Here is a 68681-nt window from a genome sequence, read left to right as displayed (position 1 = left end):
TGTCATGTAAAATTTTAGGAAAATTTGCAAGTAATGTTTTTTTTTACAATTGCACCTAAGAAACAAACGTTAAACATTTGTCATAATAGTTTACAACAGGCAAATATTTAATTTTTTTCATTTTGCAAGAAATCGGAAACAAAAACTAGCCTGAGATAGGATTAGAAATCTGCCTAAAATATCAAAAATGAGCAAAAAATGTTTAAAAATAACTAAGGCAACTTTATTTAAAACAAAAAAATTGCAGCGTCAAAACGACATCATCAGTTTTGCTTAAATACTATTAAAACACCAAAAAAATACTTAAAAACATACTTTACAAGTATGCTAATCACAAGTTTAAAATACAAAATTACAATTGATGTTGAGTCCAGGTGTGAACCTGATGCTGTGTTGAATGTAGTAAGTAAAGAACACTTCTAATGATTGTAGGTTAAGCGTTATGCTTGAAGCAACTACAGCACAAAGAGTTCGCATACGAACAGAACTAATAATTTTTAAACAGAACTAATAAATGTTTTGTTAAACAGAACTAATAATGCGATTTTGGAGTAACTAATCAATTCTGTTGTTTTTATTTTTTTTTTACCTTTGTGTTTCCATATGGATTTTACGATATGCATGCAGTATGGACACTGGCAGTGTTGAAACAGGCATAAATCGCACTAGGCCAGGGGTTTTCAACCATTTTTTGCTCATGGCCCTCTAAATTAGTAAAACAATGGTGTTGGCCCATACGTTTAATAAAAAAAAAAAAAATTATAACAACACAATAAAAAAATAAAGCTTGTACATTATTTCAAATGTGTTACAACATCCGATACTTAATGGCGTGACTTGGGACCGCCCGTCAGGCGAGTAGCTCATTATATAAAGCAGGGCAGCAAATATTCTGGGAAGCCAATTGAAGAAGGGATCATGTAATGCGACGAAGGCGCCGAAAATTTTACGTATTACATTCCTTTATCTTCTGATTTTGCGGTTTTGCGCCTGTCGCATCCTGTTCGTATGCACAACTTGATGCAAAAGGGGCCTGCGTAGGGACGTCGGATACGCGAAATTTTATTCCGATACCAATATCGGAAATTTTTGGACAAACAGTATCGCGATCCGATCTGATATCAAATTACGTCATTATTGAGGGAGCACAAAGAAGCACAATAGTTGAAATTGCAACCAACGTTTTCTTGCAAATTAAAACGACAATATGTGGTTTCATGTTCACGAGTCTAGTTAAAGCTTTTGTACTCACGGTCCTTTGGGTCTCGTAACGCCCTTTTATGTTTCTAACTTAAGACTTTTATGTGTAAGAAATTCTTGATGTCTGTTATCTCGCAAAATTTATCATTTAATGCGGCGGTTTTAATAGTAACCAATGTTTAGTTTCCAACGAGATTTGACGTTGGACGCAACCGGTATTACGTATTTGCTTTACGGTTTAAAGTTTGTGAGTTGTTCCAAATTGCTCTTTGGATAGATACTTTGTTGCATTATACAAAAAACTGTGTAAAATTAGTAATTTGATCTCACAAGAAAAAGAATTGAATTTGCTTCTTCAAAAAATTGCTTTTTGGTTGCATACTTTGTTGCATTATATAAAAAACTTCGTGCGTGGAAACAAAAATCAAATTGCCTTAATTAAAATAAATGCCAATGTTTCCAACTTACGACTTTTGTATTTAAGATCTTTTTAAAGTATGTTACCTTGCAAAATTCTGGACGTGTTCGCAAAATATCGCATTTAAGGCGGCGGTTTTGATAGTAACCAATTTTCAAGGTTTCCCGTTTATGAGTGGTTCCCTATCAATATATGTCACGGGTTTTTGTTACGTAAAAGATGTTTGACGTGCTTAGTCGTTAAGTATTTTGTCGTTCCATTTCAAATAGGCACAAAATATTGCAATTTCGTTACAGATTACTTTTTTAACAAAGTGTAAAAAGATGAACAATTAGATGTTACACAGCCACGCAGATAAATGCGATAATTTATAACACGTCATTCGATTAAATGCCGTTGCCACACAGCAGGATAAAATGTGTGACTCCAATTGTGGGAAATCATTTAGTTAACTCACTACAGGCACAATTATAGAAAAACAGTCAAAAGACGACGACCAACGCACATGCTGTCGATCTAGGGAAATTAAAATCAAATTTATGGAAATGTTTTATTTATGTGAAAAATAAAATGTCACCACTTTACAAACGATTTAGCATTATAGTAACATGGTAAATTGCCTTTTTAAATTATCCGCAATAACACGTGGTTCAAGCAGATAACACAGAGCACAACATAAAATGTAATAGGTATTAAGAGGCCAGCCTAATGGAATCTTACATTTTGTTTAACCTATATACTGGAGAATGATTTGCTCCGGGGAATACGAATTTGTTAGGGACATAGCGCCCATGCCAATATGTGGAGACTAATATATTGTTGTTGCACTCAACTTTAATTGTGCAAAGTACTTACCCGACCAATTTTATACACAATACAAAACATTACTTTCGTTTAGAATTTAAGTTACACATTTATTTACACTTTGTTACACATTTATTTACACATTTATTTATACACGGAAATGGTACACCATAATACGCAGTGATCAATATTCAACAGCTTGATGGCTTCATGCATTTTTAACCACGTAAAATCGGGGCATTGCACGAATGCACGGAGAATTATCGCGCTTATTGCAAAAGGCTGCTTATAATTTGTTATAATTGTTAGGTAAATAATACCCTATTAACCTGGACAATGCCGGGTATTTCGTCTATAAAAACTCATAAGCGTTTAGTGTACTATTATTATTCGTGACTTTGTCCAATATGCATTCCTTTATCATTTTAATCTTCTTTAAAATTTATTGCAGGTAGGTGTCCAACCACCTGTTCTAGCTGCTGTTTCTGGCCCCCAAAATGTAAGTAAGCCATATATTTTATTAAAAAAGGTTTGCCTGATATTTAGAAAAGTGTGACAACTGAGGCATCCCTTTGGGCAGTGGTTGCGCCCAAAAGAAAAAAATGTTTTGAGCGTAACCCGAACCTGAATTTTATGAGAATAGCGTCTAACTTTAAAAAAAATAGTTGTATTATTACACTCCATAGTTTCTTTTGAGACATCTATGAAATAGACAAAAACACAGAAAACAAGCAAGGGTTTGTTAGTACATCGTCATCAGGATATAGGCGATTGCGAGCTTTGATTTTGATAACCCTCTTGCTTGAAATTTGTTGCATGCACAAATAGTAGTCGTAAACGTTGCAGGAATGTCATTGCTTCGTTACCAATAGATCTTTATTACTGCCTAATTAGTCATGCGAGCCCATGAAATCAAAGTAAAATGCCGCGTAAACGTATACAAACAAAAGTAGTTGCTGGGCATTCACAGTAAAAAAGTTTGCTTAAGCTGTACAAGGGATTTGTTTAATTTTGGTCTGTTTAGAATTATTCACCTATATTTTACTTACAATATGTTCAAACATGATCATTTCGTGCATATTTGGAGTAACCATGGGCTGCTGAACGTCCCGTTTAAAGTGTTTGTCCTATATTAACAATAGCGACAATTTATAAACGGATCAAAGTCACGAAATAAAAGGCTATAAACTATTTCAAGATTACATACAAGGCCTACAATAAAAAGAGTTCTAATAATTTTACAACTTATTCGAACCCAATTGGAGGTCATACCACGTGGAAAATGTAAGAAACTGACATGGCAGAAAATTTTACTCTTGCAGTTCCGCTTTACAGATCTCAAAGACCTTATAAGGCCATTTACGATTTTGAGTAAAACACAATACGCTATATTTCCTAAGGAAACTTGTTCTGCATAATTTAATATTAATTTTAATGATCGAAACCTTAACTTATTGATTCGACATGGCTTGACCCTGGCGACCTTGCGGTCTTTGTGACAATCCAAAATGGCGGCATATAGGCAAATAACTGGAAACCCGATAACTAAAACTTTGTTTTGTTGATATATTTAACCGATTTAACACATCAATTAAGAAACGATTAATTAATATAATTAGTTAAAATTTTGTTAATATTTGAAGTGAACGAAGTCTTGTGTTGCGTTGCTTTTTGGTTTAACCAATAAATTCGGTATAGAACATATCTCAAGGGTATTAGCTTTGCCTCGTCTGCATGTAAATTGTTTGATGTCCGCGAATTTTAGGTAGTGTTTTTTAAAACAACTTGATTTATTTGGAATAGGTGTGTCCATTAGTTAGCAAATATTTAGGAAATTGCAATTAAGTTTAAACAAGAGATTATTTGTTTATAGGTGTAAAATGTCTTATGAGCACGACTCCTGGCAACGAATGTTACGAAGCACGCCGTAAATGTGGTCTGTATAAAAATTTGTGATAATGTACAATTTTTGCAGTATGCAATATTTGACTATAAAGTACTATATATACCAGGTGTGGCCAACCAGTTAGATACCAAGAATCAAATTTTCTTACTTGGTTAACCGCAAAGAGCCACACCTTACACACATGAAAAAAATAGCCCATCGCTCCATTTCTTGCTTAATACGAAGAAAAGCTTTTCCATAATACGAAGAAAATCTTTAAGGTGAAACTGAGTCGCAAACATAGCAAATCTGAGTTTAAATTTACCCTGATGGCCCACTTTACCCCAGTGCGCCAATGTGCTAACAAAAACATTTTACAAAAATCTGAAAAAAACAATTTAAGACGTTATCAGTTTATGCACCTATACATCAACGTCGGAGAAAAACAAACTTCGTAATGAACCAAATAGGACTATCACGTATAATAGTAGTAAAACTGACTAAATCGGAATAAGTCTAAGACCTAAATATATATCCCTTAATAATTCCATATGCAGATTTAATTGATAAATTCAATTGTATATCGAGAAATTATGTGTGACTCGTTTATGCCTAAAAATGCATCACGCTTTCTAAATTAGAAGGTTTGCTGTTTTATTCGCTTTGCCCGAAACCTTCATGTAACAAGATCATTTTTTAAAGACAGACGCATTTTTCTGAAAAGTATCGAGGGTAGAAAAACTTGTTACAATTTAAACAATTTCGAATGTTAAAAATATAGGGAAAATAGACTTATTAAAAAAATAATAATTAAGATACATTTCTTTTGTTTTTATATTTTATCGTTCATCGAATATTCAGAACTTGGTGCAGCCAGGAAGCAGTAATATCCGCTTGGATTAAAAAATTTGAAATCGCGGTATCTGTATTGACAAATGTTTTATGTCGGGTATCGACTTCAATTCCGATTGTATTAGACTTTAATAATCGTCCTTTACAATGTATGAGCTATTTCCTAAAGTCTTTTGTGATCACATTTTTTTATGAAACAGTGAAAATCAAAAACATATTAAAAATGTACACGATTGGTTTGTTTTAGGTTGGCATATATGTAGTTGCTGCAGATGTACGTCGGCGATTTATTTGGCATACTTCAAGTGGAATGGTAATGGTAAATATAGTTTTGTATTAGTTTAAGAGTTGGGCTATAATGGACTGATTTATGGAAAAATAACAGAACTTTAATCAACTTATCTTTTGTCGATGCAAATAGCTCCAACTAAACTAAACATTTATTGAATGTAGGCTATATTCGCTCATAACACTTGGGAACACGTCAAGTTTTTGCTCTAGACTAGAGCATACACCCAAAATATGCTATTTTTCACAAATTTAACCGTATTTTTTTCATACGTAATAGGATTGCACAAGTTAGTCATATGGTAAGTTATATTCAAGAAGGGACAACTGAATTATTAAGAAAAAAAAAAAAGAAAAGAGGCACAGGCATCGATTCAGGTCGATACACGTGTAAATATCGTGCTAACTGCGCTGTCTCGAAACACGGGTATGTCTCGCTGTAGTTTAAAAAAAGGGTTGATTGTAATTGCTTGATTTAAAAAATGTGTCAATAGGGAATTGATAACAAAAAGCCCAAAAGCCTAATCAGGTATAAACAATAAAATGGGAGCTAATGTCCTAATTAACTTAGCTTTTCTTAACACCGATATTATGCACATGTTTATTGTTTTTGTTTTGATTGTTACAGGCAAGTGTTGTTAAGTTCACGTACTTGTTTGTTTGTTAGAGCAGTGGTCTCCAACCTTTTTTTATAGGCGACCCCAATTTATATCAAATCAAATTAGAATTTAAATTGCGACCCCATTTTGGAAAATACGTGCACCAAAATGATTCATTTTAGAAAGTAAATTATGAATTTGAATTAGGCACACGAACGAAACCAAAAATTTCAATTAAGTTTAACACTAAATTGCATTCAGTGCGATGGTTGCACTTGCATGGTATCAATCCACTAGTTTTTGAAAACGCGACTTCACTTTGCATGAGATAACCGACATGCTTTGCTTGTATGCGATTTACGACGTTTCTTTTTTAATATGCACATTGCGCTGAATTTCGTTAAACACAACGATGTGCTTAAAACGGAAACAACTACCGTAGTTAACTTACAAAATTGAACAGTCGGGTTTTAATTGCATCAAAATCAAAATGTAAATAATTATTTGCTGAAATCTTTGTAACGTACAGCAGCAGCTCCTCAAGCTCAAAACCTCTATGTTCGGTACAGAAGGAACAAAACCTTATCTTTGCTATCCACTCATTCACGTTTATTGTGTGACGTCATTGTAAAGAAAATACAAAAATCGTACCAAAACAGTAGAAAAATGATGAGTTATGGCGACCCCAGTAAAATTTTAGGCGACCCCATTTGGGGTCGCGACCCACAGGTTGGAGACCACTGTGTTAGAGTACTATCATGTATGCGACTGCGTCTACTGTTTTTCGTCGTCAGTGTTTAAATAACCCGGATTCATTTTGTTATATTTGCGGCAGTTTTACTATTCCTAGCCAAAGGAAAGACGTCAGTGCATTTGTCAAACAAACCTACTTTGCATATTTTAAAAAGAAACTTGGTGATCAAGATAAGTCTTGGGCACCCCACAAGGTATGCAAGCAGTGTACCGAGAGTTTGCAGATGTGAGCCAAGGGAGCACGTGACAAATTGGCATTCGGTATACCTATGGTTTGGTGAGAGCCCAAAGATCATTACACAGATTATTACTTTTGCTTAGTAAAATCTTCAGGGTATAACACGAAAAACAAACACAAAATTGAGTATCCAAGACTTTCTTCAGCTATACGTCCAGTGCCTCATTCAGCTGAAGTCCCAGTTCCAGTTTTCGGTCAAACACCTAAGCTCGAAGATTTGGATAACGATGAATGTCTTAGTGTTTGCAGGCCTAAAGATAAAGATTTTGAAATTGAAGATGATTCAGAACGTGGAGTATTCCATCAACATGAGTTGAATGATTTGGCACGAGATTTGAGACTAGGACAAAATGCTTCGGAACTCTTAGCATCTAGACTAAATGAAAAAAAATTACTTGCAAAAGGAGCGAAGGTATCGTACTTTCGATCGAGAGAAAGTGCGTTTTTACCGTACTTTCGAAGTGACAGTACCTTTGTGTATTGCCATGATATACAGGGTTTACTGAAGTTGGGATGATATACAGGGTTTACTGGAGTTGGGATTTTCGATCTACAACCCCACTGAATGGCGAATCTTCATAGACAGCTCAAAGAGGAGCTGAAAGTGCGTCTTTCTCTATAATGGCAATTTATACGGTGCTGTACCAATTGCACATTTAGTTAGTCTCCGTGAAGAATATGGCAACATTAAAAGAGTTATTGAATTGTTGCAATATAACAAGCACAATTGGATCATATGTGCAAACCTTAAAATGGTTTGTTTTCTTCTTGGTCAGCAACATGGATACACAAAGTACCCCTGCTATTTGTGTATGTGGGACAGCAGAGCTCGAGATAAGCACTGGGTGGAGAGGAACTGGCCTCCAAGATCTGACCTTAAACCTGGTGATCCCAATATTCTACATGAGCCACTTGTTGACCGAGAGAGAAAAAATTCCCACCTCTGCATATAAAGCTCGGCCTAATGAAGCAATTCGTTAAGGCATTGTCAACTGAAAGTAACTGTTTTAATTACCTCCTTTTGGCTTTTCCTGGCCTGTCAATACAAAAAATTAAGGCTGGTTTATTTGGTGGTCCACAAATTCGGCAACTCATCAAAGATGAATGTTTTAGTAATTCAATGTCTAAATTGAAACAAAATGCGTGGTTATCATTTAAAAACATTGTCAAGGAATTTCTTGGCAACACACGGGCAGAGAATTATATCGAAATTGTCCAGAAGCTATTGGAAAGCTACAAAGAACTCGGCTGCAACATGAGCATCAAGATTCATTTTTTGCATAGCCATCTTGCTAATTTCCCGGAAAATCTTGGTGCGGTCAATGATGAGCAAGGCGAAAGATTTCGCCAAGATCTGAAGGTGATGGAGGAAAGATATCAGGCAAGATGGGACTTAAATATGCTGGCTGACTATTGCTGGAGTATTAAGCGAGACTACCCACAGCTTGAACATGTTAGAAAAAGCTACAAGCGTAAATTTTTGCCCTAAAACTCGCACTTTATTTGTCCTACAGAATCAATATCCGTTTAAAGGAACAGAATAGAGCTGTACAAATGTTTATTTAATAACCACCAAGTTACTTTGGGTTGCTTTTAGTTCTTTAAACGTTTTATACAATAAATGCAGGTTTCTTACATGTTGTACTTTTTTGTGGGTTCTGAAAAAAAGAGTACGAGCCTAGCTCAAAAACTTGACGTGATAGAGAAAAACTGATGTCATTTTTGGATTCAGCGCCCAAAAGTTATTCAGTAAATCGACATCATCTTGATTTAAGACGTTTCAAAAAATACGAACTTGTATCATCTTCAGTACTTTTCAAAAATCCATTTAGGATTACGACCCATAAGTTACGATACTCTGCCTTAAGGAATGAATTTAAAGCTTAATTCTTGTAGTATTTAACCAGTAATATGTGGCACCTGTTCTAATTTAACACAAATTCACAATAATTTTAAATATATAGCCTATATTTTTAAGCGAAAGCGTCAACATAGCGTTGGTTTTTTAGCAGAAATTTTGTTATGGAAACTTAACAAACTACCACAAACTTTTTTTTAACCTAACAAACTAGCAAATTTTTTGCTTTCCTCGGACCATACACTCATACAGTTATACATATCATACACTCATACTGCGATATATATATAGCAACCTATATTATAACAACCTTAATATTGCATACATTATCTAATAAACATTTTCTTAGATTTTACAGATGGACAATATTGCCCAAATAGCATAGACGTTGTATCGTACGGTCCCAACGACACAGACGCAGGTAAGTTTACTTTTACATCTCTAAAAGTCGAATTTCACAAATGGCTAAATACTGAAATCCAACAGATACATTTTTGGAAAAGAGTTTCTAAAATCTAAATTAAAATAGTTTTATATTTTAAGTTGAAATTAGTATTTAAGTTTTGTGAAGTTGCTAATCTAAGATTTTAAATTAATTTTCTTAGGCGCTATAAAAAATTTCTAATAACTTTAATTCTAAATCCGATGCGTTATTGTTATTGTTGTCAAGTTATAAAATATAATTGGTGTAGCTAATTTACAACAATAAAAATACTTCTCTGCAATATTCATCAAAAAATACCTTTATTTAAACAATGTAAAAAAACTTCTGGAATGTTATCACTTATCACCAAAAAAATGCTTCAAGATGGCCGATCTTTTACCATTACCTTTTTTTGCACTAACCTGCCCCGGAGTGCGAAAAACGCGAAATACCACTGATTAAAAACGCCGCGTGCTCCTGCAAGCAGTGAGGCGTAAATGCGAATTGTGCTTTTGTGACATGAACGCATAAAGCTCGAAACTCTTCGCCACATCCCGTATTAGTGTTCGTTTCCAATATTTGGAGGACTTCAGGAAGGGAGAACCAGGGCATGGCCCATTGAAAATGTATTGGAGCGAGACGCTTTCTGTGCCAAAGGACTATGACAAACGTCGAATTACGCCGATTCAAAACATAAAGTGAAACTGCTTTTTGGTGTGAGCGAGTATTTCGGAAGGTAATCGGCAATCGCGAGAGTGGATCGGTGGTCCATTGGTAGGAATAACGTGTTGTACTCCATGCTTGTAGTGCCCGCGAAAATTGTGGCGTTGCAATCCCTGAAAATTCAGACAAAATTTGTGTGTGGACTGATGTGCCCGAAGCGATTGCATGTAGGCGAGGCGCTAAATGCGGCGCCTTTCTGATTAGAGTGCTGCAGAACGTTTCAGCGTTGATTAGGCGTTAGTGCAAGGGATCTACAAGTAGATCGTGGGTACTATGAAAATAGGCGCCAAGAAATGGCCCAGCAACATTGGCCAAAGCAACTTCTATTTAAAATTACCTGAAGGAAAAACTATCGATATCTAACGAGAACCGTACGTTCATATTTTGGTGCCATTAGCAGCGACAATTGTCGAAAGGATTCGCGTGACGCCCAGGTCCTGTGATAGGCAAAACGCTAATCTCAGCGCCCGTATCCACTAAAAAATTTCAACCAGGTGAGCACTAAGAAAAGGTTGCTATAGGAGTTTGGTCGGCCATCGTAGCAGTTAAAAAAGGTCGGCTTGCCAGTTTACCTGGGAGAAAGAACAAGGGGAATCCATCGGTGAGCCTTGTCTTTAAACTTTCGATTATAAAAGCAAATTGTAGCCTACCTGGTTCGCTTGGTGGTTGGAATCCTATCGCTTAGTGGAGCCATGTCAAGCAATGCGTTGACTCTTTGCGAACACTTGCAACCGGTGTTTAATTGATTGGTATTCCGGTGGCTGGTCAAGGTCTAATAAACTAGTTGCGGTGTGCTGGTCCAAAGCCGAAACAACATAGTGGTTGGTTTGGTCGTCTTTAATGACTTTATTGGCAAAACTATGCCTCAGCAAGTCGAAACCAAACTCGTAGTTGAGCTGTTCAAAACGTGGGTCGTTTTATTGCTACTGCGCTTATTAATTTGGTATCGAATCGGCACCGACACCATACCTATGTCGGACGAGATCCACTTGGTATCGATTATCGGCTTTGATCCAATAGTATCGATCATCCCCAGTTTTCGGGCAGCAAAGTATATACAAACAATATGGTTCCCCAGATAGTGGCAATTTTTGACCACACCATGTCTATTGTTAAATGTGTATTCAAGTCCCTCATGTTTCCCTGAATACATATTTAGGTTCAAAAGATCTAAAAATAGGTTAACATTTCAAAATAATAAAAAAGTTTATGCTTACTAAAATAGGAAATTTTCAAATCTATTTATATAGAAAAAAATTTAAAACCATGTAACCAATGGGCGTTATTTCGAACCGTTTTTTTTTGTACTTTTTAGGGGAACCAAAGATTGAATTTACAAAGGATATTTATTTCGAAAACCATCAATGTTTGTCTTCTACCAAATGTGGTAAGTTATACAAAGTCTAAGGTTTGTTTAGTAGATTTAAAATGCAGGCAAATATAACTCTATTGTTTATAAACCGTAAAAACTTCTGTCATGTTATCTCTTCGTATTAGGAATTTTTTAACGCTACTGCAGTGTTTGCCCACCTTATTTTGCAACGACTAATAAGCGTAAATGTAACTGAAAGCTTTGACGACCCAATTGTTTTAGCTGAACATTTTAGAAGTCTTTGTAAGAAAAGCAATAGAAATCATAAGTTGGAAATTAATTAAAATGGGGCACCTTTTCGTATTGCTTTTTTTCCGCTTATAGAATTAACCTCGACTGACTGGCGGCATTGGTTGCCGGTAAAAAATATTTTTAGATGAAAAAAACGGGACGGTGGACTATCTTATAAAGCCGACCAAATGTGATTCAATCGAAAATATCCAACTATGTGGTAATCGAAATTTGACAATCAAAGGTAAATATTTTTAGTTTTTTTTTTCGGTAAACATAATCACATTGCCGCCGAATAGCTCACAGGTTGATAAACAAAACCGTAAGATTTATAAATGTGTATATTTAAAGAACTTCAAAAAGGAAATGTAAAATTAAAAAAAAATTAATTTAGCCCACTTCACTAAGGACTAAAAGTTTTTTGTTTTTTTAGACCACTCTTGATTTATGTTTACCTAATTTTCATGCACGGATCGAAAAATAAAACTGTCGCAATGTGTAGACGTAATGTTCCCATACGGATTCTAGTGTGGCTTCAAAATTCGATTTGAAGAAAACACACTGTTTTAATTGGTCACTTTCGATAAATTCGTAAACTATAACCATTATAAATATATTTTATTATATCAGTAATTGTTTATAGTACTGTATTTGTTGTTTTTCTCTGAATTGTTTAAGGGAAAAAAATCTTTATATGCCGACCCCTTTGGGAGGAGAAACCAGTGGGTCGCGAACCACTAGACTAGCCTATGCATGTGAATAAAGTTAAGATAGCCGAGAAAAATAATTGATCATGTCAACCTGAAGAAGGTGACACGAATAGGTTGCCGAAAGAAGCTGGTTTTGAATAATTGTTCTATACATGAACTTCTTAACTAGCAGTCAAGTTGTACCTAGCTACGGCTCATTACACACCAGCTATATAAGTTATTATGCGATCAAGATAGATTACAGAACTATATATTTCTTGTTTGTTTAAACCAGGGCTTCCCAAACCTTCCTTAGTCTGCCATCTTTTTTTAATTTATTAAAACTCGTTTGACAATGTTAAACATGTTTTGTATGTCATCCACACTTAAACATGAATTAAATGTTGTAGTGATATGTATATCAAGGAAGCAATAAAAACAATTTATTGTGAAAATGAAAACAATTCTGTTTATATCACTATGCTGTTTTATTATTCAGGATTTTATTGCAATCCAATTCAAGGTAACATAATCTGCAAGAGTGACGATCTGGGAAATAATTGTTCAAACCTTGTCCGTAAGTTTTATAATAGTTTAATTATTTTCGACAAACACATCGAACTTATCTTTTAAAGTTTGGAAACATTTAACGAAGCTTTTATATAAAAAAAAACATGTTAATTATAAGATTTAATACCTATCTATCAGACCTGCAGAGTTGAACAAAAATAACCCAAGTCCAAATCCGGCAAAAAATAAAAATACCCCGAGTCCGACTTTATTTCACCCATTTACGCTAATAGAATAAGGTGGATAAACAGCTTTCCACTCATAGAGTTGTCATATATTCATCCACCCACAATACATGGGTAAAAAAAGCACATATACTAACCCCCTTTACAATTTACAGTTTGCAGCCTTATTAGTTTCGATATATGGTACGGTGTATGCGCACGGGAACACACAATAAGACCTAAAAAGCAAAAATACTTAAAGCAGAAATATTTATAAAACCAAAGTATTAAGACCAACGACATAATACAGCCAAATACGCAGTAATATCCAGTACAGCATAAGATCGAAATCGTGTGAAGTCTGAATTACACCTAAATCTGTCGAAATAAGGCCTAAATTCATCGGAATAAGGTCTAAATTCTTTAGAATAGGACCTAAATTCATCGAAATAAGTCCACAATCCATCGGTATAAGGCCAAAATTCACCGAAATAAGTCCTCAATTCACCGAGATAAGGCCAAAATTCATCGAAAGAAGGCCTAAATGGCCAAAATAACGCCCGAATCTGTGGTTAGAGGATATGAGACGGTCGGCCATCAGTATGGCATCAGCCGTTTTGGTGACTACGTTTGGACACCTAGTCTGACCTTGGTCCTGTTTGGGGTTATTGGTGGGTATAACGGGTGGGATTAGAAAATTGGTTAGTGTTGAAATTATTAGGGTATAGTTAGTGATGTACTTAGGGTTGGCGTTTGGGGTTGGTTAAAGTGTTGTTTAGGCCTCTGACCTTTTAGGTCTTTTTCCGATGGATTTAGGAATTATTCCGATTTAGACGGTACTTCATTTGGTACTTGTCTTATTTTGGCCTTATTCCTAATTTGGTTTTATTTTGACCTTGGTGTTGCTCTTATCTCGGTTTATGGTTGGAGTCCATGCGCACGTCGAACTAGGGTCTTGGTTAGTCTTAATCAAGTTCCGAGTCTCGAGTTGGACTCCAAATTAGCAGCCCTGTTATCTTAACCATTTATACAGCATATATGCAATACTTTAAAGACTTTTTGTAACTCATTGCGGCGTATAATATCGATCTTTATTCGTTTCAAGGCTCAACAGTATGCATTTTAGTGCGACAATTTTTTTAGGTTAATCTCGCGAAACACTAGAAAATGCTATCATGGTTGTATGCACTATTGTATTGCATAGGTATTTTGACGAAAAAAAGTCATGCCGGTAGACCCGTGTTTCATGACATTATATAAATAATATCCACATAACTACACCATACGCGTGTCTCACCAAAATAAAAATCATTTGCACGATTGTGTATATTCTGTGATCATTAATGAAATTGACAATTTTATTACAAATATAATGGAAAATGAAACAAACATTTGACACAGATCATGCCAAGAATTAAAGATTTTTTCTTCTTTTCTAGTTTGTGTGTCAAACGAAGCACGTTCTATTGTTTAGTACAGTGCTCCTTAAACTTTTTTAGTTTTGTTTACCCCTAACATCTATCTCCAGATTTCATTCACCCTTGTCTCATGATATGATAAACTATCTTGTCTATATATAACAGCACAAAATAACTTGTTTCGATTTTTGTTAAGATTAACTCAAGCTAAGTTTTACCATTGCCCATCTACAACTTCTCGAGTCCAGAGATATAAAGCTACAAAATCGTAAAACACAGTCACCAATTTTTTGTACTTAAACACTCAGTGCAAACCAACTTCACTATTACAATAAGCAAAAAAATACCAAAAAACAACAGTTTATTAGTCGATCTACTCTCACCTGTTTACTGAACAGGTTGAACACCCGGAATATCCACACTGTTCCCAAGCTAATATCCATTACTGATGGTTCACCCTTATTCACCCCTTTTGGTTGGTCCAACCCCTGAAAAATTTTATTCACCTTTGGGTGAACCATTCACCTGATTAAGAAACAATGGTTTAGTATATAATCGCAAATGTACTTATGATTGTCAGATCCGAGATGTCGTGATTATGTCAACAATTCAACTATCCCCACAATTCCTGTTGATCCTTCTTGTATTACAACTGTGAAAGTGAAACAAACTTTCTACAACTTTTCAAGTAAGTTTCATACACACAACGTCAGAAACGGTCTTTAAAAGGGGTAACTGGCAAAACATATAACAGATGGTTACACACAGAATGTTTACAATCTGTCATAACGATAATAGCTAGAGAAATGATTCGTGCCTCTCTTCTTAAACATCTCTTTTAGAGCTTGCTGAGGTTTTTAATCACCTTAATAATTATGCCAGTAAATCTCGAGGGTAAACGGCTTAAACCCTAAACCATTTGTACGGGAGGCTTTTTTGTTAATTAACCACGGAGTAGGTGCAAGGCAAAGAATTGAAATAATATTCTTTGGTCGGAACGACTTGAAATCTGAAAAGCATAAGCTATGCTAAAACATATAAAAATTATCACACAAATATTTACCATTAATTTTCTAGTAAAAATAAATTGCGATTTAAATTAAATTGATTGTGAATTATAAAATGTAATTCTACTTCAAATTCTTGTTTAAATTTTGGGTTTTAATATTTCGGTAATTCTAACTCTAATCTAATTTAAGAAAATAAAATGTTCTAAATCTAATCAAACTTTATACAGCTAAAATAAATATAGTTGGCCAAATCTGGTGCAAGGAATTTAAAAAAGTCCCCTGAAAAATATCGTATCAAAGACGTCATAATAGACCATCATCACATGTTACACAATATAAAATTTAAAAATGGTTCTAAATGCTCGATACTGGTTTCATATCAGTGGATGTGCGGAGAAAAATGTTGGACAAAATTAGGTTGGTCTAGATCAGGGGTCGGCAACCTACGGCCCGCGGGCCGGATCCGGCCCGCCGATGAAATTCATCCGGCCCGCCGCTCCTTTGTCAAACTAGACACGAGTCCATTTCACATACTTTTTGACTATTTTAACTAAGTAAGTGCGAAAAATTTTCGCGCTTCGCGCGAATGAGCATTCTGAACCGGTTTGTTTACGTTTTGACGCTGTCTTTTGAACTAGATTAGCTCTTTATTACCGTTGCGCCGTGGAAGGTTGCCAAGTGCGTCGCGGAAAAACGGAAAACGTACTTATTCCAAAATATTGGACATACTTTCTAACATTTTATTTATTTTTATTTCGGTAATGGAATAAAAACTTAAATTTAAACGATAAAATTTAAAAGAAATTGCCCGTATACAAAAAAAATCGCGCTCGCTTCGCTCGCCAGGTGCACTTTGACTTAAAAAGGTGTTAACAAACACTGAGCTATACATTACCTTTAAATGTTATGGAGTTCCATCAAAGTAGTTTTATTACACTTTTCATTCGTTGTACGGATGACGACGTGTGAACTCTAATTTTAAACCAAACAAACGCTTTTTTTCGCTTTGCGTCAACACTTTACTGCCTCCTCAAATGTAATTAAACACGTTTTTAAGTGCAAAAACGATCCGAGGCCCGCCTGATTCACATTTATAACATGTTAATAACACAATTCCTAATATAATGCGACCCGCAAAGACCTTTATGAGTTTGGTTTTGGCCCGCGACTAGAAAAAGGTTGCCGACCCCTGGTCTAGATGGAGATATAGGCATACGTTTGACTCGAAATGCAGTTTCACCATCATTTTTGGTGTCCGTTTTTGATAAGCTTACTAACTTTGAATTTTATTGTTTCGTAATGAGAAAGAGAAACTTTTTTTAGCTGCGAACAATTTCGGTTTATCTCTATGTACAGCGCACCCCTTCAAAATAATGCTTAAAAGCAGAAAACCTGGTTTTAAGGCTTAAGAACCCTAACTTTGATATTTCAAAGTGCTTCTCAACCCTATTTTTTCTGTTAGGTGGTTTATTGTAATGTCGCAATGAACGAGCTGGAACAAAATAAAACAGATTTACATGATGTAGGGAAATACAATTTTATTTATTATACTCTAATCGCTGATCTATCATCCGTAAAACTTTAAACTTCAGCAAAACGAAATTCCTGCCCATTAGAGAATAAGTGCCAAATTTTTCCGAAGTATCCTGGCATACATCATCCGCACTGCAGTAGAGAAACCAAAAAAATACTAACATTGCTGTAGTTGTATTACAAAGTAATGTAAAAGCGCATTTTTACACTAAATACAAAAAAATAATGTCAAAGCAAAACGTCGGTTATGTGGAAAGATTAAATAGTTTGCTACATATAATAGCTTTCCAATAGCAGTGATTTATTGATGTTTATGCGTAATAACATTTTGTCTCGCTCGTTACATAACTGTTAGCCACGATTTTTTTTTAATTCACTAATGTAACAGATACAACCCCAATAAAATGAACTTGCTCACGTACAATTTTTCTCGTGTACCATAGTTTAGGAACCCATCACCTAAACAGTTTTATAAAAAAGTGGCATGTGGTGCTATAAAATTAAAGATTGAAGCACGAAACACCGGTATGTCGGGAATACGTCGATTATAATCCATTATGTCAAATATACCAAATTCCATAAAAGTCGAATTGAAACAAATGCCGCTTTAAACTTACAGATTGTTCAATAATCTGCTATCAGAATGTTTAAATCTTGACTTTAATCCAATGCACGATAACAATTGTTTTAGCACACGGTAAAAAATCCCGGGGACTTGAATTTTTTTTGGAAAATTGATTAAAGGACTTTTTTATACGACGTATAACAGCATAACGACGCGCACAACTAAGCATCTACGTGTTAAATCCTAATTGTTGTAGAAAACTGTTGTCTAAGTAAAAACGTTAGACGAGTCGTCGGCAAACTTTTTTGACCAGAATATATGTACAACAGAAAAAAAAGGAAATGTATCGCAAATTGGGCACAAAAAATGCACACTGGTTATACTTTCGTTGTTGTATGTTGTATTTTCAACGAGTAAATGCATCTGCGAAAGCTAATATAGATTTAGTTGAAAATATTTCATAATAAATTGCAATTAGAGTGACATGTAGCAGCCGGATGATTTACTTTAGCGGACCGGGTCCTTTAGCGGGCTGCTGGTTGTCGACATTTAATATGGAATTATATATAAAGTGGTTAATTTAATCACCATATTGTGATACGTACGTAATGTGGTAATGAAAAATTGGTTTAATATACAGATGGAATAAGCACTGGCAGTCGTAAAATCCAACTTGAAGTACAAAACAGAACAATATGTCCGGGAGAGGTATCGATTAAAGGTGAGTTTTTAAGAAAAAACCTTTGGCCTAGTACACGGCCTATTATCTGGGATTCAGTGTTGTAATGACCTAATCCAATAACTTGACTTAACTGCACTTAAGTCACTGTTTTGAAATGACTTGACCTGACTTAAGTCATTTCGGTAAAATGACTTAGCATGACAAGTCTGTTGGTCAAATTACTTCACTTTGACTCAAGTTATTGAGTCGATTGGGTTAAAATGAAGTGTTTCATTTAATGTTTTTTTATGAAAATTAAGGTATTAATCTCAATTTTATTATTTATAACATTTTTATGTCAATGACATGACTTAAGGTGACTTGCTCTAATAAAGACTTGACCAGGACTTGACTTGGACAATTGATGACTTGTACTGCGACTTGACCGGTTATTTTTAAAAAGACTTGCCTTGAACAGGTTTTATAAATGACTAGACTGGGAATAGAGTCATTTCAAATTGACTTGTTTACAACAATGCTGGGAGTTTATGGATAATTTTAGACATTCATGGTGACTGTCGATGGGGTTTGCATAATTTGAAAAGGTCAATGAACTCATATTGGTTAAACTGTCCACTTCAATAATGGTTAGCAAAGCAAGTGGCTTTAGAAACTATTATTTTTTTAATTCAGACGTAGTTTTGAGTATAAGCGTTTCAGTTGTATCTGCTTGGGGTCAACACAGCTGTATTGTATAGGCCTATATGAAGTCGTAGTTGTTCACGAACAAATAACAAATTAAGATGCCCTAAAAATTATATTACTGCTCTGCAATGTCACAACCACTATCGTTTTTAAACTAAGATTTATATTTTAGAGTCGTTTATGGTTACCAGTAGCCTTAGTCATTAATTACTTGCTTGTTAACCATTTTAATGTAATTTTGCGAGGTGAAAGTAAATTAACAGTATTTTACTAATTGCGTTTAAGGAGCAAAGTTTGTGGGCAGTCAATTTCTCGATAGTTTGAGCAACGATCAGCCATCAGAAAGCATTTCAAAGTTGAACGACATGAACCAAAAGATGGCTAAACTTGGCAACAAAACCGAAAAGAAAAGCTCACTAGATCTCTCTGCCACTGCAACTGTTGAGTACGGGCCCTTGTCGTCTCTATCAACAACCGGTGAAAAAAAGCCGATGCTTCTGGAAGTTTTAAGCAGCAAACGCAAGAAACGTGAAGTCAGCAAAGCTATCTTCGTCTTTTCCATTTTCTATTTTCTTAAAGATGAGATGCGTCAGTTTCTTCCAGCTCAAAACGCCCTGGGGTTCAGCTGGGTCAAGGCCAGCTTTGAGATCATGTATCCCACTGATGTTCTGCCTTATATTGGAATAGCTGTCTTCCGAGCAGGAAGCGGACAGATCAAGAAAACCATTGCAACTGTAACGTTTCAAATCAACACTGAAGCGGACAAGATCAAGGACACCAAAGCACCGCCTTATCTCTTCCAGAAGTACAGATCACTTCAGAAGATTCTCGGATTTTCCTATGTGTGCCACCAGTTGAACGAAGCTGTTGACCCAAGCTTTACCAGTTCAGGTTGCACGACGTCTACTCAAGGTAATCTGGTGACTTGCAGATGCGACAAACCTTCACTCCACGCCCTTATTCCAGTCGTCTCCACTCTTGTCCGGCCTGAAGCTTTACAGGTCAGTTAATATTTGCTTTTGTTCAGATTTTAAACCTTGGTGAGAGCTTCGCTTAACATCCGGGACCATAAATACATATATTTGGATTGTAACATCAGTTATGATCTCCCGTTAATGAAATATAACTCCAGGGTCCTTGAACAACCATTGTAAATTATTGATAAAAAAAGGCAACGTTTCATTACTTAGTTTCCCTTTTGAAGGGTTACTTCAATTAACCAAAAATATTTCAAATTCAAAATGTATCAAGATCGTATTATAAATGTGTAAAACAAAGCATGGCCTTGTATTGATTACATTTATTCTGTAATTGTATTCTATTTTTCTTCAGTGGATTTACTACATCGGCTTGATCGTCGGAATGGGATTCCTCGTTCTCACTATGATTGGTCTTGGTCAGCTCTACAAGGACGTCGTGATCGATCGAATTGCCATGCAACTGAACCTTGTCTCTTCCCTGCTACTTTTTAACTTCGTCATGCTGTTCGAGGATCGAGCTGTCACCAACGACCACGTCTGTGTTTTCGTCACCTTTCTGAAGCACTGGTTCATGATGGCAGCAGGTAAACACACGGAAAGTCTGTGGTTTGATTTCTTAGGTGCCTGGTTTTCCGGCCTACTTTCTCGTACCTTATAGGATTGGGTACAGTGAATATAGTTGAGCAGCAGAGCGTTACGTTACAAAGCCAGAATCGAAGCGTTTCAAAGATAACGTAAAAACAATGGACTTCAACAATTAGCCGCGGGTTGCCAATTAGACCAGTATTGTGAATAAACTTAAAAAGTAAAGTGTCGTATTGTTAATTGTAATTAAACCGAACTACCAAATGGGTTGATATGGTTTAATTATTACAGCTTAACTTAGCGTTGATCAACAAATCATGCGGCAAAATTACACGTGGTAGAATTGCTGATCAAATATTTTCTTTGCACATAGGTTTTTTTGCTTTCGGCAACGGAATTTTTGTTCTTACCAACACCAACAGCCGTGCTATACGCTACTTCAGACTGAACAGCTCGGATATGATAAAGGTTACGATGTTTTTAGGTAAGGATAATACTTAGAAGTTACCTCGTTTGTAAAAGTTTGCCAACTTATAGCTCAGTGGTTTCAACCGTTCAATTAGGGTTTTAGCTTTTTTCATGAAGTCCCAGCAATTCGTGACGCCCTTAATATCTCACGAGAACGCTGGAGGTCTCTGAAGTTATAATAGAAACAACAAGTTCGGATTCAAAATGGCTCAAAACCTGTTTGCCCAAATTATCACGATATTTGCTTAAACTTTCTAAATATTCCTTAAAACAGGGATACAACTTAAACCTAGTACCACAAATGTTTCGTCAAAAAATGCAAATACTTGCCTCTTTAACAACATTTAGACTCAAATTCGTTTACGTATTTGGCAAACGAGCTCGACCGAGAGCACATTTCCCTTGGTTGCTTGTTTTATGACGCAACTTTTTGACATGGTGTTCAACACTTTTTAAGCTCCCCGAAACAAAAATCTTGAATTCGCCCCTGCCTACAAAAGAACGTATACCAATATATATTTTTATCTTTGAGGTCATGCAATACAATCAAAAATATATTTATTAATAAACCAATTAACTTGAAAGTTTACATTGCCAGTCGCAGCATACCACTAACGTGCCGTAGGTTGTGCAGGCCTGGTTTAAACCAAGAATTTTATTTTATGTAGGTTGGGTCTTCAGTTTGTTGGTTGCCTTTATTACTTTCTCTGTCACTCAACCAACATTCGACTACATGGAGAGAGGGCCGTATGGCTACTACAGATGTTGGATCAGGTCTTCGTCGATAGTAGGAGCAGTCGTTATTCCGCTAGCAATTGGCTTTCTCTTGTCTGCCGCCACTTACTTGAAAACGGCCGCCTTCGTGATCAAATCGCGTTTCCGCCCCAAGTACATCATGAACCGGGCAACTGAACTCAGCATGATGACGGTCGATGACGTGGACATCGATCACGTGACCAGGATGCTGGTCGAGAATGTTCTCGTGCTTGTGGTACTCATGGTTCCATGGGGAGTCTTCTACACCTCAGGTTTGCAACAGACACACTTTTTCGTTTTTTTGTGATGCAGTTATTGTCTTTTAAAAACCGTATTAAGAATGCAGGTATAACTATGCAATAAACCAACATAAAATATAAAAAAAAAACACTTCTTTTCACAGGCGTAGCCAGGGTATTTTGCGCTCGGGGGCAAACCATAAAATTGGCGCCCCTCTTGACATGTTTAAACCTTATACGAAAAAAACAATTCAAATTTTAATAGAACATTGTATTTAAAGAAGAAGCAGCCTCAATTTTGGCATTTGTAAGCCTCATTTTGGCGCCCCTGTACCTTGGCGCCCGGGGACATATGTACCCTTCCATATGTATTTCCACGTATCAATGGTTATAAGCTTCCTACTTTCGCAGGTTTCTACACGATTGATGAACCACTGGCGATGCTTTACGTCGGCACTATTCTCATCAGTTCACAATCAATTGTGGTTTCCCTCATCTACATCTTCGGTGGTAAAGATGTCCTCAAGGCACTCAAAGGAAAGATCAGCTACCCCGAAATGTACAACCTCTACTGGTACGGCGTGTCGGAATGGCAGGAAATGGCATTTACTGAAACAGTGGCGAATTCGATCAGTTCTACAACTAGAGAAGCCGACCAGACTGTGGCTGTTACAACCTTGTAAGATGGTGGTACGAATGACAAATAAATAGGGCACTCAGTGAGCTTTCTTTCTTTATCTTAACTATTTTATTTTATTTTGTTTGTATTTTTAAAATGTTGAACAAGAAATCACTCAGCTATACACACTATAGCAAACATCATCGTCTTATATATTAAAATTACACTTCTTACCGGGAAAAAAATAACACTCCTGACTTAGAAAGTATTATTGACAAAAAATATGATGACAAACATTTCAAAATGCAAAGATATGAGTTCGTGCAAAGAAAAAAACTATAATTTCCATTACACAATTTGAACCATTTGTTTTTGCACAAGTAAATCAATTACCAATGTTTTGTTTTTATTTTTTTATTGCTTTGTATTTTTTATGTTGTTTATTCGAATCCTGGTCATACAATCTTGTTTAAAAATTTAACGGTACTAAAAAAAGAAAAACAATCTTAAGCAGAGTTTTTTATAAAGAATATATAATTTGTTTTTAACGAGCATTTCAAGTTTACAACTGTTATAAAGCTTTATACAATGTCGAAAATTATAGCAATATGTAATGTCGCAAAATCCAATATGTTTTGGACTTCATCTATTCTTTTCTACAGTTTAAACTAACCAGATTGAAACAGAAATATACATTATTTTAGTTGGCCTGAAATGAACTTTTGTCTGAATAGTATGTATTCATTCGCTATGAAATCTCGTTTGTTTTACTACTTAATTATTAGACATAAATTACTACCTATCTGGCTAGTAATCGAAGGAATTGATAACCGATAACAACCGGGCAATATGTCGTTGGCTCTTGCTCTTTTTCTTCATTTCTTTATTTCCTTCAAGTTGGCCAGGAAAAACAGTGTATTTTCACGGGTTGTTTTTTCTCGTACATTGAATTTAAATGTACGTAGCGTAAAATACTTAAAAATAATGGTTTTCATGGCTTAGAACGGGTTTGATTGTATCAAGGATCGATAAAACGATATTGTTGCTGTAATGTTTATTTAATTTGTCGTTAATAGATGTGAAATATTTACAATTTCATAGATGTGGAATTCTGTTGCTTTAAAATGTAAATAAACGAGTGAGCATTTACATTTTTTGAAGTATATGCATTAAATTAAAAAAAAAAGGGTTGCCCACTTTATTCAGCAGTTTGGCAAAAGGAAATTAATATTTACCAAACCTAGGGAAAGAACATTAAGACTGCAAACCCGAAACTAAAACACAGATGTAAGATACCTTTTTTTAATTACGAAACGTAATCACTTCTTAATTTTTGTGGCGCATTTAATACCCTATTAGAAATCTGCAAGTCGCTCTAATACAGCCTTTCTTAACCCAGGGGGTAAATTTACTCGTTCTAGGGGGTAAATCCAAGAATATGTATTAAAGCTCTGAATATTCTGGTTACATTTTCTTCAACAACTTTTGCGAAGCGGCTCCTCTGCATTGCTAACTATCAAATATAAAGCACGAAACAGACTTCATATTAAATCTGATATTCGTTGTGCAATATCACTAATTTCCCAGACATTGCAATTTAACTCGTTGCCAAAAAGCAAGGGAAGCCGTCACACTGACTATAACTGATGTAATTTGTTACTTTCGTTTTTCTAATAAATGAGCAGCACTCTATATATTAGGGGTAAATTTAATATTCATTTTTGTTCAAAGGGTAAAACATACAAAAAGGTTAAGAACCCCTGCTCTAATATTTCCCTCCACTTTGTTTAGATTCAATGGAGCAGAAACGACAAAACAACCATGCGGAGGTATTTTTAAGGCTGTGCGAACGACTGCTGTTTCGATATATTTCTACTTTGGTACTGCTTTTGCTATAGTTATGTTGTGTTTATATTGCAATTTTTTATTTAATTTTCCCAATAATAGTGACAAATTAACCAAATAGTTTTTACTATGTTGGTTTTGGAATCGCCTACCTATCGAGTCGCTAAGCCGGGTATTACTTATCGACCTTTCTTCTGTGGTTTTAGGCAAATTATCATTCATAATGAAAGGGACTTCACATAATTTAAATACATTTTATAAAGCCAAACGCGAAAAAACTTTGTAACGTCTTTACAAATAGAGCTCCAATGTCTCTTTTGAAGTTATACGTTTTGCAAGGCTAGTTAAACTTACACTACCTAATAAATGCAGTAGAAAGAGAGTGGCCCAAATAATAGATAAAAGATTCATTCTTTTATTAGCAAACGTTTCGGCAATTTCTTTTGCCATCATCAGTGCAGTAAGTCACGTGCAGTAAGACTTACTGCACTGATGATGGCAAAAGAAATTGCCGAAACGTTTGCTAATAAAAGAATAAATCTTTTATCTATTATTTGGGCCACTCTCTTTCTACTGAAGATAATCAACAGATCCGTGTTTAGTGTTCCTAACTAATAAATGCAAATTTGTATGTTTTTTTACATATTCTGAACGTGTTTTTAATAATCTAACCATAAGCAACGTTGTATGCAAATTCCAATATTCAACTTTTAAATGATAAAACTCGTTTTTAATTGCGCTAATTGCAAATATTCACCTGGCTCCTATTTTCATACACTTGTGTGGTCATTCCTTACATAAACAAAACAATCCTAACATAAACAATCTGCCAATTATGTCTAGTTTGACCGAAATATTTTTTCTTGTGCTGATGGGTGTCTTAAATTGACAAAATACACACCCAAAAATATGACCGTTGGATTACACAAACAAATAAAAATAATTCTCCTAACGACGGCTAAATAGCTACTTTGTTCGGTATTAATTACCTTAGACATTGGCAAGACCGAGGTATATAGCTACGAAAAAGAATTCAGCGTCAGTTGGGCAAACTATTTCTCTGGTGAGGCAGCGGGCTTGGCGGACAAGCTTCATTCGCAACAAAGACTGCGAACTTCCCCATTAGTTATTTTTAGTAGGGTTTTACCGTACTCTTTCAACCTGATGAACGGCGTTGCCAACTGATAGTTTCGAACAGGCCTGGTTGTTTGCAGAATAGCCTCAAGTTTAGCTTAAAATTTATACGACACGTCTGATGTTATTTTGTAGTCACCAATAAATTATACGCGAATGCCATATTAAGCGAACTTGGCTTTTGTTGTACAGCGGCCGTGTCATTTTTATATTTAGTTTGTGTAATTTATACCATGATTCTTGGCCCTAATCTAAAGCCTGCGGCATTCTAACAATAAGCAAAACTGCAAAGTTTTACACGAACAAAATATTTTATGCGGTCTAAACGAAGTTATACTGAAGGTCTGCAGTAGTCGTTCTTGAACTTTTTCAGCCCCAGAAAAACAACTAACAAAAGCGAACCACGCTTTATGCACTTCAATACAATTACAACTTGGTCTTAGGAAGCAGTATTACATTACGCCTCAGTAAACGGCAAGGTATGATGACTGTAGGTTGTAGGTAGACGTAGATTGAACATCGAAGCCCACACATAGGTAGGCTGTTCATTTTAAACGTTTCGAATAACTTTTCAATAATATTCCTGTTTAGTAGGGATTCTTGTGCATTTAAGACTCGGTTCATGCCTGAATGTCCTTTTAACGAATAGCTATTCTAAAGTATAACAAAATGTTCAGCGGAACAGTCGAGACTCTTCGAAGCACACTGGTTTGCCACGGCACGCAGTTTGAAAACTACAGTCCTGCAGGCTTTCTTGCGCTGCCACAATTTTATAATTAAAGTAAACTGTTATAGCAACTCTGTATGACGATTATGCGCGAATTAAGTCCTGGCTTGTGGTTGTTCTGCGTGACTTGGTCCTCAAAAGTTTTTAACAGGTACGCTTGGAAGAAGCGAGTAAGGGCTTTCTGATTGGAAAGCTTTACTATATAGTTTGCTGTTACGATTCAAGACGAAATTTAGTGTTACTGTTCTTTTATTTTGGGTCACCACGAATACGCCGTGACCTGGTTTGATGTCGCTCTTTTGCCCTTTGCCATGCATGGCTGACTGGGTAGCCTTTGTGGCATTGCAGACGGATCAAATTATCGTATTGGAATAACTGCACTGTAGGCGTACAGAGGCGCGGGCTTCACTCGGAAATGACGTAGCCATAGATTTATAGCAAACGCTGATGAGAGTCTGAGTGGGATCTTAATATATCAGCAGTGGTGAGTTAATACGAGCTCACGTGCATTGAAATGAGAATGTGACGCACAACAAGGTCGGTTAGATTTGCTGCTTTAGAAAAGCGTTGAAATACAAAGTCGAGAGACGTTTTAACGGCGTGTCTGTATTGTGTTTCGTTAGATGTTGAGAGGTTGTTTCCGTTAGATTTGTTGTACGTGCATGCTACCGAAAGGTACGCTATAGGTAAAGCGCAATTCGTCTTAATTGTTAGGCCTTAATATTGCTGTGAATTGTAAAAATTTGTATGCTCAGAATTTTTAGCAGTTTTGTATTGAGGACAATTTCATACTACTTTATACTAAACTAAATCATGATATTAATGCTGAAAATAGTTTAGCATCAGTCATTGGTACAGCATGTTGGCTTTTTCCACATTGCTTACCATATGTGAAACGATCGCCAATTCGTGATAGTTTGATTAGTGATGCGTCATCGCAGGCCGCATGCAACCATTTATCGATTTCATGGCGAAATCACCCGACACAACTTAACGAATAGTTAACGAATACTCAGTTAGTTGCAACAGATTTTTGCATTTCGCGTCATTTCGAAGTAGCTTCAAAACATATTAGTGGCATTACACCACTATAGCTGCGGGGGCGTTGTTTTAGATAAGATACGTTTTACACTTGTGTCCGTCTGTGAATTTTTGGGTTTGACAAAAACTGTTTTCGTGACCTTGTACAACAACGCATTACCCATAGTGAGGTTAATTGTTATTTCAGCTTTCTGGAAATCCTTTAGCAAACTGTCCGTTTGTGTTTTTAGCGGAAAATCCAATAAGATAAACAAAACAAAATGCGTTTAGATAAAAAAATATTTGTGAATCAGCTAAGCCTGAATAAATTGCTTCACTGTGACATTAATTAAATCAAAATAACGATAAAAACGCTAGGTATTTTATATTTTACTTTTTTGTTTTTGTCACTGGAAAAGTCAACAACTTCAACACAACGTTAGTCAGGATGGTTTCATGCATTGTTCATTTTTTTATGCAATAACAAAACTCCGACTATTATTTAAAACGATCTAACCCAGGGATGTCCAACCTGCGGCCCGCGGGCCACATTGCGGCCCGTCTGAATTTTTTGTGCGGTCCGCTAGTCATTTTCACTCCCTAGTAGGCCTAGTATTTTAAATATTCAATATTAGCCTAATTAAAATGTACCAGTCAGCTTTTAGGGGCGTATTAATAGTATAGTATGGGTAAAAATATACATATATAACTCTAAAGGCCCGTTATAACTCTAAAAAGCAATAATTAATCTTGAAACTTAATAGGTTAATTCTGCGGCCCATTAAATTATTTCAAGTGTCAATGCGGCCCACAATAATAAAACGTTGGACATCCTTGATCTAACCAATGCAAAGCGACATTAGAGAAGTGTTGTAAACCGAATGTTAAAGCCATCAGGTTTTGATCGCTATACCAGTTTAATCCGTCCTTTTTGTATTTCGTTTTCGCTTGGGTAAAATCTAATTGTGTGCCATTATCGAGCTAACAATATAATTTTTGAAGTCTGTCGCTTGAAAAACTGTTTTTAGCCCTAACGATGTGCACCAGTGCGTAACAGCGTCATCACGAGGTGCAAGCACAAATAGAGCGGGCCTGGAAAAGTTTGTGACGTCACACTCGGGTTTAGAACTTTTTTGAGGTTGCATGGTTTAGGGGTTAAGCATTCGTCGGTTTTTGTTTCGAAATTTTAAGAGTAAACGATATTCAGAATTTGGGTTTTTGCTTTTTTCTTCTTAGTGTATTAGCGAGGCTTCATTCGGTTTTAAAGGAAATGGCGCCGAGGAGCTTTAAAATGCTTAGTTTGCACGTTGACGAGTTTATTACGTGAAATATTTTAAATGTTTAACTTTTAACCGAGCAGAAGTACAGAGCTTTAACAGGAACAATGAACAAGCGAATGATTAATTTACGGCTTTAAGTGGCAGGGAATATACGTAGATACAAAAACATTAAAGAAACCTGCAAATACTGTTACGGTTTGATAAAAACTGAAATGATCCGTTGTGGATATTGTACCACTTTATAAACTAATTTTTCTCAGTAAAATAACTAATTTTTTTCTGCTTTAACATAGCAAACAATTCTAATTTGCCATAGCAACAGTTCTTTAACATTGTCGAGGCGCAATATATAAACTGTATTATTTTACACATTTTATACGAGTTGTTGACCATGGCCCGGTAGCGAACCACTTAAATATTGGATTACACTCTATGATGGATTGATGGTTTAGTGATTCGCTAACGGTTAATTTTTTGGTGTAAAATTGCTTATTGTTTGATATGTATGTATTTAGATTGGCTGAATTTGCACCGGAAATGTACCGTAAAATTTATATTTTGACCTACCTTGATAAACTTTTGTGCACAAAAGTGAATTGTTTGTTGTGATTTTACAAATACCGTAATCCTGTACCCGTACAAAATACTGATTTTGTTTGACCAAGCCTAAATAATTGCTATTGTTTTATTTACAGAAAATAATTTATTGCCTAATAGTATGACCTAAAACATGTTGCAGCATTTCGTTCGGATTCTGTGTTTTGTGCTTTTTACATCGAATTTGGGTGAGTAATTTCAAAACAGGCTGCCCCTTCCTCGTAAATGTTAAATGTTATTAGATATGATGAGATCCCTTAAATTTTGTTCACCAACAACGCATATAAATAAATACAAAAAAAAACATTAAAATTAATATACTACGGAACATAGAGTAAAACATAAAGCATGAAAATTATTATGTGTTCATTAATTACGGATTATTTTACAGCTATTGCCTGCGTTACTTTAAGTTGCCAGCAAAGCAATCAAGCAAATGATAAGCACTTGGATTGTGGTAAGTATCAAGCTATTATAATTTATCTGTTGTGATTTCTTGGCTTGCAGAATAGTACGAGTCGAGTATGTTAAGTATCTAGCGAGGAAATATACAAAAGGTATTTGCTACGTTAAACTCAACTTTTTGTGGTTGTTGTATATTCCACAGAAAACAATGCGCGAAATATCGGAATGCGCTAAAGCAGGGGTGGGCAACTTTTTCAACACAAGGGCCAGTTAGGAAGTGTAATGCTTACGGGAGGGCCGCACATCAAATAAACACTAATTCATATTTTCAGCTTTTACTGAAAAAAACAAAGTACAAGCGGAAAAGAAATATTATAGCAGACACATACGTGGGAAACAACTTTTCCTACAATTCCAATGACACCTTTCTCGTACGGATCGGCTCAGTACAATTTAATTAACAGCCTTAATTCAAAACCAGCTGTTAAACATAATATCTCAGTCAATATGAAATTCTGTTGCACCTTGACCGTACCAGACAAGTGTAATTGTTGCAAAACAATTCTTTATCATAACAACGTGACACAAGTAAAACTTTATGAATCAAGATTGTTTTGTAATAGATGCTTCCCATTCGAGTTCAACTGCATTGGTGTAGCGGTGTAACCTATGGGTTACATCGCACTTCAAAAAGGAAACTGAAAGAGCAAAAGTTCCAACATGGTGCACACTCAAATAGCCCTAATTAGGAAAAAATAGCTGGAAGCAGGTGGAGGGCCGCATAATAAATGGAAAAGGGTCGCATGAGGCCCGCGGGCCGCACGTTGCCCACTCCTGCGCTAAAGTCACGGCGAAAGCAAAACGAGCCTGTAGCCTTCCTAATATGTCTGTCTATTAAGACTATACCTGTAGCTAAGTGAAGCGTCGGCGCTTATTAACAAAATACCTGTGTAAGAAGAACCCAACATAATCGATACAATGTTGTATGGCAGCAACAGTATATTCAACACTCATTGTTTTAGTCAAATCATAAAAGATTAGAATTACCTGTAACGTTTAAAAGTCTAAATTGATTGTTATACAAAATGTTAAAGAGAAACAATAAAGTTTGTCCTACTAGTATATCAAATGGGATATGCAAGTTTGTTGAATTTGATTACTTCGGTTTAGTATTGTGATATAACTAAATCGTTTTGAACATAATTTATTGTAAAATAGTACAGATGGATCAAATTTATTGTTATTTTTAAATTTGCTCTCCCAGAAATGTTTGTTGGGGTGACTGAGAGAATTAAAAACTTGCAAATCTATTAATTAATTCCGAATAAAAAAATGTTTCATAGTATTTACATATAGTTTAGTTCAACACAATTTTATTAATGTTTTCCTGATCATTATGTGAATGTCATTGGATATAATGTAGCAATGCAATGAATTTTGCTAATAACAAAATAAGTCATGAGCATTACACAAGGTATAAAGATGGTACTAATTCTGAAACATGCGAATATGTTTCGTAATTTCTGTGTGGCCGAGTTTGCGAGTAAACCATAACTTATGTTTTATTATTTTTTGTTCGCCCCAGAATTTGCCCTTCGCAACCAATCATTAAGTACTTTTGAAGCACGCGGTGGATTCTGTAAGTACATTTGGTATCATGTTTGCATTATATTTAACTTTAAAACTGAGCATGCAGCATTTCAAAATATCTTTAAGTCATGAAAAACATCACGAAAACTGACATGAAAACATTTCTAAATGAATAAGCTTAGTTTATGCTTTTCAGGGGACGAAAACAAAATTCATCATTTAACAACTTTCCGTAAGTTTCTTTTATTAATTCATTAAGACCGAACACAGCATTTTAAGTTCTTGAAGTTTTATGAGTTCAATTCTTGGTTTTGTTTGTAATACGGTAAAATAAATTCGGATTATTTATTTCAGTGTTTCTCAGCCCATGGGTCGCGACCCCAAATTGGGTTGCCGTTTAATTTTGTTGGTTTTGGTAAAAATTTATTGAAATTAGCAATGAGCGAAATTTATTCAACTCCTAATAAATGGCTTACACTGTATATATTCATACGATACTTTTTTATGCTGATGTCCAATGTTTGTTCGCTGACGAAAGGTTCAGTTAAGGAAATTCAATAGCCGAAGCTATGCTGTTATATACTTGCGCTTAATATTTAAGTCGTTACGTCAAAAGGTCGAGAAGCACTGATTTATTTAAACGATGCAGTTTTTATTATCTTTCAAACGTCTATATTTTATTCTGTTGGTTACTTATGTTTTTCGTTTTACAGTGTCCGATGCATGCCCTTGCTGTATTACAAGTATCAACAACTCGACCGTACAAAACACATCAGTGCTTTTCCAAATTCCAAGTGACTATACTTAATACTAATTTATATGTCATTAAATAAAAAGAAAATTATCCTAACAAAGTTAAGCGCAAAAATCACTTGTTAGAGGTTCGCTAGCTGCTACCATATTTAACCGTTTTTATAGTGATTTGAATGGTCTCATGTTAATTCTGCTTTTTAGCTTCTAATTATTTTTAGTTGTTGGTGAAGTCTGGTGTAGTTGATCTGCGCGAATATTTTATTTTCTATTTTTGCGTTAGACAGAATTACCGTGAAGCACAAACACATCGAGCGAAAATGTTACATACTTAAGCCATACAAGTTGTAAGGAATATAATTTACCGTGAAAACTAAATGCTAGGCGTTCTAAATGCTAGGCGGTACTTAACGTAAATTGGTAATGTTATAACTCATTTGAGTGCTTCACTAAAAGCACGGAAGTTTTGCTGCCAATTACATGTATTTTACCGTGAGTTAAACAGCATTATCCTTCAAGTGTTTATCTCATTATTTAAGTCTATTTTGTTTCAGATGGAAATGTTTCTGACTTCTTTATTAATCAATCTGGTGTAAGAATTACTATATATGGAGTTGCGAAATGTAAGTGTTTTCGTTTAATAGAGTACATAAGCGGTAAAACACAAAATTGTAGTTTTTCTGAAAAAAAAAAAGTTTTCTAATTTGTTTAACCGTGACGAAATGTAAAAACGTTGTTGGTTCATATTGAACTTTTTTGAATGCTTACCGCTCGTGTTTTAGGTTTTCCAAACCAAAGCGGAAGTACTATTTTTTTCGACCAGAATCCGAATGCCTGTCTAAATTCATCACTATACACAAGTAAGAAAATACGTTGCAAAGTTAACATTTGGTATAATTTTAACACCCCTTATTAATGTATACCTTATTGTTAAATTAAAATAGTTGTGTTTTATGACCCATTAATGCAAACTACTTTATATACTTTGATAAATAATATATCTTGTTATATTTAATATTTATACCTTGTTACATTAAATAGTTGTGTTTTATGACCCATTAATGTAAACGACTTATTTAAACTGATTTTTATTATTTTTACGCTATCTTTTTCATTTAAAACATGAATGTTTTTGATTGCACGAAAATGTTTTCGCATCCTTATTATAAATACATTTTATTTATTTTTTTATGTTAAATATAATTTATTCATGAAAAATAAAATACAGAACAATACTGTTACTAGAGTTCGACGTTGCGTAAACGTTTAGGCGAGATAATTCAAGTCACAATGGTTATCTTACCCATAAGATCGCGCCACCATTGTGCGTGGTCACTCACTTATAAAGACTTTATTGACAATAGAAGTCTAACAAATATTTTCTCCTAAATCATTATTATATTAACCTTATCATTTTACGCTGTGGGTTTAATAGCCGTCGAAAACCGCTTTCCATTAAAGCCACCTTAACTTAAATCGTTCGTGTAGCAACAGCCCAAACCACAGTGCAAGAAACAACAGTCTTTGTAACGGATCCAACTACATATATTGCTTCATCAACATCAAAACCAACAACAGTTCTGGCAGAGAGGGACACAACAACACTACAAAAAACGCTACAACCTACAGTTGTGACTACTGAAACAACTGCTTTTACAGCAAAAGGTAATTTTACAACAACAGAATCAAAGACAACGTTGACGACAGCAGCACAGACATCAACACAACCAACAGTCAAAATAACAAATGAGTCCAAAACAGAAACCACAACATGGAAAACAGATGAAGTAATCTCGACAGGTAGACAGACGATATGCCTGCTGTTAGCAATACCTTCACAGAAAAAAAAAATTATTGGAATATTACTAAAATATGTCGTGGATCAAAGCACTGGCGTTTTGTGGCATAGGTTGTTTATTAAAAGTCATTCATGTAAACTTATGTCCAAGTCACGCCTATTTCAATAAACAAATAGTCAAAGGTCTGGACCTACCCAAGTCAAGGTCAAGTCAAAGAATGCCATACAAAGTCAAGCCCAAGTCAAATGAAAAGTAAATAAATAAAAGATTCCAATTTTTAAAATTGATAATACAATTTTATCGCGAGCATTTATAACAGCAGAACCACCTAAGTTAACAAGTTTTGTCACTTGTCCTAAAAAACAATTCAAGTCATTTAAAAACAACGCCTTAAGTCATTTTAATCCTGTAAAAAGTAGCTCAGACCTAGAAAATGTATATCAAATTAACAACTAACCATTTATTTCATTATTCAATACAAAAGTATTTTTCGTTTGTTGGTTTACAGTGTTTCTATTTTGTTTGCAACAAATCCTGAGAACGTTTGCCAGAAAATGTTTTTAAATGCATGTTGGTGATTTGTATTTTTATTTGTCTCAATTATTTTGGCATGGTAAATAGATTATTATCGGCTGATATATCACTTCTATTACTTAGAATGATTTTTTTCAGGCAGCACTTCTTACTCGACTCCAAGAACAACAACAAGTAATGAAGCTGTCACCTCGGCTAGCTCAACAATGCATGGCTCCACAACTTCCAACACAACTTCCAAATGGAACACAAGCACGACACTGGAGGAAATTGTAAATAACTTGGTACAGGTGGAAGTTGACGAACTCGGTCTTGCGCGTGAGGAAAAAGTAGTCTTCCAAAGTGGACCCCCGAGAAATGGAAAACAGTCCCTCACTTCATTTAGCGGTCTCCGCTTACAGCTTCTAGCTGATTTAAGCGAGGATCAAGTTGGGATGGTCTACTCCCAATTCAAGCTGCCGTTATCAACAAAGAAGCATGCAAAAGTAAAAATCGACCGCAATCAAGTACAGAGTGTCGTACCGTGGCCTGGATCTCCTGTATTAAGCATATCGGCCGTCAGTCTCGTGACAAATGCAACTGTGCAAGCAAATCTGAGCTACAGCATTATCCTTAACGCAACTACGACAAGTCCCAATCCTCTTGAGAGCGCTATCGATAAAAAGTCCAACGGTTCGGTTGTGAGGTTGAAAAAGGTGGATAACCTGTGCGGGTTTTTCGATCGTGAACTCAACACTTTCTCTACAAAAGGTTGTTCGATGACTAACAAGGTTGGCGACACAGTGACCTGCTTCTGCAACCACACAACGCTCTTTGCTGTCCTTCTCTCCGTCCAGACCTACGAGGTACCAGCTGCTGTTAAGGCAAGTTTACAAACCTATATGTTTTTGAAACTTTTTAAACTAAATTATATTGACACGACCTTGAAGAGTTGCGATTATAAAATATCACCTAACTATTTTATAATTGCAACCATAGTAATCTAAATTGATACAAAGAATGTTCAATGTTTTGAAATCTAAATTTCCAGAAAATAAACCAGTTTGAATTTACAGAAAACATTTGTCCAAAACCCAAATAAACGTTGCGCACTTTTCCATGAAAATCCATACCAAGTTGATGTTACAAATCTGTCTTGCAACGGGTGTTCGACGGTGTAAAACGATAACGCTAAATATGTAGACATGCAGATTTAATAGCACACTTCCGCTTTTCGCCTGATTAGTTGCGCAACGTAGCACGGTCACGGGAGTTCTACACCCTTTTTGGCCTTCGCATTCTACCTCTATTTTTATCTCAGATTAGTACCCATTGAATACTTAGAAATAACCTGTTGTCAAACGAACAAAATAATGCACGTTGCCTAGCTAATGTTTGGAAAACAACAATTTTGATTGTAGTCTAAGTAAAATGTCGGTAAATCATACCCGTATAGTATCCGCAGAGTACTTTCACTATAATCATTCGGCGATTAAGGATTTTAAGCTCCTAATGGTTTTATATTATTACCCCTCTATTGCATAATTGTGCCAACAAGTAATGGATACATCTGTCGAAACTCAAACGATGAATTCGGCCAACATAGACAGTTGTTGCCAACATGTATTTTCCCATTTCCAGATTCTTTCCTACGTGATGGAGTCTTTCTCAATTATCTGTCTTATCGTCACTGTAGCTTCGCTCCTTGTGGTGCGCAGAAAGGTGCGCAGTGACCGCACAGTGGTCCAGATCAATCTCACAATTGCTCTCTTGTTCTTCCACATATTTAATGTCTTTCAAGACGCGGCGTTGTTACACAAGAGTTCGTGCGAGTTAGTCACCGTCATGATTCACTTCTTCCTTCTGGGCACCGGTCAGTTTGATTTGTTTCATTACCATATTTTTTATAAGATAGTTACCATTAGGAACTAACAATGGGTGTATTTCGATGAATGTTTAGATTTGTTGGTTTAAATGCGATACATAAAAGCAATAGTTAAAATAAAATAAAATTAAATGTAAAAAATTACATTCTTGTTTTAAAAATTACATGAGTGTTTTTATTATGATTCCGCGATTTTCCAAACGTTTTATGAGGAAGTTCAAAATTTTATTTGGTGATACTGTGCCGATTTATAGATGGCGATGTAAGCCTTAAAACTTATTTTTTTTCTCAGGTACTTGGATGGCCATCGAAGCCTTCACAATGCTCATTAAGACAACCAGCCAAGTTCTTTCCTTCAACAAGAAAAGCCCGAAGAAGATCGCATACACTAAGCTTGGTCTTGGCTGGGGCATTCCTATCCTTATTGTGATTATATCGACCGCAGTTGGTTTTCCAACAGCGCGTTATATGGATCACGAGCCCCTTTATGACAAGTACTACAAACGGTAAAATATAATTATAATCCTAACTCTTTTATGATTTGCATTCGTCCGCTCGGCAATGTGAGTACAATTCGCTCCGGACGAGTGCTGATTGATACCCACCCGACTGGCGAGTTTCCATAAGCAAAAAATGTTTGTTGTTCGACCTACTAAAGTTCTTCATTTATTTGTCTGTAACAAATTCTGTTTAATTTCAACGACTGGCGGCCAATCATTACGTTTAATCGACTACGATATACTTTTGTCCAACGACAACAAGAAATTGACCAAATGCATCGTACGTGGTAAAAAAAATGCTACGCTTTTCAATATTTACACTTATTTAAAGTCGAGTTTAAAAAAATAATTTTACAACGGCGTTTGTATTGATCTATTGTCGCAACACGTTCGTAACATCACAGGCGACCAGTTTATTTAGTTTTTTTGCCACTTCTGAAATTATAGCAATTAATCCTGTCTAATATAATTTATAAAACTCTGATTTAATTGTACATAAATAAGGTGACCGTGCTATTATGTAAGTTATTACAATAATATATATTTAAAACACTTCCGTAAGTATTTAGAGACATAATAGATTGTTAATGGCTTAGAAGGTCTGTTTATAAACGTTCACCTACTTAATGTGGACCTAAACTTCTCCGCTAGGTGTTGGATAAGCAGTGAGCACTGGATGCTCGTGGGATCAGTGATCATCCCTCTTTCCATTATCTACTTCATCAACCTGGTCATCGCTTTCCGCATGATCTGGTTTGTTCACCAGATGCGAACCGCCACTCCCTCTTCTCCAGCGTCCGGATCCAAGAGGAGCGACTCCGTGATTAAGGGCATAGACCACATCGGAGCCTCCCTCAAGGTCTTCGTCATGCTCTTACCGGTTCTTGGGATTCCGCTGATTTTCAGTTTTCTTACGAGTACGTTTTTTGATTTTTTTTATCGATCCCTTAGAAAATGCTGCTAATTTGTGCCTGAAGGAAATAGAAAGAGACTTTATAAATTCGTTTTAATAGATTTAAACTGAACAAAAAAAAATGACTGTTTTATAATAGTCAAGATAGTTACGCCCATGTCACAAAAATAAACTTAAAACTATTAAAACTGTCAAACACCTCCGATTATGAGCAATAATTTAAGTAAAAAATAACCAAAACGCAACATAGCAAATGTTTTATGGGCAAAGATTAAGATAACTAACCCAATTTTATAAATAATTGCCTAATCAAAACAAATTATTTCAACCCAAGTCATTTGTCTGAATGACTTCAGTCAAATCAGGTCATTTGCCCAAAACACTTAAGTCAATTAAGTCAAGTAATTTTGCTCAAAAGACTCAATTCAAGTCAAGTAATTTTAAAAACAGTGCCTTAAGTGCAATTAAATCATTGACTTAAGTCATTACAACACTGTAGAGAAGTAGAAAAAACAATTTAAATAACCAATAACAGCATGGTAATGTGGTTTGATGTTAAAGCAAGCGTTTAGTCTAAAGGCCACCCAGCATGGCACTTTTAACAAAAAGCTACATTTCCTATAATGATTGACTGAAATCGACAGGCGTCGAGCCGTACGAAGCATCGGTTGCTTTCATGTACATAAACGTGATCCTGAACGGATTGCAAGGACTCTTTCTGCTGCTTGTCTACTGCGTCTTCGGCAGCGAAGTGCGTGAGGCGATTCTTCGCAAGATCCAGCGCTTCCAGCTTCGCTACAAGTCGGAAGAATCTTCGCACGCTCACAGCAAGGGCACTCCGGCAACTCACTCCACAAACTTGCCCGCTAAGTCGACCAACAACGTGATCTGATTCATGCAAAAAGGGAACAGACCGAAATGTCATCTACTAGCTTTGTAAGACGGTTTTCCTTCGCCATAGCGCTAATGGCGATGGCAGAAATAAATCTTTGCTTTTCCGTATATTTCTTGACCGGATCACTTGAAAATTAAGTTTTACCACCTCAGAGTGCGCATATAACTTAAAGAGCGAGTTACGTTAGAGTTGTGAAAAGCGTTAATTGTAAAACATCTAAACCTGTTTTAGAATTAACGTTACTTTAAATTTCAATGTCGACTTATGAATAACTTATTCTTTCCTATTTTTACATAGCTTTTTTGTTTATTGAAGTTTTCTCTATTTTTGTACATTTATTTTTTGTTGTTTTTATTATTTTCTTTTCCTATGCAACTATCACCTATTCTTAATTAAAACTGAAATGTAGCATAAGTCATATAAATATATAAGCTGATGTATGTTTGTTTTCATCCTAAAATATGCTTTGTATAATAAATTAATTTAAAAAATCAGGTGGTCAAGTTAAAATTGTGCATTAGTGATTCAAATGTTATCCTATGAAACTGTAAATCCTTAACCAAATTTGTGTCCGATTCAAAGCTTAAAAACTAAATCGCGGATAGTTTACAAATTGCGACCGTTTCTCAAGTAACAATTGACTAAAGCAGGAGAAAAAAGCAGAAAACAATCGAAAACAAGCGACCTGGTATAGTTTTCTATAAAATTAGACTTGCAAAGTTATTTGTGTTACTTTATAAATAAAACAGAGCTTCTTAAACTTCTCCTGACACAATTTATACAAACTAGCCCTCCTGTGTTACATAGCCATAATGATCTGCTTTATAGGCTACGGAAAGTGTTTTCAGATAATTAGAAACATCGCACAGTTTATGTCACAAATGCGATTTGTATGAAGCTGAGTTGTAGATTGCAAGTTGTAAATTCATTGCCATTCCAGAAAATAGGATTTTATTTTAAATGCCACAACTTATGCGACGTGGTGTACGACGCTTTGGACTGAAAATTTGTCAAAATTTGTATAGTTAACACGTACAAAATATAATTTGGAGAAATAGCCTGGTGCAATTCCTTTTGGCAACATTACAGTGTCGAAAGTAAGTATTCTGCCTGTATTCAGGTCACTGGTACTGAACATAAGCAATTAAAAAACAAAATTAATACCACTTAGGAGAGAATAAATTAGGTGATTGGAATAAAATATTGCATGTCAGTCACGACTAACCAGTTGTTAAAAATTGACAAAAATATATTCGTGTGAGCAAAACTTCATATTAAATAAATAACTTTATAGAAGAGTTCTTCGCGACCCAAGTTTAAGAACCCCTTCTAAAAAAAACATTAGCCACAAAGGTAGGCCTATACAAGTAGGCTATAAGGTGCTTGAAATGAGTGTCTCCCACTTCGAAGAACAAAACTGTTGGGCTACGTCACTGTTTTGAATTTAACCACGTCCTCGGGAAAATGAAGCTCTACAACAGGGGTCGGCAACCCCTGGCACGCGTGCCACTTGTGGCACGCAAGATGATTTTGCATGGCACGCCAATTGATTTAACGCGCACGTTATATCACCTTAGAAAGTGCAACCATTACATCACTACCACATCATTAACATTCCTATTACATCTAAACTAAATGGTAGCACACATTGCCAGTTCGTGTCACAAATAAGTGTCTTAACTGTGTTGTATTTAATATTATTTTTGTGGGCGTACTTGTTGTTTACCAACCATTCGTATTACGTCACAATGCCCCAAATTTGGCGTAACGTTTAAAGCAGGGCATTCTACATCAGTGGTTCTCAACCGTCGGTTCGCGTCAACTTTCCTGCCGGTCCGCCAAATATATTACAAATTTATATCTCTATTGCAAAAAGCAAGATGTTGAAGGCGGCTTGTCCATCAAATTTAGAACTTAGCCACTTCCGCAATTTACAGCATTGTGACGTAACATAGAGTTAACGGTCTACTTTAGACTTCATCGTACGTCACAAGGCTGCAAGTGTTGTGCCTAACTGTTTAAAAGTAGGCTACAGCTCGTTTAATTCCTAAACTTTAAGACCAGTTGTATGTGAAAAACTTTAATAGTACCACGTATAACACGTATGATATCAAATAGAAAGCAGCAAATTTCTCATTACATAGAAGTTTTCGTTATTTGCTTTTTAAGTTCCAGAATTTTGATTTTAATTTTTTAAGGTCCACCGGTTCGTAAAAATTGTTTTAAAATGTTACCGGTCCGTAAGCTAAAAAGGTTAGAACCACTGTTCTACATTAAAAGTAAGCCGGGGTGTTTTCGTGCGACTGAGAAACCAACAAAAACGAAACTGATAGTAAGTAAGAAAATCCATACCAAGTTGATGTTACAAATCTGTCTTGCAACGGGTGTTCGACGGTGTAAAACGATAACGCTAAATATGTAGACATGCAGCGTTAATAGCACACTTCCGCTTTTCGCCTGATTAGTTGCGCAACGTAGCACGGTCACGGGAGTTCTACACCCTTTTTGTCCTTCGCATTCTACCTCTATTTTTATCTCAGATTATTACCCATTGAATACTTAGAAATAACCTGTTGTCAAACAAACAAAATAATGCACGTTGCCTAGCTAATGTTTGGAAAACAACAATTTTGATTGTAGTCTAAGTAAAATGTTGGTAAATCATACCCGTATAGTATCCGCAGAGTACTTTCACTATAATCATTCGGCGATTAAGGATTTTAAGCTCCTAATGGTTTTATATTATTACCCCTCTATTGCATCATTGTGCCAACAAGTAATGGATACATCTGTCGAAACTCAAACGATGAATTCGGCCAACATAGACAGTTGTTGCCAACATGTATTTTCCCATTTCCAGATTCTTTCCTACGTGATGGAGTCTTTCTCAATTATCTGTCTTATCGTCACTGTAGCTTCGCTCCTTGTGGTGCGCAGAAAGGTGCGCAGTGACCGCACAGTGGTCCAGATCAATCTCACAATTGCTCTCTTGTTCTTCCACATATTTAATGTCTTTCAAGACGCGGCGTTGTTACACAAGAGTTCGTGCGAGTTAGTCACCGTCATGATTCACTTCTTCCTTCTGGGCACCGGTCAGTTTGATTTGTTTCATTACCATATTTTTTATAAGATAGTTACCATTAGGAACTAACAATGGGTGTATTTCGATGAATGTTTAGATTTGTTGGTTTAAATGCGATACATAAAAGCAATAGTTAAAATAAAATAAAATTAAATGTAAAAAATTACATTCTTGTTTTAAAAATTACATGAGTGTTTTTATTATGATTCCGCGATTTTCCAAACGTTTTATGAGGAAGTTCAAAATTTTATTTGGTGATACTGTGCCGATTTATAGATGGCGATGTAAGCCTTAAAACTTATTTTTTTTCTCAGGTACTTGGATGGCCATCGAAGCCTTCACAATGCTCATTAAGACAACCAGCCAAGTTCTTTCCTTCAACAAGAAAAGCCCGAAGAAGATCGCATACACTAAGCTTGGTCTTGGCTGGGGCATTCCTATCCTTATTGTGATTATATCGACCGCAGTTGGTTTTCCAACAGCGCGTTATATGGATCACGAGCCCCTTTATGACAAGTACTACAAACGGTAAAATATAATTATAATCCTAACTCATTTATGATTTGCATTCGTCCGCTCGGCAATGTGAGTACAATTCGCTCCGGACGAGTGCTGATTGATACCCACCCGACTGGCGAGTTTCCATAAGCAAAAAATGTTTGTTGTTCCAAACCTACTAAAGTTCTTCATTTATTTGTCTGTAACAAATTCTGTTTAATTTCAACGACTGGCGGCCAATCATTACGTTTAATCGACTACGATATACTTTTGTCCAACGACAACAAGAAATTGACCAAATGCATCGTACGTGGTAAAAAAATGCTACGCTTTTCAATATTTACACTTATTTAAAGTCGAGTTTAAAAAAATAATTTTACAACGGCGTTTGTATTGATCTATTGTCGCAATACGTTCGTAACATCACAGGCGACCAGTTTATTTAGTTTTTTTGCCACTTCTGAAATTATAGCAATTAATCCTGTCTAATATAATTTATAAAACTCCGATTTAATTGTACATAAATAAGGTGACCGTGCTACTATGTAAGTTATTACAATAATATATCTTTAAAACACTTCCGTAAGTATTTAGAGACATAATAGATTGTTAATGGCTTAGAAGGTCTGTTTATAAACGTTCACCTACTTAATGTGGACCTAAACTTCTCCGCTAGGTGTTGGATAAGCAGTGAGCACTGGATGCTCGTGGGATCAGTGATCATCCCTCTTTCCATTATCTACTTCATCAACCTGGTCATCGCTTTCCGCATGATCTGGTTTCTTCACCAGATGCGAACCGCCACTCCCTCTTCTCCAGCGTCCGGATCCAAGAGGAGCGACTCCGTGATTAAGGGCATAGACCACATCGGAGCCTCCCTCAAGGTCTTCGTCATGCTCTTACCGGTTCTGGGGATTCCGCTGATTTTCAGTTTTCTTACGAGTACGTTTTTTGATTTTTTTTATCGATCCCTTAGAAAATGCTGCCAATTTGTGCCTGAAGAAAATAGAAAGAGACTTTATAAATTCGTTTTAATAGATTTAAACTGAACAAAAAAAATGACTGTTTTATAATAGTCAAGATAGTTACGCCCATGTCACAAAAATAAACTTAAAACTATTAAAACTGTCAAACACCTTCGATTATGAGCAATAATTTAAGTAAAAAATAACCAAAACGCAACATAGCAAATGTTTTATGGGCAAAGATTAAGATAACTAACCCAATTTTATAAATAATTGCCTAATCAAAACAAATTATTTCAACCCAAGTCATTTGTCTGAATGACTTCAGTCAAATCAGGTCATTTGCCCAAAACACTTAAGTCAATTAAGTCAAGTAATTTTGCTCAAAAGACTCAATTCAAGTCAAGTAATTTTAAAAACAGTGCCTTAAGTGCACTTACATCATTGACTTAAGTCATTACAACACTGTAGAGAAGTAGAAAAAACAATTTAAATAACCAATAATAGCATGGTAATGAGGTTTGATGTTAAAGCAAGTGTTAGTCTAAAGGCCACCCAGCATAGCACTTTTGATACAAAGCTACAATTACAATAATGATTTGACTGAAATCGACAGGTGTCGAGCCGTACGAAGCATCGGTTGCTTTCATGTACATAAACGTGATCCTGAACGGATTGCAAGGATTCTTTCTGCTGCTTGTCTACTGCGTCTTCGGCAGCGAAGTGCGTGAGGCGATTCTTCGCAAGATCCAGCGCTTCCAGCTTCGCTACAAGTCGGAAGAATCTTCGCACGCTCACAGCAAGGGCACTCCGGCAACTCACTCCACAAACTTGCCCGCTAAGTCGACCAACAACGTGATCTGATTCATGCAAAAAGGGAACAGACAGAAATGTCATCTACTAGCTTTGTAAGACGGTTTTCCTTCGCCATGGCGCTAATGGCGATGGCAGAAATAAATCTTTGCTTTTCCGTATATTTCTTGACCGGATCACTTGAAAATTAAGTTTTACCACCTCAGAGTGCGCATATAACTTAAAGAGCGAGTTACGTTAGAGTTGTGAAAAGCGTTAATTGTAAAACATCTAAACCTGTTTTAGAATTAACGTTACTTTAAATTTCAATGTCGACTTATGAATAACTTATTCTTTCCTATTTTCACATAGCTTTTTTGTTTATTGAAGTTTTCTCTATTTTTGTACATTTATTTTTTGGTGTTTTTATTATTTTCTTTTCCTATGCAACTATCACCTATTCTTAATTAAAACTGAAATGTAGCATAAGTCATATAAATATATAAGCTGATGTATGTTTGTTTTCATCCTAAAATATGCTTTGTATAATAAATTAATTTAAAAAATCAGGTGGTCAAGTTAAAATTGTGCATTAGTGATTCAAATGTTATCCTATGAAACTGTAAATCCTTAACCAAATTTGTGTCCGATTCAAAGCTTAAAAACTAAATCGCGGATAGTTTACAAATTGCGACCGTTTCTCAAGTAACAATTGACTAAAGCAGGAGAAAAAAGCAGAAAACAATCGAAAACAAGCGACCTGGTATAGTTTTCTATAAAATTAGACTTGCAAAGTTATTTGTGTTACTTTATAAATAAAACAGAGCTTCTTAAACTTCTCCTGACACAATTTATACAAACTAGCCCTCCTGTGTTACATAGCCATAATGATCTGATTTATAGGCTACGGAAAGTGTTTTCAGATAATTAGAAACATCGCACAGTTTATGTCACAAATGCGATTTGTATGAAGCTGAGTTGTAGATTGCAAGTTGTAAATTCATTGCCATTCCAGAAAATAGGATTTTATTTTAAATGCCACAACTTATGCGACGTGGTGTACGACGCTTTGGACTGAAAATTTGTCAAAATTTGTATAGTTAACACGTACAAAATATAATTTGGAGAAATAGCCTGGTGCAATTCCTTTTGGCAACATTACAGTGTCGAAAGTAAGTATTCTGCCTGTATTCAGGTCACTGGTACTGAACATAAGCAATTAAAAAACAAAATTAATACCACTTAGGAGAGAATAAATTAGGTGATTGGAATAAAATATTGCATGTCAGTCACGACTAACCAGTTGTTAAAAATTGACAAAAATATATTCGTGTGAGCAAAACTTCATATTAAATAAATAACTTTATAGAAGAGTTCTTCGCGACCCAAGTTTAAGAACCCCTTCTAAAAAAAACATTAGCCACAAAGGTAGGCCTATACAAGTAGGCTATAAGGTGCTTGAAATGAGTGTCTCCCACTTCGAAGAACAAAACTGTTGGGCTACGTCACTGTTTTGAATTTAACCACGTCCTCGGGAAAATGAAGCTCTACAACAGGGGTCGGCAACCCCTGGCACGCGTGCCACTTGTGGCACGCAAGATGATTTTGCATGGCACGCCAATTGATTTAACGCGCACGTTATATCACCTTAGAAAGTGCAACCATTACATCACTACCACATCATTAACATTCCTATTACATCTAAACTAAATGGTAGCACACATTGCCAGTTCGTGTCACAAATAAGTGTCTTAACTGTGTTGTATTTAATATTATTTTTGTGGGCGTACTTGTTGTTTACCAACCATTCGTATTACGTCACAATGCCCCAAATTTGGCGTAACGTTTAAAGCAGGGCATTCTACATCAGTGGTTCTCAACCGTCGGTTCGCGTCAACTTTCCTGCCGGTCCGCCAAATATATTACAAATTTATATCTCTATTGCAAAAAGCAAGATGTTGAAGGCGGCTTGTCCATCAAATTTAGAACTTAGCCACTTCCGCAATTTACAGCATTGTGACGTAACATAGAGTTAACGGTCTACTTTAGACTTCATCGTACGTCACAAGGCTGCAAGTGTTGTGCCTAACTGTTTAAAAGTAGGCTACAGCTCGTTTAATTCCTAAACTTTAAGACCAGTTGTATGTGAAAAACTTTAATAGTACCACGTATAACACGTATGATATCAAATAGAAAGCAGCAAATTTCTCATTACATGGAAGTTTTCGTTATTTGCTTTTTAAGTTCCAGAATTTTGATTTTAATTTTTGAAGGTCCACCGGTTCATAAAAATTGTTTTAAAATGTTACCGGTCCGTAAGCTAAAAAGGTTAGAACCACTGTTCTACATTAAAAGTAAGCAGGTGTGTTTTCGTGTGACTGAGAAACCAACAAAAACGAAACTGATAGTAACACTTCTAGGTATCGGCTTAAAAGCATCGAAGTATATTACAAAAAAGATACGTAAATTAGATGTCAGATAACAGCAGGGCTGCTGAGTCGGACTCGGGAGTCGAATACGACCAGGTAAAACTACCCGAGTACGACGTGTGCGGCATGCGCAGTACCAAATTTCGAAACTGATAAGGCAGCAAACTGCTCTTGGTCATCACAGAGTATAACGAGATTATTTTTTGGTGTTAACAGTTTGGTACCCTTGACCATGTGTCAAGGCTCTTCGACGTTTTTGTCCGTTGTATACCTTTAGCAACTTACTAATAACTTTGTATGCCTGCATAAAGGGAAAAAAAATCAAGAGACTATCTTGTAACGTGACGTCATAAAACAAGTCACCTTAAGAACTTGATCTTCTTAGCCAAACTCGTGCGCGCGAGTGTTAATATATTTTAAAGAAGGAAAAGCGTTCGTTCCATTTTTTGCATTTTTTTAGCTTTCAATTGCCGGACTTTTTTTTAAGAGTAACAGTTGTATGTCTCCACAAAAATCATATAATACCTTTATCTCTTTGCGAAAACAAAAAATATATTAGTGGGTTACATGATATACAAACAGCTCATTAGGACTGAGAAGGCTTTCTCAACTTATGTAAACATATAACACATAAGCATTGTACAAACTGCAAAATGTGCATTTGCGGCCTGGAGGCAAACTGTATTAGGCCTATTTCAATTGCGGTAATGCAAAATTTTTTGCGTATAGGGCGAATCGCAGTTATGAAAGTGAACCTTAGCCCAATTTGGTAAAATAAATGTTTCGCTTATTTAGAAGTCACCAATCTGCAAGCAGCGAGCCGGTTCCGGCCCGCTGGTTTAATTCTCCTGGGTAGCGGCATACTCATCAAATGTTGCTTAATATGCGTTTTTTTAAGTTATTTAGCGAAATGTTTGTTGGATACAAAACAAAGCCAATTTTTTATTAACTACTCGACAATTATATAACTCTGAATATAAATTTCGAAAGACATTTTTTTAATCGGTAGCGTAAATCGTATTATAATTTTAATGTTTCAGAAAATAGTAAATAAGTTTTTTACGCCATGCCTGTTATTTGAACGCAACGGGTAAACATGAAAATTTAAAAATGTTTCGGTTATTACACGCGATTTTCCTTGCAAAGCAACTAAGCCAACGCGGACCTGGCTAAACTTTAATTTCATTCTTATATTAAACATGACAACACGATTTAAGCGCTTTGTCAACCTTTAGTATTTGCCCTATTTGCCCAAACGTACAAAGCAGATTAAAAAACGAAATGGCGTTATTTGCATAGAAAATAGAATTATCATACAACATAGATTCACGTCAAAACAGGAAAAATTAAAAACAGAAATAACACGAATCCGATAAACAATACGACAAGGCTTAAAAACGAAATTTTATATATAATGTTGAACGTTAAAAAAGAATGCAAAGTTTCTACCACCACGGAAAATATTATAGAAGTGATCAATAATGAACTCCAAAAACATATTGTACAAAATGTACTATAATAAATGGATTTTTTACAATCGAATTTAGCTCGCGTTTCAAGTTAAACGTCGTTTTAGGCAAATATACTAAAAAGTTTATCATTAAAGGATCCAGTCCAGTTAAACAATTGAAAACGTTCTATTTTTCTGACAAGTGTAGCGCCGCGATAAAAGGAAACACTTTGGCAAAGTGTGCAGATGATGTTCCTGACCATGCATCAGTGTTGTAAACAAGTCATTAAAAAATTACTTATCAAGTCCAAGTCAAGTCGTTTTGAATAAATAACAAGTCAAGTCCCAGTCCCCAAGTCATCAATTGCGCAAGTCAAGTCCCAGTCAAGTCATAATTAGAGCAAGTCAAATTCAAGTCACCTCCTTGTCATAAACATAAAACGTTAGACTATTTGAATTTTTAAACTCGTACGATTATGAAAAATACCGGCACTAAACAAAGAGAAAAACGCAGCATAGAGCAAGAAAATTGTTTTATATGCAAAAATTTGGATAAATAGCTTAATTTTATAACAAAATTCCTAAAGAAAACACTTTATTTCAACCCAAGTCATTTGTCCAAAAGACTTGAGAGTCAAAGTAAAAAAAGAGTCAAGTCATTTATCCGAATGGTTTGTCAAGTCAAGTCATTTTGCCCAAATGACTTAAGTCAAGTCCAGTCTTTTGAAAACAGTTACTTAAGTGCACTTAAATTAAGTTATTGACTTAAGTTATTACAATTTACAACACTGCGATGCATTATAGTGGTGCGTCGCACCCAACGCAATCAGATCACGTTGTTGGTCGACTTAGCGGGCAAGTTTGTGGAGTGAGTGGCCGGAGTGCCCTTGCTGTGAGCGTGCGAAGATTCTTCTGACTTGTAGCGAAGCTGGAAGCGCTCGATCTTGCGAAGAATCGCCTCACGCACTTCGCTGCCGAAGACGCAGTAGACAAGAAGCAGAAAGAGTCCTTGCAATCCGTTCAGGATCACGTTTATGTACATGAAAGCAACCGATGCTTCGTACGGCTCGACGCCTGGCGATTTCAATCAATCATTATAAGAAATGTAGCTTTTTGTTAAAAGTACGATAATTGGCCTTTAAGAAAACAGTCAATGGGCTATGACAACAAAACCTAATGCTGTGACTATAAAAGCGTTGTTGTTCAACTTTACTTAAATGATACTTTTATCGTTTAGGTTTCAGAATAATAAAATTGATGGTCGACCTCGTCAATTAACAAATAATCATCATTTTTTTTACCTAGGTATGTCCGATATCGATTCCCCATATTTTAGACAAAGAGCATTACAATCCGTTTTGTTTCCAATGACGTCATTGTTATACAAAACTAGCCAAACACATTAAATTAATCCGTTTATTGGTAATTTTGAAAAACCTTTTGTTAACTTACTATTATTAATAAACTTACATTTTAACGTATAAATCGCTGTGTTGTATGGCAAATCATAGCGATCATACCTATATTCTTTTGGTATCGTATAGTGACCGAACCATAGTGTCAAACCAGCAGCGATACGGCCCCTTCAACCGGGCAAACGACCTTAGTCAATCGAAAGAACCATATTACACAAAACTCACAAACACTAAAACCTTACTTGTAAGAAAACTGAAAACCAGCGGAATCCCAAGAACCGGTAAGAGCATGACGAAGACCTTGAGGGAGGCTCCAATGTGGTCCAGGCCCTTAAACACGCAGTCGCTCTTTTTGGATCCGGACGCCGGAGAAGAGGGAGTTGCAGTTCGCATCTGGTGAACAAACCAGATCATGCGGAAGACGATGACCAGGTTGATGAAGTAGATAATGGAAAGAGGAATGATCACTGATCCCACGAGCATCCATTGCTTACTGCTTACCCAACACCTGGCGGAGACATTCGAAAACGGATGATTAGTCATCAGATATACCATTCATAATCACTACCTTGGTACGAGTTTGTAGTCGAACGATTTGTTATCACTGTTTTATATGTGTGGTTCATTGCAATTTATCGCTGTATAAGAAACCTGTCTTGCAAGACATGCCACTATCGTGAAGAAGACGTTCTGTATAGGATGCCAAAACGTCGATTGTTTATAATAAAAGTGTTGGATGAGCAATACTCGGTTATATATTATGCTTGGCAACAATGGCTTATTTCATACCATTCATAATTTGGATTACAATAGAACAATAATAATTGTAATAATAAATTAATTAGATTAAAAATTATAGCTTTTAGTTTTCCTAAATAAGATTATAGAACTATAATTTCCTAAGTTGCGAAACAAGTAAGTAAACTAATAATAAATTATATTTAATTATATTAAGATTAATTCATATTCCACTCTAAACATTTAACTTGGAATAAAATGTGTTTGTCATTGGGTCATACAAGATTGGCGCGATTGCACCACTCGCGCCACAAGCCCAGCAAGAAATTTATTCGACTATGGATGACTGAAAAATACCGTTAACCAAACAGCCAATATTTTGGCAAAACTGGGACTAAAAGCACACAGGCTCTTCACTATATAAGTCAAAAATGACACTTCACTAGTTCGCTTCATTTTCTCAGTAAACTTTACAATTATGAAAAGACACTATACCGGTGGGTGAAGAACAAATCTAAACAAAGTGAGAAAAAAGTTCATAAAACGACTTTGACAGTACAGCTTGAATTTAACCTTTTGTAGTACTTGTCGTAAAGGGGCTCGTGATCCATATACCTCGCTGTTGGAAAACCAACTGCTGTCGATACAATCACAATAAAGGTAGGAATACCCCAGCCTAGACCAAGTTTAGCGTATGCGATCTTTTTCGGGCTTTTCTTGTTGAAGGAAAGAACTTGGCTCGTGGTCTTAATGAACATTGTGAAGCCTTCGATGGCCATCCAAACACCTGATCAACAAAATGATTACTAAATTAAATCATTAAATATAAAGAAAATAGCTAAAGGTAAATTACAATGAAAAATACAGGCAATTCGAAGAAACAAGAGCGATTTGATGAAACAATGAATCGTTCTTATTGGTTATGAAGCGCATTTACTGACAGTGCTCTCACTTTTAGGGATTTAGTTCCAATTTGGAACTTTTAGCCCCTTTTAGGGACAAATCTGCGGATTTTGATGATCTAGGGATTTTTTGCCATTTTTCGCAAATCGTATTGTATGATTTGTTAACTAGTAAATGTTAACCGAATTGCAATTTTGAAAAAAAACAGGTTCAGAATATGCCACTTGTTTCTGTTCATTTGGTAGTGTATTTAAAATTTTATAGGGTAACTGAAACTGCTTAGCCTATTTAAAACCTGACATGAATTTGTTGATTTTTGCGTTATTGTACATTATGTATAAATTTGTGTGTGTTAGACCGGTTTGAGAGAAGCCGCAGTGCGACAGTGCGTCTTATATGAAACTTTCTAAAATGGCTGTTTTGCGAACTTATAAGTTATAACTGTCAGACATGGCTGATAGCTTGCGAACAGGGCGGATATTCCGAGTGCTGTTATAGGCTATATAGACAAGATAGTTTTATCATATCATGAGACAAGGGTGAATGAAATTTGGAGATAGATGCTAGGGGTGAACAAAATTAGGAAGCAATGATCTAAATTAAAAGTTTTGTCAAATTCGCAAATTTTTCACGCTTTGCGCGCACCATTTTTCCAGTCTTATAACACTCGATTTCATTTGCGCACAAGTTCGACGTTAGCAGCAAGTTTTTGGAGCTTATATGTATGTGACGATGCTTTGTGACGTCTTTCTAACCTTTTCGTACCCCGACCAAACGTAAATCGTCGATCCTCTTCTAGTACGCATGTGGTCTACGTTATGTGGCCCGTAAAATATATGCAAGAAGTATTGTGGCCCGCGATGCTGTTAACCTTGGACCACCCTGAGCTACACAATGCAGTTATTTTAATATATGGGAATATCTAAAGTCCACTTTTAGCATGTGACCAAGGTTATTTGTTTGTCATTTGTGTATATATAAATATTTGTACCCCTAGGCTACTATATTTTAGCTAATGTGATATTATAATAGTATAACGCGCTAATTTATGGTTTAGGGATTTTTTGACATAGCTTTAGGGATTTTATGGTTTTTATTTGTGAGAGCCCTGTGTACTGATTATATTTGTTATACGTTTATGATCTGTAGCGTTTTCAGCAATTGGTATATTTCATGAAGCTTTCTTCACTGCTGTTCCCATAATAATTGGGTACATAAGTTTTATTGAGTTGAATGACAAAAAAACGTTTGCGTCCTTTACAAACTTACATTACAAAAAAATTAACCTAATACATGACAAACAAAAATATCAAACAAAATACATTAAAGAATACATTACATTAAAAACAAAATTAGCGTTACTTATATGTTCAACATTTTACTGCTAAGCTGGCGACGCCATCCCGGATAAATTGTATGATTTATAATAAATCATAGATTTATAATAATCATTGATGTTAACGTTTTATCGTGGTAAGAGTTTCATAACAGTAGTTGTGTTGCCTATGCAAAAGACTTGTATAGCAATAGTTAAAATTTATCTTTAAATTTACCCGACATTTTGGCCCTAAGAAACCTATAATTTTAAGTCCTGATATATAAAAACATTATTAACTGGGCGTTTAATTTTATGGCAATAAAACAAATACAACTCACCGGTGCCAAGAAGAAAGAAGTGGATCATGACGGTGACTAACTCGCACGAGCTCTTGTGGAACAACGCCGCGTCTTGAAAGACATTAAATATGTGGAAGAACAAGAGAGCAATTGTGAGATTGATCTGGACCACTGTGCGGTCACTGCGCACCTTTTTGCGCACCACGAGGATCGAGGCTACAGTGGCGAGAAGACAGAGAATTGAGAAAGACTCCAACACGTAGGAAAGAATCTTGAAATAGGTAAAAATGTTTATGTTTAGATTCAGGGCATTTTGTTAAATATCGTTATAGCCGTTTTAAAACATATATTTAGCTATTTAATTTTCTAGCACAAAGATACATAACAAAAGAGAAACGAACACAGGTCCTGAATCAAGGAATTTGTTTGAACTGGGGGCATGGAAATTTTCAGGGATAACATCACAAACTTACGTCAAACCGTAACGTAAATAATGATTTTAAATTCAACTGTTTTGTGTTTAAAAATAATGTGCTGCTATGCAGGTGAAATCTAGGACAATCGTGCGAAGCGTGTAAAAATGAGTTTTAATTGGCAACAGTTTTACCTTAAAACGATACGAAACGCATATATGCGCATAAAAAATTCACACACTGCTTAAAATATACATTTAAATTCCAATTTAACAAATCTACATTTTATAAAGTTTAAGTCACCCGGTGGAACATTGCATAATTATTTATAGTTCTTTTGCGCTACATGGAGTTCCTTTAAACAAACCAGAACACGGTAAAATCGGATAGAAGCGCAAACCGCGAAAAATACTTGATTTTACACGGTAAAAGTTTGGCAAAACTCCTGGTGGTCGCGTTTTACACCGTTGAACACCCATTATGGTTATAGGATAACTTTGTAACATTAACAGAGAACACATATTGATGGGTTTTCATGGTGAAGCGTGTAACAAATGATTTGTTGAATTAAAATTTGTTTAATTTCTGCAACTTTTTACTTTAAGTGAACAGATTTTAATTATTATATAATAATATGGTTGCATTTGTAAAATAGTTAGGTGATATTTCATACCCCGCAACTCTATAAGGTCGTGCCAATTTAATTAAGTTTAAATAGTTTTAAAAACGTAGGCTTGCAAACTTGCCTTAACAGCAGCTGGGACCTCGTAGGTCTGAACGGAGAGAAGCACAGCAAAGAGCGTTGTGTGGTTACAGAAGCAGGTCACTGTGTTCTCAATCTTGTTAGTTAACGAACAACCTTTTGTGGAGAAAGTGTTGGATACACGATCGAAAAACCCGCACAAGTTATCGACCTTTTTTAACCTCACAACCGATCCGTCGTACTTTCTATTGATAGCGCTCTCAAGAGGATTGGGACTTCTCGTAGTTGCGTTAAGGATAATGCTGTAGCTCAGATTTGCTTGTACAGTTGCATTTGTCACGAGACTGACGGCCGATATGCTTAATACAGGAGATCCAGGCCACGGGACGACACTTTGGACCTGATTGCGGTCTTTTTTAAAATTTGCATGCTTCTTGGTGGATAAGGGCAGCTTGAATTGGGAGTAGACCATCCCAACTTGATCCTCGCTTAAACCATCCAAAAGCTGTAGGCGGAGACCGCTATATGAAGTAAGGGACTCTTGTCTATTTCTCGGGGGTTCACCATAAAAGACTACTTTGTCCGTAAGCGCAAGACCGAGTTCGGCAACTTCCTTCTTTCCCAAGTTATTTACAATTTCCTCCAAAGTCGACATATCGATTTTGTCTGGCTTTGTTGTTTTATTTACGAAGGCCGAAAATGCTGGTGTTGACGTGCTTTTGATCCAATTGGAAGTTGTGTTGGATATTGTGGATCCATGCATGGTTGTGCTAGCCGAGGTGACAGCTTCATTACTTATCGTTGTTTTTGGAGTTGAGTAAGACGTGCTGCCTGAAAAAATAACTTTATAAGTAAAAATAACGAAGCGGTGGTTAAAAAAAGTTAATTTACCAAACCAACTAAACGAATCAAAACAGGGGGCAGGGGCGTATCCAGAAATCCAAAAAGGGAGGGGTCCAGAATTTTCAACTAAGGGAGCTCCCCGTTTTTCCGTCTCACGTTTATGACTAGTGACCGAAAATAGTGACCGAAATGACATCATAAAATAGCGATTGTAATGACGTCATAAATAGTAAAAAAAAATCATTAGACACAGTCAATTAACGTCCAGCAAAAGCGAACACGTGGCGAAAGCTTAATGTGCAATTGTTAACTTCAGGCCAAAAACGAAAACGAGACCGCGAGTTGTATGTGAAAGATTTTGGTTGTAATACTAAAATACAAGCACGTCTTTTTTTAGTCCCGGGCTAAAACAAAACTTAAAAAGGTCTCTGCGGGCCGCACAAAAGGTTAACTAAGAATTGTGTTATTGAAATGTTACAACAACTGCGAATCAAGCGGGCCTCGGATCTATTTTGCATTATTTAATTCCATTAAAGGAGGCAGAGAAGTGTTGACGCAAAAGTTAATCTAGTTCAGTGTTTGTTAACCTTTTTAAGTCAGGGCACACTGCTATAACGCATTTTTTTTTAAATTTCTTGCAAGTTTTTGTTACATTGCCAAAAATAATAAAAAAATAAAAAAATGTATGTCCAATATTTTTAAATACGTTTTCCGTTTGTCCGCGACGCACTTGTCAGCCTTCCGCGGCGCAACGGTAAAGAAGCGCTTATCTGGTGCAAAAGACAGCATCAAAACGTAAACAAACCGGACGTAGAAAGATCGTTCGCGCAAAGCGCAAAAATTTTTTGCACTTAGGTAGTTAAAATAGTCAAAAAGTATGTGAAATGGACTCGTGTACAGTTTGTCAAAGACGCGACGGACCCAATGAATTACACCAGCCCGAGGGCCGTAGGTTGCAGACCCCTGTCTTACACCAAAACATCTGATATTAACGCAGCACCGCCCGACTCGATGGTTTCAGTCAGAAATAAACGGAGACCGCTTGCTTTTTGGTATTTATTGTCGAACACACATTTGCTGATTAGCCAACCCTTAAGAAGCGTGACCCAATTAAATTAAAAAAAAACACACAGCTTCGGGCGGTGAGTTAAACCCTGACAAAACGAACAAAAAACGATAATGTCACTTACAAAAAGGGGGGGGGGGGTCAGAACTCCCCAACCCCCTCCCTTGATCAAAATAAAAAATACCAACATACGAGTGAAAATATTCCGACGTATGTTAAGAAGGTTTGTTATTCGTTCAGGTTGGCTGATTAGCAAGTGTGCATTCATCAATGGACAACACTATGTCTCGCCGCCTTTCCTTTGTTTCTTTCTAAAAACACGAGTTAGGCACAGCTAAGTTTCTTTCTTTTCTCTGTCTGCTTTAATATCCGATGTTTGTATTTTTTGTAATTGAAACAGTTTCTTTTAATAAAAGGTGGACTCATTGTGACTGTTTAAAGTTTTTTTTTATGTAATGATATTAACCGAAAAATTATTCTCTATCAGCATATCGTAAGATCGCGTGTTAAGTGCGTAATTGACACCACTTATTATCTCTCAACCGCAGCTTGTATTTTAGCTGACTTAATGGCACACTGCTCAGATGTTGCGCTATTCGTGGCATAATAACACCTTGGAAAACTAGCGCAATTAAATATAACAGATGTTATTTTTTTAGGTATTTTACTTTGATGAGTAAAAAGTTTGGTTACCGGTACTATTCATTTTGTTATAGGCTAAGTAGCGATATATATATATAGATTACTCCAATTGAAATAAAGTTCAATTTTAACAATTTAACCTCGACTTGATTTTCTACGGACTGTGGCAATGTCTTAAAATATATATACTGCAAACTTCCATGTTTGAGAAATGACGTATTTTCGTAATATTCTGATATGGACACTTTTTTGTGAAGGGGTTATCATTATTACTTTACGCATACCGCCTGTCTACCTGTCGAAATCAAGTTTTCCGTTTTCCATGTTGTGGTTTCTGCTATTGATCCACCTGTTATTTGAACTGTTGGTATTTTTGTCGTTTCTGCTGTTGTCGTTAATGTTTTTGATTCTGTGGTTGTAGAATTGGCTCGCGATAATGTTGATGTAAGAGTAGCTATTAGTTGTTCAGTTGTTTCTTTTGTTGTTGCTGTTCTAGTTTCTGCTGTTGTTGTTCTAGTTTGTGCTGTTGTTGTTGTTGCCGTTCTAGTTTCTGATGTTAAATTTTCTGTTGTAGAGTCAACTTTAGATGATTCCGTTCTTGGTTTTGTTGTTTGCTGGGTACTTGTTTCTGCTGTTGTTGTTCTAGTTTCTGTTGTTGTTGCTGTTCTAGTTTCTGCTGTTAAATTTGCTGTTGTAGAATCGACTTTAAATGATTCCGTTCTTGGTTCTGTTGCTTGCTGGGTACGTGTTTCTGCTATTGTTGTTGTTGGTGTTGTTGCTGTTCTATTTTCTGCTGTTAAATTTCCTGTTGTAGAATCAACTTTAGATGATTCCGTTCTTCGTTTTGTTGTTTGCTGGGTACTTGTTTCTGCTAATGTTGTTGTTGTTGTTGTTGTTGCTGTTCTAGTTTCTGCTGTTAAATTTCCTGTTGTAGAATCAACTTTAAATGATTCCGTTCTCGGTTCTGTTGCTTGCTGGGTACGTGTTTCTGCTATTGTTGTCGTTGTTGTTGTTGCTGTTCTATTTTCTGCTGTTAAATTTCCTGTTGTAGAATCAACTTTAGATGATTCCGTTCTTGGTTCTGTTGCTTGCTTGGAACTTGTTTCTGGTATTGTTGTTGTTGTTGTTGCTGTTCTATTTTCTGCTGTTAAATTTCCTGTTGTAGAATCAACTTTAGATGATTCCGTTTTTGGTTTTGTTGTTTGCTGGGTACTTGTTTCTGCTATTGTTGTTGTTGTTGTTGTTGCTGTTCTATTTTCTGCTGTTAAATTTTCTGTTGTAGAATCAACTTTCAATGATTCCGTTCTTGGCTCTGTTGCTTGCTGGGTACTTGTTTCTGCTATTGTTGTCGTTGTTGTTGTTGCTGTTCTATTTTCTGCTGTTAAATTTGCTGTTGTAGAATCCACTTTAGATAATTCCGTTCTTGGTTTTGTTGTTTGCTGGGTACTTGTTTCTGCTATTGTTGTTGTTGTTGTTGTTGTTTCTGTTCTATTTTCTGCTGTTAAATTTCCTGTTGTAGAATCAACTTTAGATGATTCCGTTCTTGGTTCTGTTGCTTGCTGGGTACTTGTTTCTGCTATTGTTGTTGTTGTTGTTGCTGTTCTATTTTCTGCTATTAAATTTCCTGTTGTAGAATCAACTTTAGATGATTCCGTTCTTGGTTCTGTTGCTTGCTGGGTACTTGTTTCTGCTGTTGTTGTTGCTGTTCTAGTTTCTGCCGTTAAATTTCCTGTTGTAGAATCAACTTTAGATGATTCCGTTCTTGGTTCTGTTGCTTGCTGGGTACTTGTTTCTTCTATTGTTGTTGTTGTTGTTGCTGTTCTATTTTCTGCTATTAAATTTCCTGTTGTAGAATCGACTTTAGATGATTCCGTTATTGGTTCTGTTGTTTGCTGGGTACTTGTTTCTGCTATTGTTGTTGTTGTTGTTGTTGTTGGTGTTGCTGTTCTAGCTTCTGCTGTTAATTTTCCTGTTGTAGAATCAACTTTAGATGATTCCGTACTTGGTTTTGTTGTTTGCTGGGTACTTGTTTCTGCTGTTGTTGTTCTAGTTTCTGCTGTTGTTGTTGTTGTTGTTGTTGTTCTAGTTTCTTCTGTTAAATTTGCTGTTGTAGAATCGACTTTAGATGATTCCGTTCTTGGTTCTGTTGCTTGCTGGGTACTTGGTTCTGCTATTGTTGTTGGTGTTGTTGTTGCTGTTCTAGTTTGTGCTGTTAAATTTCCTGTTGTAGAATCAACTTTAGATGATTCCGTTCTTGGTTTTGTTGTTTGCTGGATACTTGTTTCTGCTGTTGTTGTTGTTGTTGTTGTTGTTCTAGTTTCTGCTGTTGTTGTTCCAGTTTCTGCTGTTAAATTTGCTGTTGTAGAATCAACTTTAGATGATTCCGTTCTTGGTTCTGTTGTTTGCTGGGTACTTGTTTCTGCTGTTGTTGTTGTTGTTGCCGTTCTAATTTCTGCTGTTGTTGTTGTTGCTGCCGTTCTAGTTTCTGCTGTTAAATTTGCTGTTGTAGAATCGACTTTAGATGATTCCGTTCTTGGTTCTGTTGCTTGCTGGGTACTTATTTCTGCTGTTGTATAGACCTGCTGTCCAGTTGTTCGTTGTGCCGCTTCTGTTCTGATTGTTATAGCTGTTGTTGCAACTGTTAATATTGGTAAGGTATTGGTATAGGCAGAATGAGTTTTCTGTAAGTTTGTGGTTGATTGGGCTGTTGTTTCATCAGTTTGAGTATAAATTACGGGTTTCTGAGTTTTTTCCATTGTTGTTATGTACTCATCTGTTGCTCCTCCTGCCAGAACTGTTGTTAACTTTGGTGTTGTTGTAGGAATATCTGTTGTTTGACTCATCTCGGGTACTGTTGTTTCTTGTATTGTGGTTTGATCTGTTGTTACAGGAACGATTTAAGTCAAGTTCGTTGTTATAGGAAGTGGCCTTTGGCAGCTATTAGATCCAACGCGTAAATAGATTGGGTTAACATAATAAAAAGTTGAAAATAAATGGTTGCTAGATTCTTGAGTCAGTAAGGTGTTTTTTAATAAGTGCCAAAGATTTATGCTTCAAATGAAAATATAATAATAAAGTAATAAAAAGTTAAAAAAATATGTTTCCTTATTGAATTACAAAACAGAAATATTTAAATTTAACAAAAGCATCACTTATCAGTGGTTTATAGTTGATCTAATTTTATACCACTAGAAACTTTACACTTTGTTCTCATCTTACTTGTGTATAGGGATAAATGTAGACAGGCATTTGGATCCTTATCAAGAGTAATACCTGTTTGGTTCGGGTTCGGAAAACCTAAAATGTATCATGTAACTAATTTTTGTTGTATTTATCTGTATAGATTTATAAACCATTCTTGCAATCAGTAGCAGTTAAACGAAACAGAAGTTTTTTTGATATATTTTTTTACGATTTATGAATCCTTATAAAGCAAAAACTCTTACTTACATTTATCAAAACCGGTTATACGCATGCTTACACCCGATTCATTGATCACGAATTGAATGGGATTCTTTTTTTCTGAAACACGTTAGGTCTTCAATAGTAATATTAAAATCAAAAATTAATCGTAGGCTACATTCAGTTGGGTGTTGTTTAAACTCAGGTTATTAACAAAAAAATCGTATGGTTTAGGCCTACTGAACTACATTTAATTTTATTATTATTTTAAATACAACTCAGCACTCAGTTAAAAAACTAAAACACTTAATATTTAATTTCTATAACGCATATAGTTACTTGTAAGTTGGAAGAACACTGATACATTTTGTACGGTTGAGTTGTTGATGCTTGAAATACAGCCATCACTAACACTGACATCTGCAAATAACGAACTTTAACAATTAAAATGAACTAAAACATGTAACAAGCAAAGCTTTGTCGAACCCTGGGAAACATGCTTAATCACAATCTTGGTAGCCTAAGTGATAAAATCACATTGCAACAGGTTGTAAATCGCATTGAGTGTGACGTATCACTTCCACTGTGATATAACACAAATAGATTGTGAAATGGAAGGTATAGCAACGCAGCATTGTTACAGCTCACATGTACTTGATTTTAGTTTATGATATCGTTCGCAAAGATGACATGCGTTTAGCATTGTTAAAAACACAAACACGCATTTCAAGACTAACTTCGAAGATGCAGCAGCAGAACACGCATCAAAATAAACGTGTCATAAAGCAATTTGGTGTTGTCTGTTACTTTACTCAACATAAGGTGCACTAGGCAAATATACTGAAGTATCAAAAAGAACTAATAGCAGACATTACGGGTAACACTAATTTACGGAATGATGAATGGTCGGAATGGTCGGAACGCTCACAGTATTATTATTAAATATAATAACACTTGAGCCACCTTCACCCAAACGCTAACCCCCACCCTAACTCAAATATTGTGCGTTGGTTTAATAATTGTTTTAACGGGGTAACACTTAAATTAGTGAGCGTTCCGACCATTCCGACCATTCATCATTCCGTAAATTAGTATTACCCGACATTACACCACAAAAATGTAAGGGGTCCGCGACCGTTTGAAAGCATCACAAAGGGGCCACGAGTAAAAAAGGTTGAGAACCACTGCTCTAGTTCTTCTAATCAGGAATGCGGAGTCGAAGTCAGGATTCAAGTAAGACAATGCAAAACTACAAGAGTTCCGTGTCCGATGTGCGCAGTACCAAATTTTTTGAAACCGGAACTAAAAGGCCGCACACTGTAAATTGTAAAATTGGAATACCGTTCATTAGAATATTTTCCATATATAAGTTAAATTGTGCTGCTATAAAGGAATTCCTGTACATCTACCCGAGGTAGCCTACTACATGGGCGGAAATGTGTAATACAGGCAGTTAGGGTGAAAGCAACTATAGCGCGACTTCACAAAGTGGGAAAATTTGGCTGGAGTCGGACTCGGTAGTCGGACTGCAGTTTACTTTTTGTCGTTTAGAGTCGGACTTGAGTTGTTTTTTGACTGAACCTATAGAACTGATTTCAATATATTACAAATAAAAAAAAAAACAGGAAGAAGCACAGATAAAACCATAGCCTATATAAACAAGCTAAGCTTAGCCGTAAAATATGATGGATTTGAACAAAACACTGAAAATTTATTGCAAACTCTCCTTTCGCAAAATTTAGTTTGCGATTTAAATATTTTAAGAGAATATTAACAAGTTGTTAAACAATCTCTTGAAAAAGTAATATAAAATTATAGGCTTACTTGTTGTCGTTAAATTAAAAATGATGCGTTCGTCGAGCCCTGAAAAAGATTAAACTATAACAGTCAAATTTTTTATTCTTAAAAGATATATTTTATTTTAGTGTTAGCTTTGTTTAATTTCGAAGAAAAAATGGTATTTACCAAAAGTTGGATTGCTTTTACCAAGATTGTGGGCAACTTGTAGGTAAGACCAAATCAGCTGATTACAAAGAACTTGTTAATTCTGTTATGCACATTTAAAAAAATAGGTTGTAACTGAAGTGCATTTCTGCATATAGCCATTTAAATTATTGGTACTTTCAAAAAAATTGAGTTCTAAGTGAAGTGCATTAAGGTAAAGTCTCCGCCGACCCGGATTTATCGAAGCGTTATGTTTGACTTTTTCTTATTTTTCTCGTACCTTTTTATCGCCGGTTTTAGTGTGTTCTTTCTGATTCGGCACACCTAAAATAAGACTTCATCGTCTTATTGGTGACCCCCAAACTCTTACAAACGATATTCGTAAAAAGCAAATGGAGCACGCAGATGATGAAATGTTACAACAAAACGCTGTTTCGTTAAAGCTACCGTACCAATATTTTGGACTTCAAACCCGCGCTTGTGGTTTTAGCAGGCCGAAGCACAGTTCGCTCCGAAACGAATAAATGCTGAGGATACAATGTCCTCGTTAGATCAAGAAGCAGCGCGAAGAATTATCGATCTTTTGGAAAAAGAACAAGAGCATCACAAGTACGAAGATTTAAAAAGGCTCTTGCTATCTACTTATTCCATGTCCAGTCACGAAAGAGCAGCAAAACTGATCAACATGTCAGAACTCGGCGACGGGCAAGCCATCCGCTTTAATGGATCACATTCCAAGTTTGCTTGGAAGTCACACAAAATGTTTTCTTTTTGATTACATTTTTCTAGAAAAAATGCCAGAAGATATGCGCGTTGTTCTTGCAACAGAAGATTTCACGGACCCTCATCGGTTGGCGCAACGTGCAGATACTTTATGGTTGGCACGCACTCCAACATAGTCGCTATCTGCTATAAAAAAGTCATCTCGCCGTCAAACGTTGCAGAAACCTGACAAACAAAGTGAAGGAATGTGCTTTTACCACCGCCGCTTAATTGGAGATGAAGCTCGACAATGCTGCCCACCCTGTACATTTCAGGGAAACGATCAAGCCGGTCGCCCCTTGTAACTTCGGCGGCCGGCAAGCTGCCAAAAACTTTTTTATGTGTACGACAAACCGTCAGGCTGCAAATTTCTGGTTGACACAAGTGCTGAAGTAAGCGTTCTGCCAGCAACGATAAAGGAACGGCGAGAACAACAACCAGGGCCTGATTTGGTAGCAGCAAATGGAAGCACTATCCGCACATACGGCACGCGTGTTGTTTCCCTCAAGCTGGCTTCAGGCACATTTCGTTGGAAATTCGTTTAAGCAAATGTCTCCCGCCCGCTCTTAGGCTTTGATTTCCTCAGAGCGCACTCTTTATCGTTGGACCTGCGGCACAGACGCCTTGTAAATGCTACGTCTTTCACTATAGCATCGCCTTGCACACAGCGTCACAAGCGCCTCCAGGATTGTACACAGTAGCAAAGTTTAAAAGTCGCTACAATGACATTCTCATGGAGTTTCCTCAGAGTTCCCGTCCAAGCTTTTCTCAAACTTCACCGAAACATGGAGTGGAACATCACATTCTTACCGCAGGACCTCCGATTCACGCGAGAGCACGAAGACTGCCACCAGAAAAATTGCAGCTTGCAAAAGCTGAATTCAGCAAAATGCTGGAAAAGGGCATTATTCGGCGTTCCGCAAGCTGTTGGTCATCAACCTTGCATATGGTGCCGAAATCGTCTGGCGGATGGCGCCCTTGTGGCCATTATCGTCGACTTAACGCGGTCACAGAACCAGATCGCTACGCAATTCCTTATATACAAGATTTTTCTTCCCGCCTGTCCGGTGCAAATGTATTTTCAAATGTTGATCTAGTACGCGGGTTTCACCAGGTTCCAGTGCCACAAAAAGATATTCCCAAGACTGCAATCATAACCCCATTTGGCCTATTTGAATTCATGCGAATGCCTTTCGGGCTGAAGAACATAGCGCAGCCATTTCAACGTCTTATGGATACGGTTTGCCAAGACCTGACATTTGTCTTCGTCTAAATTGATGATATACTTGTGGCCAGCTCATCTGTCCAAGAGCATAGGCAGCATTTGCAACAACTGTTTCGGCGTTTAGTCCAAAATGGGTTAGTTTTTAACGCAAACAAATGCATATTCGGGTTCGCAGAAATTGACTTTCTTGGGCATCACATTAACAAGAATGGAGCAGCACCACTTCCTCAAAAGGTAGAAATTCTCAAGCAATTTCCTGTACCATCTACCATCAAAGGACTGCAAGAATTTGCAGGAATGATCCAGTTTTATCATCGCTTTATACCGTCTGCGGCCAACGTCATGAAACCAATTTATGAAGCTCTGGCTGGAAAACCCAAAACACTCGTTTGGACAGCTGCAGTTCAATCGGCATTTTCCGCAGCCAAATACGCTCTTGCCAATCCTTGTTTGTTAACCCATCCTCAGGCAAATGCGCGCACTGCACTTAGAGTGGATGCTTCGGATAAAGCTATTGGTGGCGTTTTGGAACAGTACATTGATGGTGTTTGGAAACCGTTTAGCATTTTTCAGTCGTCCTTTACGGCCACCAGAAACAAAGTACAGCACGTTCGACAGGGAGCTACTTGCCCTTCACCTGGCTGTCCGACATTTTAGGGCATAGGTTTACAGCATTTACCGAACACAAACCGTTAACCTTCTGCGTTTGCAAAAGCATGGGATCCATGGTCTGCGCGGCAACAATGACATCTTTCTGCAATTGCTGAGTTTACTACATATGTACAGCATATCAATGGTAAAAACAACTGCGTGGCTGATGCACTTTCCCGCTTGTCGTCCATAAATCTTCGTCAAGATGATTTACTTGACATCGATTACGCATCTTTAGCAGCGGCACAACAATCCCCGGAAGTCGAAGCTTACACAACAGCTATTTCTGGCCTACATATCGAACAGATTTCGCTCGGCTCGTCAAGAGTTGTTTTATTATGTGACACGTCCACCGGATATCCACGTCCTATTATACCACGATCTAGGCAGCGCAAAATTTTCGACGTCATGCATGGCTTATCGCACCCGTCTATTCGGACCACGAGGAAAATCATATCCTCAAAGTTTGTTTGGCACGGCCTCCACAAACAAGTCAGTTTGTGGGCAAAGCAATGCACTTCTTGTCAGAAGGCAAAAGTTCAGACACATGTACGAGCTCCGTTGGTAAGGTATGCAGATCCAGGTAAGCGTTTTGATCATGTCAACATTGATATTGTCGGTCCTCTGCAATGACCTCTGTCGGTACAGCTATCTAATGGTGGATAGATTTACACGTTGGCCGCGGAAGCTATCCCGATGCAAGACGCAACGACCGTCACTTGTTCACGTGCATTTATTAGCAACTGGGTATGTCGCTTCGGTGTTCCCGCGGACATTTCATCAGATCGTGACGCCCAGTTCACTTCACAACTATGGTCAAGTATGATTAACACTCTCGGTGTGAAAATTCATCGCACCACTTCTTATCATCCTCAGGCAAATGGACTCGTCGAGAGATTCCATCGTCATCTCAAGTCTGCGTTGATGGCTCGCCTAAACGGACTCAACTGGGTTGATCAAATTCCATGGGTGCTACTGGGCATACGGACCGATCCAAAGGAGGACCTACACACGTCGTCGGCAGAACTGGTATACGACACCCCACTCACCGTTCCGGGATATTTACTAGGTGTACCATCTGCACCAAACTCAGCACCTTGCAGCTATTCAGAGGTAGTACGTCACTTGAAGCCAACACCCATGTCACGACATATGGTTCAACGGACATCCTTGCCTGCAACATTACTAATTACCGATTATGTATTTATTCGCAAGGACACACATCGCCCTCCCCTTACACCGCCGTCACAGGTCCGTACAAAGTGTGGAACGAGGTAACAAAACATACACGGTACAGATTGTAGGAAGAGAGGAATGCATCTTCGTAGATCGACTCAAGCCAGCTCATGTGGACGATTCCCAGCCGGTCAAAGTAGCAACACCACCGCGACGTGGAAGGCCTCCATCGAGTAACGCACCAGTTACGCAGACGCAGACGCAGACGCACACACGCCCTCGTCGCATCACACGTCCGCCTGAGCGATATGCACCTTAACTCGCTTCTGGGGGGAGCTGTGTTTTTTGCGCTGTTTGGTTGTTTGGTTTATTGCATCACAAAAGATCACATTGTAGCGATGAATTACAAATTGTTTATTATTATTAAAGATAGGGAAAATGCATATTAACTTTCGCGAAAGTGTTAAAAGAGAAACATTTTTCATATAATGTTATTCCAGTATTTACGTGCCGTTATTAATTGCTTGTTACACACATTTTATTGTTTGTTACGAATAGGTTTTTTTAATTGATAATATATTTGTGGATGTAAGTAATGCTTAGTTTTACTTATTTATTCTTACTGTTGACATATGTTTTATTTGTGAAAAATATATTATCAATTAAAAAAAAACTATTCGTAACAAACAATAAAATGTGTGTAACAAATATGTTTTATTTGTGAAAAATTGTTTGCAAAATATTATGCGGCAAGCAATTTTCCACGTCCAAACGTATTACGTACAGTTTTCTTAAGTCGGGCGCCGTTTGGCACCGAGATTACGTGTTTGCGTGAATATCGCTTCAAACAACTACTGCTACCACACGGGTCGTATCCTTTTTTATGTTTGTGAAGATTCCTGGTCAATTGGCCTATATGTTAAGAGTTTTGGTTACGAACAACATGTTTAACGTGCTCAGCCATATAGTGTAGCGCACAATTTTAGTCGGGTATAGTCAGACTTGGACAACTAGATAATTCTAGTTTTCTAATTCAAGGAAAAATACAAAACGCGGCTAATTCTAATTCTAATCTAATTTGTGAATTGCTTGTGCGCTCTAATTCTAGTTCTAATCTAATTCGGATTTTACCAAAAATGCTACTTTGTCCAACGACATTCTTAGTCTCTTAGTCAAAACAAAGAATTTAAATTAAAACTCTTTGGTTTGAACTTAATTTTTACAGTCTGAAAAACATATGTTAATCTAAAAGACATCGAACTTAGCACAAATATATTGACCATTCACACTCTTACTAGAATACTTCTCGATTTAAATGAAATTGATTGTAAATAATCAAATGTAATTCTAGTTCAAATTCTAGTTTAAATTCGATTTTTTTTAAGAATTCGGTAATTCTAATTCTAATCAAATTTGAGAAAACTCAAAATGATCTAATTCTAATTCTAATCTAGTTTTGAAGAACCGAAATGATCGAATTTTAATTCTAATCTAATTTTAAAAAGCTAAAATAAATCTAGTTGTCCAAGTCTGATTGTAGTCTTTGCGATAGTAAGTTAAGGTTTTGCTTCCAAACATAAACACGAAAAAATAGAACAAAAGTACTTACATTTTCCGTTGTGTGCTTCAACTGTAGACAAACATTGGTTGCTAAGCGCAAATTCTGTTGAAAAATAAATTGATAAAGGGAACGGGTAGCACTCTGTATGACTAGATTTTGCCAAATCTTTAAACAGTTCTCCCTAATCCTTAAAGCAGGTTTGTTCACAATACGGAACATTACTTTCGGTTACAATTTAAATTACTTAGACTTAGACGAACCACCCTTAAAAATAAGGCCCTGAAAAATACCCTCTGACAGAATATTAAACAACCGCAACCCCGTTAAGGTAATTAATAGCATTAATTTTTTTTATATTAGGTCTACCTTAAGTTTATTTCAGCTTTCATGCGCTTCGGATTTACGTTTCTTAAAAATGGCAAGCCCAGATTTACCTATAGTTACATTGCCATATAACGTTTAGCTAGAAAACCGCAGAGGTCAAAAAATTTATAAATCCACAGTTTAACATTTTAACTGCCTTTTTGCACTAAAAGCGCTGTTTATATTAATTTGAAAACACTGCCAGTAGGCCTGCAGACTGTAAACACATTGGCTATGTTTCTATGAAACATAGTATTGAAGAGGGGTGGGCGAGTTTCAAAAAATGTGTTTAAGAACCTCTGGTAAAGGAAGACAACTCAATTGCTGACAATACATATGTCATATAACTATACGTACCACACTCCAATGCTTTATCGCGTGGAGGACTAAGGAGCTCACAGCGTAAAGTAACACATGCAACAGCTAAAAAAGAAACAAGTAATTGGCTTACTGAAAACCTGACAAGGTACTTTTGGGGTTTAAATCATGCTTGATTAAGTTATTACAGATTTAACAATATATTAACACTAAACCATTTGTAAAAAAAGATTAAGTAATGACTTACCCGAACTTGATGACAGAAATACAAAAAGAAGAGTCTTTACTATAGACTTAACCATTTTTTACTTAAAACATTGTGTTAGGCCTTTGTGAACTTTTCTGTTGAAAACAATGGTATTTTATTGATAATAATTATTAGGGGCACAAAATAAGGATAATGCTTTCCGTTTTTTTAAAGATCTATTGGATATTATGCATTCTATTTAAGCATCGGGGACTTTGCTCTTAAATCATTAAATCATACACATAATATGTATATTATGTAAGATAAAAAAGGATGACATCAACACTCACTTTAAACCCTATATAACGAAGCACCGGAGTTGTAGCCAACGGAAACGTATTTAGAAATAAAACATACCATAAAATAGCATTTTAATAGTTGCAAAATATTTAGCAGATTAAAAACTACAAAAGTGAAGTGTGACGTGAAGTGTGTCATCCACTGTACATGACCGGTTCCTGATTTGCCTAAAAACTCCCTAGCCCACACAAAAAACGTACTCGGTGGTAACGTTCTATACATACGGTTTATCTCGACTTTGAGTATTTTTCATACATCAGGATTTTTTTCTTACAAAACAAAGTTTTCTTACATCAGGAACTGAGACTTTTTCACGAAATGACACCAAAACGTGCTATTGTTTAACACCATGTCACAAAATGACACTATGACACTGAGTCCTAATACTAATCTACATTTGCATTTTGAAAGCAGGCGTCTCCAGTTTGAGAACATTTCGTTTCAAATGGTTTAAAACCGCACGATTGGTTTCACGTCGCAATAGTTTTAAACCCCTTTCAAAATGCGTGTATTTCGTTATGGGCAACCGTAATTCACCACTGGCTTTCCTATATAGGCTGCCGCAGAAAACAAACAAACAAAATTTTACTGTCGCGGAAGAAAAGCGTTTCTCCCGTTCAGTTTGCGACACCTGTATGATCGAAACAGTCTAATTGAAAAAATGCAAGTCCAAAAATATAAGTCTCAAAATGGGACACGCATCGAGTAGCAGTTTT

The 68681-nt window shown here is 36.2% G+C and overlaps 4 protein-coding genes across 7 annotated transcripts; 3 read left to right on the top strand and 1 right to left on the bottom strand.

Annotated features, from left to right (window-relative positions):
• Positions 1-19337: 19337 nt before the first annotated feature.
• On the top strand, positions 19338-22671 carry LOC146140799 (uncharacterized). Its single transcript, XM_083392711.1, has 5 exons — positions 19338-19961; positions 20293-20524; positions 20899-21009; positions 21662-22021; positions 22400-22671. The coding sequence occupies exons 1-5, from the start codon at positions 19338-19340 to the stop codon at positions 22669-22671; spliced, it is 1599 nt and encodes a 532-aa protein (XP_083248837.1).
• A 6360-nt stretch (positions 22672-29031) lies between these two features.
• LOC146140798 (adhesion G protein-coupled receptor F5-like) lies at positions 29032-38916 on the top strand. 4 transcript variants are annotated; one of them, XM_083391332.1, is made up of 13 exons: positions 29032-29398; positions 29602-29667; positions 31201-31254; positions 31402-31437; positions 31919-31999; positions 32510-32578; positions 32738-32815; positions 33444-33755; positions 34427-35133; positions 35909-36140; positions 36445-36658; positions 37304-37569; positions 38210-38916. In XM_083391332.1, exons 1-13 carry the CDS (start codon positions 29344-29346, stop codon positions 38455-38457), a joined length of 2418 nt encoding a protein of 805 aa, XP_083247458.1. In that variant the 5' UTR covers positions 29032-29343; the 3' UTR covers positions 38458-38916. The 4 variants fall into 4 exon arrangements, with proteins under 4 accessions (XP_083247458.1, XP_083247457.1, XP_083247459.1 ...); XM_083391331.1 differs by having other exon boundaries at positions 29036-29398; positions 34427-35151; XM_083391333.1 differs by having other exon boundaries at positions 29038-29398; positions 33444-33620; positions 34427-35151.
• Positions 38917-41266: 2350 nt separating this feature from the next.
• LOC146140797 (adhesion G-protein coupled receptor D1-like) lies at positions 41267-44265 on the top strand. Its single transcript, XM_083392710.1, has 4 exons — positions 41267-41552; positions 41857-42070; positions 42717-42982; positions 43622-44265. Exons 1-4 carry the CDS (start codon positions 41267-41269, stop codon positions 43867-43869), a joined length of 1014 nt encoding a protein of 337 aa, XP_083248836.1. The 3' UTR covers positions 43870-44265.
• A 3230-nt stretch (positions 44266-47495) lies between these two features.
• Positions 47496-67761, bottom strand: LOC146140796 (uncharacterized). Its single transcript, XM_083392709.1, has 12 exons — positions 67666-67761; positions 67458-67523; positions 66786-66839; positions 61243-61281; positions 59746-59838; positions 58752-58894; positions 56312-56753; positions 53509-54296; positions 52389-52620; positions 50403-50616; positions 49334-49599; positions 47496-48750 (listed from the first exon to the last, which is right to left on the bottom strand). Exons 1-12 carry the CDS (start codon positions 67718-67720, stop codon positions 48503-48505), a joined length of 2640 nt encoding a protein of 879 aa, XP_083248835.1. The 5' UTR covers positions 67721-67761; the 3' UTR covers positions 47496-48502.
• Between the last annotated feature and the right edge of the window lie 920 nt (positions 67762-68681).

Source organism: Ascidiella aspersa, chromosome 6 (assembly GCF_963924565.1).
Source record: "Ascidiella aspersa chromosome 6, kaAscAspe10.2, whole genome shotgun sequence".
NCBI lineage: Eukaryota > Metazoa > Chordata > Ascidiacea > Phlebobranchia > Ascidiidae > Ascidiella > Ascidiella aspersa.
Note: the sequence above shows the minus strand (reverse complement) of the source record. Positions and strands in the feature narration are given on the sequence as shown.

Excerpts from the sequence above, each read along its gene's own strand:
- LOC146140796 (XM_083392709.1), bottom strand. The coding sequence starts at position 67,720 with ATGGTTAAGTCTATAGTAAAGACTCTTCTTTTTGTATTTCTGTCATCA. Across the intron at positions 58,895-59,745 it reads ACTTACAAGTAACTATATGC|ATCAAACCACAATACAAGAA; the intron begins GTTATAGAAATT and ends CTGTAACAACAG. Across the intron at positions 50,617-52,388 it reads CTTCTTTCTTCTTGGCACCG|GTGTTTGGATGGCCATCGAA; the intron begins GTGAGTTGTATT and ends TTTGTTGATCAG.
- LOC146140798 (XM_083391331.1), top strand. The coding sequence starts at position 29,344 with ATGTTGCAGCATTTCGTTCGGATTCTGTGTTTTGTGCTTTTTACATCG. Across the intron at positions 36,141-36,444 it reads CTTCTTCCTTCTGGGCACCG|GTACTTGGATGGCCATCGAA; the intron begins GTCAGTTTGATT and ends TTTTTTTCTCAG. Across the intron at positions 37,570-38,209 it reads GATTTTCAGTTTTCTTACGA|GCGTCGAGCCGTACGAAGCA; the intron begins GTACGTTTTTTG and ends TGAAATCGACAG.
- LOC146140799 (XM_083392711.1), top strand. The coding sequence starts at position 19,338 with ATGGCTAAACTTGGCAACAAAACCGAAAAGAAAAGCTCACTAGATCTC. Across the intron at positions 20,525-20,898 it reads CTGGTTCATGATGGCAGCAG|GTTTTTTTGCTTTCGGCAAC; the intron begins GTAAACACACGG and ends CTTTGCACATAG. Across the intron at positions 22,022-22,399 it reads GGGAGTCTTCTACACCTCAG|GTTTCTACACGATTGATGAA; the intron begins GTTTGCAACAGA and ends CTACTTTCGCAG.
- LOC146140797 (XM_083392710.1), top strand. The coding sequence starts at position 41,267 with ATGAATTCGGCCAACATAGACAGTTGTTGCCAACATGTATTTTCCCAT. Across the intron at positions 41,553-41,856 it reads CTTCTTCCTTCTGGGCACCG|GTACTTGGATGGCCATCGAA; the intron begins GTCAGTTTGATT and ends TTTTTTTCTCAG. Across the intron at positions 42,983-43,621 it reads GATTTTCAGTTTTCTTACGA|GTGTCGAGCCGTACGAAGCA; the intron begins GTACGTTTTTTG and ends TGAAATCGACAG.